This window comes from Notamacropus eugenii, chromosome 1 (assembly GCF_028372415.1).
Source record: "Notamacropus eugenii isolate mMacEug1 chromosome 1, mMacEug1.pri_v2, whole genome shotgun sequence".
Taxonomy (NCBI): domain Eukaryota; kingdom Metazoa; phylum Chordata; class Mammalia; order Diprotodontia; family Macropodidae; genus Notamacropus; species Notamacropus eugenii.
In genome coordinates, this window is record NC_092872.1 from 646,730,359 (window position 1) to 646,802,447 (window position 72,089).

Genomic DNA, 72,089 nt, shown 5'->3' on the forward strand with positions numbered 1-72,089 from the left:
TTTGAGTACTGAGAGAAGAAAGATTTTTTTTGTTTTTGTTTTGTTTTCTTAGCAGAAGTCCTTTCCTAGTACACTCAAATCACATCACTGAGATAAGCACCCACCAGCAAAGCCAGCTCTAGATTTAGAAGCCATCAGTATTTTCTTTTTACCTCTTTCACTATCCATGGATATGATATGAGTTAGTTATTTAGTCATATCTCCATTTCTCCAAACAGAGAATGAAGTCAGTAAAGGAGTGTACGCAGCTCCTTCCTAGGTATGTTCCAAGGCCTACAGTGATAATAATAATAGTCTTTTGCGGGTTATTTTAGCAGCATATGTTGTTCAAATATATATTTTTTAAAAATCATCCAATAATAAGATTATGGTACCCATCATAAGTTACCTTATTCAACAAATAAATTGCATGAAATTAAATAACAAATACTATGAAAAGAAAATGTTATATCTTTAACTTGTATATAATATAGTGTTGTAATTATAAAAACAAATTATTCATTGAATTTAGAGAGAAAAATGCCAAAAAAAACCCCTAAATTTTCTAACAAACCAACAGGACCAAGAAGTCTGAAAGTCTAGATTTTCTATGTATAATTTATCAGTGACTATTCTCCAGGTAGTGAACTTGAGCCATTTGCTTAAAGAAATACATTTTTCATTTCTACAGCATTTTTCACAATTGTGAAATTCTTTCCACTATCTCACTGAAGCTCCACAATTACTTTGTGAGGTAGGTACTACAGACATCATTATCCCCATTTTACAGATGGGGAAGCTGAGGCTCAAAAAAGCATGTGACCTGCCCATGGTCCTGCATCTGGCAAATTTTAGAAGTAAAATTTAAACCTAAACCTTCTTGACTCCAAATTAGGTACTCCATATTCTATAACACGCTGCTACTCATTCGACTAATGCCCCAAACTGTAAAGATGTCATACCAGAATGAGACTGCTTTTTTTACTTCATGAGATTATAAAGTATGTTACTTTTCCACCAATTACAAACGTAACAACTTACATATAAAATCCATATTGTTAATATGACATACTACCGTCCTAAGCTATGTCAAACAGAAGCTTGAAAAATTTTTTAAAAATTCCATTTTGCTGTGTTTTTATATTAATATCTGCTAGTCTATCATTCTAATTAATAAATGTAGCAGACAATATATGTCTCCATAGGTTTTTTTTCTAATTTCTTTTAATTTATCAAATGGAAAATAATCTAGCAAAGAGTCATTAATTTAATTTCTTCTGAGAGAGAATCATTACTAGATATGTTAAATTTCTAACAATGTGGCTTCAAAACAGCTGTAGCTATGGAAAATTTTTATAGGTTTAATTGAACATCTGTGCACTTTAATTGATTAATTTGAACAAAATACAGGAAAAAAGAAAGCAACAGTAGGTAATATGAATTTAACAAACCACTTTTTTTTGTTTTCTGTGCTCTTTAACTAATGATTTTTCAATATAAACAAAAGAGGAGATTATAAAACAATACTGAATAATAATACACCACTATTTACACTTACTGATTTACTAGAATAGACAAATCTGTATTACATTTATTCATATATGTTCATGTGGGCACACATGCAAAAATTCAGAGTACATGTCATATTACTGGTCATAGCACGGGCTCAGATGAAAAGTGTGGGGCCAAAGGCATTGAGGGAATCTAAAGATGTTAGCAAAAATTACTCAGAAGCTCTGTAAGTTCCTGCAACAATAGCCCTAAGGTCTTATAAAGACATTTCAATTATTGGCTTGCCCCCTGCAGGAACCAACTTTCTGAATTTCACCATTCTCAGTTATGTATCATCTCTAGCACTATAGTATCTTTATATCTTCATTCCTTCTCAGTCTTGGTTGTCTCAGCCTATACGGTGCTTTCAAATTATGTGATTTTAAGAGACACTGTAAAAGAAAAGTCCTCTAATCCAGAGATACCACTACTAGGTATATCTCCCACAATGATCAAAGACAAAGGGAAAGAACTCATATATGGAGAAAAAAATATTTATAGCATCACTTTTTGTGAGAGAAAACAAATAGAAACAATTAGAAAATGGCTAAACAAATTTTAGTATGTAAATATAACGAAATATTACGTTAATAAAAATGACAAAAATGAGGGACTAAGAGACTTGGAGAGATTTGTATAAATTGATGCAAAACTAGAAGAAAAATTTATACAATATGTATTTTTTAAATAACACTGAAAAACATTAGGACATCAGTGTGGTAACCAGTCATATTTTCAGAGGATTGAAGCTCACCTCCCTGTTTCTGGCAAAGACGTAGTAGATCACAGATTGAGAATTAAGAACATATAATCTGACACAGTTACTGTTTTTATTTCTTTATGTCACTTGTACTTCAATAAACATATTACTATGTACCGGTTCTATGGGGGAGACAAGAAATTAATGTAAACTTAAAGTCACACTTTAAAAAAAAAAGACTGTCATTAAAACTACTTTTATAAAAGTACTCTAAGAAACCTTATAATAGCCTGACCAGTCATATCAGTACATTAGCCACATGGTCTCTAAGACACAAAGACTTTACTATAAGCTTTTACTTAAACACTTTGGGAGAAACAATAAATGGAAAGATACAAGGCAGTGCCAAGAGCATAAAAATAGTGAATTTCCTTTCTATTTTAAAAAGAACAATAAAAATAATTTTACATATCTGGGCAAAAAATAAACATTAAAATATATAGCAAATCCTTACAAATGAGGGCCTAATTCAGAATTCAGTGAAATTTAGAAATGGGAAGGACTAAAGTTTATCTCTGGGTTGTCTATGAAAAAAAAGATCTGCTGAGCAAATATGCAAATAAAATAAGACTGAAAATAGAATATTTATCCTATTTATTAAAACCTGCATTTCTACATGAGTAATTGGTATTAATGATAATAACTGATACTTATATAACCCCATTACAAGCTAGGTACTGTGCTAATCATTTCACAATTATTGTCTCATTTGATACTCAACCCTGGAAAGTAGGTGTTTTTATTATCCCCATTTTGCAGATTAAAAAACGGAAGCAAACAGAAGTGAATGAACTTGCCCAGGGTTCCACAGTATCTGAGGTCACATTTGAACTCAGGTGTTCCTGATATCCGTTCTAACATTCAGTTCCCTGTACCACCTAGCTGCCCCCATTTGCTCATTATAAAACATCATGATATTGTCCTTAAAGTCTGTTATCTAGAAGTGTATAGTTTCATGTACTTTTCTTGTTTCTATTCTTCTTTGTCTGTGTAGCTAGCATCCTATGAAATCAGTATCTCAGAGTCAAGTTGCTACATGTACCTCTCAAGTTCTAGAATTATCCTGAGAGGATTTTCTTCCCTACTGTTACCATCCTGAACCCCACAGGCCATATCCACCCACTCATTGCTCTCTCACCCCAATTAGCCATCAAGGAATTGCTAGTAACCTAGTCCCATTTAACATCAATTAGCTTTTACAAAGAGATATTTGTTTTGAAGATATAACAAGGACAAAAATGCAAACATTTCCTTCAATATCTCACAAGTACATTCACCCTTATCTCACCTTGGCCTCTTGGGAGAATGTGTGCACTCTTAGCATCATTTCTACATAACATTGGCCTCATCAAGGTCATGTCTAGATGTGGTATGTCTGTTGGATGATTCCTTCTCTTGGCTACCACTGTGCTGGGTGCCAAAGGTCACTTCTTGATCTACAGGGCATCAATGTTGACCTGACTACAAAACTCAGATGCTAAGAAATAGGCGTTAAGGATGCTTAGAAGCACAGGGGTTCGTTCCTGGTGGACCCATGTCGAATTCAGCATCTAGAGCCCAAGGTCTCTTCCTTATAGCACTGTTTCACCACAATCCATCAGCAAAGGAGACAAATCAAGAGAGGCCACTGCCAAAGAGGGTGAAGGGGCTAAGGCTCTGGTCTCTAGGGCTTTTTGAATGCTTCCACAATCAAAGAGCCTCATATTCAACAAATGGTTAGCTGATCAGGACTAGTCACAGGATATCTACACACGCTCCAAAATCCTCAAAGGCACTCCATTCAGGTCCTTCAACTCCTTTCATATAGAAAAATACTGAGCAAATGCAAGGCAAGTATGCTAGTCAGTGTTATATCTATTAATACTCATATTTATTGATGGTTGCTCATTTCAAAATGTAAAGGAATTTCTTATTTAGAAGAAGCTTTTTTGGCTATTAGTTCATATTACTTTGAATAATAGTAAAATGGATACTCAACATGTCAACAAGCTTTTGTTAAGTGCTTACTATTTAGCAGGCATTGTGCTACATGCCAGGGGTACAAAGAAATCCAAACCAGTCCCTCTGTCTAGGAGCTCACAAACTAATGGGGGAGAGAATATGCCAGCATCTGTACAAATAAGATATGTATAGGGGAAAGCAGAGGTAATGTCAAAGGGAAGATACTAGCACTAAGAAGAACTGGAAAAGGTTCTTTTGCAGAAGGTGGGATTTTAGCTGAGACTTGAAGCAAGCCGGGAGGCAGGGATGAGAAGGGAGAGCCTTCAGGGCATGGGGCACTGCCAGTGACCAAGTCCTGTGTTGGGAGTTGGAGGATCTTATGTGAGGAACAACAAGGAAGTCTTTGTCCCTGAAAATAAAGTATAAAGGGAAGTACAATAAAGTGGAAAGGACAGTAAAGTATAAGCAGAAGACTAGAAGGGTTGAAAGAGGCCAAGTCATGAAGTGCTTTAAGAGTCTAACAGAGGATGTGTATCTGATCCTGGATATAATAGGGAATCACAACTTTACTGAACAGGAGAGAGGAGGTAGTAACATTGTCAGATTTGTACTTTTGGAAGATTACTTTGGCAAAGAAATAGAGGGTGGACTGGAACAAGAAAGTTAAGACAAAGAGGCACAGACAAAGGCTTGCTCCACGCATTAGGTTTTGGCGGCGTGCACCAGCATGGTAGCAGTTTCAGAGGAAAGAAAGGGGCACTTAGGAGAGATGTTGGATACAGCCTTTCTCTTTGATTTCATTGACATATGGAATTTCTTGGATGAAGAAACTCTTTTTACCCATGCTTATCCTCTGCACCCTCTGCAACTTATATATAGAATTAATCAGAGGACTGCAAGAATGAGTAGATGTCAAAAGAAGGCCTTAACTCAGACCTTCTTGGCTTCAGGGCCTGCGCAGTAATGAGGCCTACCTTGTATGAGTATATTTATATAGAAATAATGAACTAGCATGTCTTTTTAAACTGTTTTGTAACTCAGGCTTCTAACTAACTCAAATGGTATACATTCAAAATTAATGTTTATTACAAATATAGGTAGATATTTGAAATGCTTATATAAAACATTATAGCTAATATTCAAATACTAAATATATTTGCACATGGGAGGAGCAAATAACAAGTAACTGAAATATCTCTTTCATTAGATTTCAGTTTCACAGACTATTTGGTGAGTGGAGAGACATCTTAGTATAGCTGATAAAGAATTGGCTTAGAAACCAGGAGGTAGAGTCCTACCTCTGACATGCACTGGCTGTGTGAGTTGGTCAAGTCACTCTGTACTCTATGCAATTTTCAAAGACAATGAGTTGCAGAGGAGTTGCTAACCTGCATTGACAGGGGGAGTTTCTCATTTAAGAATTCCTTCTACCAACTTCTCCAATGAAGCAAGTAGCAGGACCTATTTCACAGGTCCTGCCCCTATTCCCATCCTGTTTAAATAAAGCCTTATACACTGATGAAAGATGATGACATTTCAAATGGTTAGCTAATCTTGCCATCCTGCTATGATATCAAGTTTTATGAAATGTAAAAATAGATGTGAAATCCAAACACAATTTCATGTGTTAATGGTTGTTGATATGTAGGAATCAATTCTTAGCTAAACAAACAATTAATTTTCAAAGTTGAAGGGTAAGTAGAAGAATAATTCCTAAATTTGCAGGCTGTTCTTGCCTGCTGTGAATATTAGCTATTCTTGTGTTACATCCTCACATAATGTAACTTAGATTAATTTCAGTTTCCAGCCCTAAAGCAAAGGTCTATTATCCAGAGAATCCAAACAGTGGTATTAGCTTGTCCTGAATCCTCTGGCCGGAAACTGTCTATATAGATATACAAAAGTATTTGTTTCTCTTTGTGTATTTCCAAAGAGCTTTTGAGAAAAAATACACTTTAAATCTGAAATCAGAGAAAAAAATAATGGTAGATGGAGAAAGATGCTCAGTTTGCCACTAGAATGTTTGGACTGAGTGGTCTAAATTGCTTGAATCCACTGATTAACTTTGCAAGCCATTGCCTCCCTTTAGCCCTGTAAACAAAAACTAACTCAATCCCCTTGTAAAGCCCAGAGAGAATTTAGGCAACTCCCATTGGATTAAATGAAATAGAGAATGAAACCAACAGTTTTATAAAAACATATCTCAATTTAAGCAGTTTAAAGTGATGAACTGAACAGAAGTGGCATAATCTAATAGAATCAGTGCAGGCCCAAACTAAGTTACTTCCCTATCTTTCATCAATATCCTTCTCCATAAAAGATGAATTAAAAATCTTTTTAACCTACTTCACAGGTTATCTTTTGAATTAAGAAGAGCGGGATGAATTTTCCGAGAATATATTAAAGATATTGATAAATGCTAATTGTCATTTTTAAGCCAGAAATTTTCTGCAGACTGGTAGGAGAAAAATAATGTTATGCATTCTTTAAGGTTATTTATGCTTTGACATTGAATAACATGAAATGTTATTACTAACTTGGAATCCCACAAAGTTAGGGAAATTGACATAGTTTCATTTTATTATAGAATGAAATATATGTAAAAAGGATTATATCTGTCTCAGTCTGCCAAAATAAGGATTGTGGAATTAGAATCTTCCAAAACTCTAGTCCAAAATCCAAATAATCTTCCCAAGTTATACTATTTGCTATGAGATATTTATATTAATAGACATCCTGAATATGTAAAACATAAGGAATATGCATAGAGAAGAGGTGAAAATATGTCCACGTATCAGCTCATACTTCAGATGACTAAACTTAGCAACAGTACAGTGTCCTACTTTATATAATCAATGTGTTCCTGCAAAATTATATGTAAATCAATTTTTTTCTAAAGTTAATCACTTTAAAGACACAAGAAGGAATTAGTCTAAAGGAATTATAAGTTGCTTCCTTTTGAAAAGTGAAAAATCTCCTCCTTAATTATCTTTTTGTTTTTTCCAAATTTAAGAACATGGATTAAACACCTACTCCATGCAAGACAGTATGGCATAGTGTGTAGAAAATTGACCCTAAAATCAGAAATACTAATTCATCTTTCTTCTAACCCCAATGGACAGTATCATCATTGGCAAAACACTTAAATTAGCAACGTCTCAGGTTATCCTCCAATACTAAAAATTAAATTGTTGATCTGCATTTGTAAAAGGAATTCCCACTCTAGCAAATCACTGCATTGATGAAATCACAGGTTCTGGTCATTTTTTAAAAATCAAGACATGATACTGGACAAAAATAGACCCTGCCTTCAAGAAGTTTTCATTCAGCTAAGGAGATATGACATGAAAACTGAAAAGTATTTGCATAATAATATGAGGAATATAGAGTAGGGTCCTCCAGGTCTAAATATAATCAGAGGTAATTTTTCACGTGTGCTGTAATGAATTTGTTGTCAAACTATTCTGACTTCACTATTCTACCCATATTACCCTTTAAAAATGACTTAAATGATCAAATGAGACAATATTTGTAAAGCACTTAATATAGTGCCTGGCACATAATAGGTACTCAATAAACATTTATTAAAAAGAAAAGTATAAGGATTGATATCGATGATACATAGAAGAATGAAGTCTCTCCCATAATATGGTTAAATACTATAATTGTTAATAATAATATAATATTCATGCATTCTAATAATAACTAGTATTTACATAGCACGTTAAGGCTTGCAAAGTACTTTACTTTAATGACTCATTTAATTCTCACAACAGCTCTATGATTTAGGTCACTTAGTTATTACACTGATTTTGCCAGTGAGGATATTTTATCTTTGAATACTTTGTCCATAATTTGAAGAAAGAAATCCATGTCAAGCTTCACTGATTTGTGAATGATACAAAGAAGGAAGGAATAGCTAAGAAGCTACATGACAGAGTCAAGAGACGAAAAGATCTTGACAGGCTAAAATGTTGAGCTGAATCTAAGAAGATGAAACTTAATAGAGACAAATGAAAGGTCTTCCACTTGGGTTCACAAAAATCAACTTCAGAAGTAAAAAAGGAGAGTAGGGGATGATTAGATAGCAGGATGTCTAACAAAAGGATTTGCAGAATATATGTGAACAGCATGACACAGCAGCCAAGAGAGCTAAGGATGCCTTGAGAAAGGCATGGTGGCCAAGAATAGGGACATGATATTCCTATCCTACTAGGCCCTGGTCAGATCCTTCCTGGAGTGCTGTGTTTGATTCTGAGCACCACATTTTAGGAAAGATGTTGATAAGCTGGGGAGCACATAGAGGAAGGCAGCCATGATGTTGAAGGACTTGACATCATAGCAGAGAATAATTTGAAAGAACTGGAGATGTTTAGCCTAGGGGAAAGAAAACTTATGGGTGGAGCATGAAAGCTGTCTTCAAGTATTTAAAGGGCTGTCATGTGTAAGAAGGAATGAGTATGTTTCACTTAGCTCCATATGGCAGAGCTAAGAGCAAAAGGTGGCTTGACAATAAGGAAAACTACTTAAAGCAAAATGGGCTACTGAGGCAGTCCTTTTCCCCACAATGTAGGTCTTCAAACACAGCCAAAATGACCAAATATCAGGTATATTACAGAGGAAATTCTTGTACAGGGAAGAAGTGGTTTCTCTATGATCTTCCCTGAGAGAGTATAAGATAGTAAAGTTCATTTTGGAGGATGGAAAGAAAAGTTTAATTTGTTTTCTTTTGCCTAGCTTGTATTTTCTCTTTTACAAAATGTGATCAGTGATAAGGCAAACTTTAGAACCAAAACCAGACTGGGGCTATTGGTACAAGTTATGATGTTATCAGTTATTTCAAACCTTTAAACAGTATTAATAGGCATCTAATGACTTTAGAACCTCAACTGTGATCTTTGAAACACTACAAAGATGTATGGTCCTACAAAACACACAATTCTTGCTACTAAGTCAAACTGATTAGATGCCATCATGGCTCAAGTAAAATAGGATCATATGAGTAAAAACACATAAAACTAGTTTAGCATCATTCCCCACAATCTCTCTCAAGAACTGTGCTATTCCTTCCCCAAAGTGTGCCACCACACTATTTTAACTAATGCAATGCCAGTTTGTTTTATAGAGAACTTCCACACAATTGGCTAATATAAGAAAAATTACTAGATCCAATATATTTTAACATTGATTACTTGGGAATATAACTTAGAAGCTTTCTTCTTCGTCCTGAATTAGATAATCAGAACTACTGAATAGTAGTTTTAAATGCTTTTCATAATCCTAGGACCATTAATGTCATCTTCAAATCGCTGTGGAATTTTGTTGCAGAATTTTTCTTCCTTTTTTTTTAACTATTCATGGGGATTCAATGAGTCATTGGCACATTTCCAGTGCAAGATGCATTTGAATAATACATGACATGCCCTTTAGCTAGCATCATGATGCCAGATTTAAAACAAGGTAAGAAGTTTCCTCCATGTACACTTTCAGTGTTCAGCTGTTCATAATCTATAGCGTTAACAATTTATCATCAAACCCAGAGACTTGCTGCCAACTTATCAAAGTGGCCACTGGATGCATATGATCAAGTCTGAGCATCTGGCTCTTCACTGTTCCTGACATTAGCACAGACAACAGAATCAGTGGACTATTGAATGCAATTACAGTAAGCGAGACAGACAATAAAGATTGATAGCGCCTTCTCTTTTTATCACACACAAAACTAGTGGGGGTTAAAGCTTTGCCTTGAGCTGCCTTCATTTAACAATGATTGAAAATATGCAATTGTGTTGGTAAAACACTGTAGCCTGTACCACTTCATTTACTGGACACATTATCAAATTAAATGAAAAGTGAACTGCCAAAAGCAACAGTTATTATATATTAATGATGAATATTTACTTAGCATTGTTCACAAATCATACAGAGAACAGAATCCTTCTTGTATCTTCTTTGCAGGTTACAGTTGAGTAGATTTAACATTTCTATGTTTACGTTAAGTCTTCTGTCTACAAATCTCTAAATACAGCCTTGCACGATTGGTTTTGTGACTATCCATGTGATTACAATGTGTAATTAATAAAATACTCTGGTTGTAGATGAATCCTAATTACCAGACAGCTTTTTTTTCTCTCTCCAATATACCAGTTCTCATCCTTGTAGATACTTCTGTAACAAGAGGTATTTAATACATGGCATGTGTTATGACCAACAGGTTTTATTATTGTCACTTTTTTTTTCAGTCTTGTCCAAATCTCCAGGACCCCATTTAGGGTTTTCTTGACAAAAATATTGGAGTGGTTTGCCATTTCTTTCTTCAGCTCATTTTGCAGATGAGGAAACCAAGGCAAACAGGGTAAGTGACTTGAACACAGCTAGTAAGTATCTGTGGTCATATTTGAACTAGAAGAAAAGGAGTCTTCCTGATTCCAATCACGGCACTCTACCCACTGTACCAACTGGTTGACCCAACCAATAGGTTTGGGACTTCACAACATAGCAAGGAAATAGAAGCTACAGCAATCCAAAGGTATAGCTGAGTTACAAATTCTTTTGCATCATTAAAGTATAGAAAGACTAATGTCACTGATGAGATAAAAATGATCCAGCCATACTTTGATGTCTATAAAGGGTAGCAGAGAAGGAACGCTGAATCTGAGGCCAGAATAGATCAAACATGGAGCTAAAGGAGCTGATGAGGAAAATTTTTATGCAAGTGGCATCTGCATTCCATATGTATATTTGCGTAAAACAACACAAAAAAAATCTTATCATCTAAAAGACATAAAGACTCTCAATTTTAGATGGACTACAATTTTCTGAGTTTACTGATAGGAAAACATAACAAAATTATAAAAATCCATTCAATATTCTTTTTTACAAGTTGTTATAAAAAGCAAGAAGATGGTGCTATTATCTGTGGGTCAGGAAAAAAAAACAAGTAAGTTCTGCCAATACCCCTGTTGCAGACACCAACCTTTCCTCTTAAACTTAGTTTGGGTGACATAGAAAAGTAGGAAGAACACATGTTTCAGGGTTGCTGTTATTCTGGTCCATTATTATTATACACTTGAATATTCAGTTTTGGAAATAGGGGTGGTGAGAAAGCCATGGGAGTTCTTTCTATATGAAAGCAATGTAGCTTCAACAGAGGCTGGGGGGAAGAAGAGTCTGGCTACATGCACACTTTCACAGAGCACTGGGATCCCCAAAAGTCTTATGCATTGGACTGTGCCACCTACTTACAATCTTAAATATGAAACACACCAAGAGGCAGGGCAGTACCAACTCTGTTGCAATTTCAGTCATGCATGTGTCCTCGAAACCACTTTCTGAGATCTTCTCTATTTTTCTCAAGCATTCCTAGGGCAAAAACCATGAGACTCTGACCAAAATCCACATGTAATCCAGGGATAAGAGAAAGGCAAAGGGGTTCATATATGAAACATATTCAGAAAATATATTTTCTTCCAAGTCATCAATTCATGGGGGAGTTTTCTGCAAATTATTTTTGTGGTACAAAGGGATTTGGAGGAAGCAAATGGTAAAAAGAAGAAAAATAACTTTGGTCCTCTTGGAAGCACATTGATTGATTGGTTGGTTGGTTAGTTGGTTGAGACAAGAAAAAACAAAATTAATTCATTATTTTAAACTTACCCTTAGGTGAAATACAAATGCAATCAGTAATATGGGACTCAATATCCCCTAAATTCTATAGATATTTACAGACTATACTACTCAGTAATTTTCCTAAGGTATAATATATTTGTCTCTTCATATATATATATATGTCCAGTCTTTCTAATTATAAGTTCCCTTAGCAGAAGGAATGTATCTAAAACTTTTTTCAAAGTCTAAGTAGGTTTTCAATGACCATTCATCGATGACAACCATCAGTATGATGATGGTAAGGTTGACACCAAAATAATGTTGACATCCCACTTAACGCCTACCAGGTAAGACTTTCCCCTAAATAAACAACAGTTTTCCATTAAAGTAAAATGATAATAATAAAAAAATTACAATTCAGTGTGTAATAAAGAGGTTTAAAAGATATCAGAGGCCAGGATACCTATCTGTAAACGAATCCTAGGTCACAAAACATTTTCTGCCCCAGTGTTTTTCTCCCCACAATGAAGTAAGACCAGCATAATTAATATTCCTTAAAATTCTCTATTAAGCAGGCAAAGCTTCTATGCCTGCTTTCCCTCACAAATAGATCCTCATAGATTCCCTTTTAGAGTTTTCTCTTGCCATTCCATCATTAGGTACACAACTAACTTTTTATCATAAGTGATGAGAATAAGGAGGCATCAAAAAAGAAGTCTACTTTTTAGAAAGTACAAAATGGATTGGTAGAGTTCCTCATTCTTCTGAATATCAATCTATAGATGTCTAAACTTTGCTAGCCCAACGAATATTATTACGTCCTAAGAAATTTTGAATGCAATGGATTCAAAGGAACTTGGGAAGACTATTATGAACTGATGCAGAGGAAAAGGAGTAGAACTAGAAGAACAACTTACACCAATGCCACAGTTATGTCAAGGAAAGCAACTAGAGAGCTCAGATCAATTTAGCAAACCATCACAGTTTGAGAAGACTAATGATAAATCAAGCTTCCCGTATTTTGACAGAAACATGATGGGATAGCTTATAGACATAAACACGCATATATTCAGACAGGATGACCACTGCATTAATTGTTCTTGCTTGATCATATTTTGCCTAAGGGAGATTTTGGGGTGGGAAGTCAGTCTAGGAAAAAAGAAAAGAAGCAAATATACATTTTTTTAAAAAATATACCAAAAAAAGAAAAAAAAAAGAAAGTAGTCTGACTACGAATTTAAAAATATACCCTAGAAGACCAAAAACATTTAGAAGGGAAAACATATATAGAAATTTCATTACTACCATGCTAAATTTAAAATACTTTTAAAAGCAGCACACAATAGAAGTTTACAGTTTCATATGCAAGTCTCCCTTTTGTTCTTTTCCACATACCAAAATATTCATGTTTGGTGATTTTTGTTACATATATAATAGTTAAAATAAGAAACTACATGAACAAGATTGATTCCCCTTCCCAGCTTGACACTCCAGGCCTTTGTTTTTTTGTGCTTTGAATTTTTTATGGATGTTGACAGGCACACTGATCCCACTAAAGCGTTAAAGATAGGTTCATCATGAAACATTTATTAAACACCTATTACGTACAAAACACTTTGTTAAGCACTGAAGGTACAAATGGGGAAAATGAAACAATGAGGGATATGATAACTGGTCCAAATTAGAACTCCTTAAAATGTGTCCATATTTGTTATTGGACCAGCAGGATTTCTAACAACAACATCCATACCTTTTCATGGCTATCTTGATGGAGAAGTCTACTTGTGGTTCTACTTATTCTTGAAATTTCATCAAAGCTACAATTCTTCTGCTTTTCAGTGGATAAGCAGAAATGATCAAATAGCAACGAAGGCTTCAAATTCTTCTTATTCACACCCATCGTTCTACACAGGAGTTATAAGATGAACTAGCTCCGTGCCAGAAAGAAGCAGCCTCTTTTATTCCTCTTTACTCATAGTTTATTTTCTCCCATTTCATCTGGGTCTTAATGACCTCTTCCTATCACAGAAGTCATCTTTAAAAAAAATTCTGGCCTCTATATAGACAAAGAATGGGAAATAACCATACCCACAAAAATAAACACAATCTAGACGCAATAAAAGTCTATCTACCAGGGTGTGTGTGTGTCTCATTGGCATGCACCAGATTGCACTAAATGGCAAGCATTTCCCAGGGGAGGATAACCCCCAGATACTGCTACAAAAGCTTTATTCCCTACGCTCTGCAAATTATTTAATTTAAACACAACTTGATATGACTCTCTAAGGAGAAGGGTGTTTTCCTAGATCCATTTTTAATTTGTTGGGGTGTGTGTGTAACACTTTACTTCACAAAAGCATTTGCTGCTGCATACAACACAGGAAAGTCTTCTGATCACTAAGCTGAGGGATGCTAATTGTCAATTAATAATCAAGAGAAACTGTGAAATGAACATGTAATTTCTTCTTCTTTGTGTATTTGAGGGGAAATATATGAGGTATAATTATGTAATGCTTTTTCCATTTTAGGTATTTTCAGTTGCTGGGGATAGGGAAAATCCAAAATTTTTCCAAAAGGTTTTTTTTAAAATAATACATGATAATTTTCCCACAGTAAAAAAAAATCAAATATTTGACATTTTTTGCATATAAAACAGTGGTAATGCTAAAAATCAAAGAATTGGCTTTTAGCTGCACTGGTAGTGCTTTATCATTTCCCAAGGAGGTAATTTATAGCCTTCTTTTAATCCTTTCTGCTCCTTTCATTTGGTTAGCCTCTGCTGCATTCTCATAGATACTGAATCAAGCTGTAATGCACTGAACCTGTTCATTCACATCAGGAATATCCAGGGAAGCAAAACAGTGTGCGTTCTTATATATTTTCCTAATCTTTATCCTGAGATGCTTCTTGATTGAATTTAAAGAGGTAGCTTGGCATTATAGATAGAGAACCATACTCAATGACAGGAAGACCTGGGCTCCAGACCTCCTTCTGACTGTCTGTGTAACCTTAAGTTCCTTTAGTGTCCCAGACAACTGTTTCTAAGACTCCAAGTTACAGAAACCTTTGCTGAACTGCATTGGTAGAGGGTGTTGCCTCCTAGGAATTACCTATGTCAATGGTCTGAACCATTAAAAAAAAAACAAAAAACTTTCTACAGAGTTCAAACATGGGCCCTCCAGAAATTCAGAATATCCTTTCCTCCTTGGAGTATCCTATTCCTTCAGAGTACCCAAACTCCTTTATGGGAAATTCTAGAGAGGGGCTGTCTCTACAACCAATGAGAACTGACATCTGTATGGATCCACACTGGAGTATTATCTCGCTGAAATTAATTGAAATTCAAATAGGCATTCGTCTGAATTTCAGTATCACTTTATTCTTCTCTGTGCTTTGGAGCAAGTTAAAAGTTGCTTCCTTTCACTCATTCTGCTCTTCTTCCTCTAGCTGCTATCACAGCCATGTGAGGTATCCTCACTCCTGTGGTGGGGGAAAAGTAGGGAATCTAATACCTGACCACCGCCTCACCCCACCCCACTGTAGGAATCATCCATTGACAGAAGTCTGGGGCAGAACTGGCTTAGTGCCTAATTCTAACTCTTGAAGATGTTCTCTGTACTTGTGCCTCCTCACCTGCATCCTGAATACAAAATCTAAAATATAGCTACCTACTAAAGTTGAAACACAATGGTGCTAATAATAACTCATTTCTTTAGTGCTTGAAGGCTTACAAAGTGGTTTTCCCACAGCAACCCTGTGAGAGAAGTGGAGGAAGTATTGCATAAGTAAAATGCACATAGGGAATATGCAAGAGAATTTTAAAACCAGCTCCCTTCTGGACCATCCTTCCCCTTTCCCCAAACACAGTGTTTGTTAAGTGCAAAGACAGAACAATGCCATAGCTGGAGGTTTATGCCATCAAATACACTGGGAATTGGTAGTATGAATCAAAGTGGGAATTATTATTATTACCTTAAGATGTTGTATTTTAGTCTGGCAGTCGAATATTTTCTTTAAGGCAGTAGTTTCAAATATCTGAAAGTAAAAAAGAAAAAAGAGAGAGAGAGAATCTTAGAAAAAATTTTTCTCAGCAAGGGGACATCTCAGAATTGAGGAAGAATAAAAGGAGGAAAGGAGAGGCTGAGTCAAGGAGTAATAAAGAACAAAGAAGAGAAAACAGAGGTGAGCGAGGGAGGAAAGAAAGGAAGTAGAACAGGTAGAAAAGAGGAAAAGGGGGTTACTCTACTGAGTCAAATAAATAGTCAATTAGATAAAACAACTGGCTGGATGTGTTTTATTATCATCACCATTATTATTAATCACTAATAATAAGTCACTAATCATCATCATTAGTACTCAACTCCCCTGACTTGAGTAGTTTATTAATTAGTAAAAGTTAACTTATTTGTGCTGTTTAAGACAGGGATAAAGATATCAGCAAACAGACCCTGCAAACTCAGAAATTTAGGAAACCTCCATTCTGAGAAATGTTTCATCTATGAATGGAGAAAACTGCTGGGCCACCCTGTCATTACCATAAACTTGTTGTGGTTATTAAATGTACTCTAGCCCATGTCTATGCTGCAGTTTCCATTGTTTTTAAGTTTCTAGTGCCAACTTTTAAAAATATAACATATCTATTCCCTCCTTTTTGTAGTCCAAAAGATAATCCTCTTTGGAAAAACAGTATAAGCATTCACTGACCAAAGGCATCACGTACATGCCAGGTTCATCAGTATTTATCTTTTTACCCTTTTCACTAGTAAAATTCACCTTACACTAATGCGGTCTTTTTTTTTTTTTGGAATGATGTGATTTTCTTGGTCACAGAAACTATTTGGAGATAATTTACAAAATGTGGAGCTATATAGAATCATTGCTTGTTAAGTGTATTTTGAGTCAAGTAATATATAAAGCATCCCTTTTTTAATAAATGTAAAGAAATGAATTATTAAAAAATTAAAGGCATTTAGAATAATGATCTTCTATATGCAATGTATTTATTTCAACTTTCATCATCCATAGTTTATTGCATTGATTTTTTCATCAGTTTACTTAGTATTAGTCTTCCACTGAACTCATCAATAAGAAATGAATTTTGGTAACTTTCAAATCCACTATATTATTTTCCCTTTTATTTGTAGTGAATTTTTCTTCTCTCAGTGGTATTACTGCAATAAGTCAGTCATTATTTCTTTATGTTTTCCCTTCTTTCCTTAGTATTTCATTTCCCTTTACAGCACATCTCGTGATCACAAAGAAAACAGAGACACTTATTTCTTTTAACAGTTGAAATTGCTGCAAGTGATTTAACTGTCATTTAATTTGATTCCTCTCTTCTGTCTGTGGAGAAATATGTTTAATGTACTGGAAATTATGTTAATAAGAAAAAGCATTATCTCATTTAATGAAATAAATATACAAATATTTCAAAATAAAATAAAGAGGCAATCTTCGCTGAGAAAAATGTCTCTTATGGTTTGCATAAAATAAACAAATGAGAAAAATTCATGAATACATTGAAACACACTGACAAAAATTATGCCTAAACTCAAAAGCAAAAAAAAAAAAGCATGATGACTGAATTATATATCACCTAATCAAATACTTTTTTGAGTAAATATGGAAAACACACTTTCCTATCAAGAATCAAATGATTAAATTTATATTTCAGATTACCTCAAGCTAATGTATTTTATTTTTCCTGGAAGAGACACTAAATTCCTTTATAAAAGTTTTATTTCCATATTTTTTCCACTTCTATTACGTGAACATATCATCTTAATGACTGCTATTGCCCTGACCAACTGTTCTCTGCAAACTCATTTAAAACATGACCCAAATCCACATAACTATGGAGGAGTTGGGATTCTTTTGATTTTTCTAATCATAACAGAGTCAATGACCTTCTTCCAAAGTGTCTGTACATTAAAATTTAGCTAATGTACACGTACTGTTGAAGGATCAAGGAAAACTTAGAGCAATTATGTCAGAAAAGCGTGACCACAGCAACAGAAACACATAATTAGCAATTTAATTACTGGCATCAAGACAAACTGAAGAGATCAATAAAAAAATCTTCTGACAAGCCATTTTATTCTGTTCAGCCTACATCTAAATACACTACCTAAGGAACAAAAAGTATATTCCTCATTGAAAATTCTCCTACTTCCAGAAACCAAAATAGTCTTTTGCTTGAAAAAGCCTTATTTGATATCATCATGTAGGGACTGAATATGTTTTCACCAGTTAAATTAGCACTTTATAATCTCTGGAGCACACAATATTTCTAGTCAGTAAGTCAAGAACAATGTGCTTTCAAAATGACTAAGAGTAGCAGGTGTTCATTGTTTCGAATTCATTTTCCCCAGTTTCAATAACCTGTTTGATAGAAGTACTTTCCTATATGTGATGGCCCAAATATCCTGTGCTCCTCCAGACCTACAGTGTTGGCAGAAGTCAAGTTAAATATGGACTTTATACAGAGAGAGAGACAGAGACAGAGACAGAGACAGAGACAGAGACAGAGACAGAGAGACAGAGACAGAGACAGAGAGACAGAGACAGAGAGAGACAGAGAGAAAGACGATGCTGATTCTACTAAAACAAAGGGCCCATTTAAAAGACCCACTTTCAATGTTCCTTTGTTTTTTCCTTTGCATTGCTGAATCTTTTGGGCACAACGAAGAAATAGAGGAGAGAAATGACTCAGTTGGGTTAATGTAAAATAGTCCACTTGCATCCTTTTTATCACAATTTCAAGTTTCAGATTATAAAGGGTCCTGGGAGACATACTGTTCTTCCCTTTAAAGCATTCAATGTGTCCTCACTACCTGAAACATCACTGATATTTAACCAGTAGGAGAAAACACACACATCAAGATATAACAGTATTGAAAGAAGTCTTCCATCTTGTGATAAAAACTGATTCATCTTGGCTGGAGCTCAACAGCCACTCATACCAGTAAAGTTCAAGCCAATGAAATCATAAACCACACACTGGCTAAGGAACCTGGACCTCAGTTACTTCTGGAAGAGTAATCCAGTTCAGTAATCCACTTAAAAATAAACAGAACTACCAAAAAAAAAAACTATAAATGGTATTTCCTAATCACATTGACCTTTCGTGAACCTACTTTGTATTTTTCATTCTCTATGTATTACTCTTTAAAGTTAGTGCTATTTGATTTTACAATAACTGCATAAATCATATACTCTGACTATTCCAGATTTTGGATAAAGGTGTTTCAAAGTACTCAAGGCAAACAAAGAAAGCAAACAACACACTTGGAGGAAGACCTTAAAAATGGGTAACATTTGGATAGATTGAGAAAACAATGATAATATGAGCAAAGGCAAGAATGCATAAGACATACTCAGGGACTTCAAATGGATTAGACTAGTTGGAGTTAGGGAGTAGCCAGATAGAAGGCTGGAAAAGAACACTAGGGCCAAGCTGTTGAACCACAGATTAACAAATCCAAAACATGTTATTTAAACAACAGGAGGCTTGAGCAAAAGAGTAATAGGATGTAATAATTCATTAAGAAAGATTTATCTGGTGGCATTATGAAACATGAAATAGAAAGAGTCAGTCAGTCAATCAACTAACTTTGAGTGCCTACCAGGCACTCTGGTAAGCATTTGGGATACAAAGGAAGGCAAAAAACAGTCCCAGCTCTTGAGAAGCTCATGGTCTAATGGGAGGAGCAAGATGCAAATAACTGCACAAACTAGATAGAGAGATAATAGATAGATGACAGATTTTATATATATATATATATATATATATATATATATATATATATATAGAGAGAGAGAGAGAGAGAGAGAGAGAGAGAGAGAGAGAGAGAGAGAGCAAAATACAGAGAAAGAGAGAGAAAGAAAGGGAAAGAGAGAAAGAGAGAGATGGAGATAATCTCAGAGGGAAAGAGAAAGTTTTCAAATTAAGGAGGACTGAGAAATATTTCTTAAGAGAAAAAGGTACAACTAGAGGAAAAACTAGAGCTAGGGAGACTAGTTGTTCTATTAGCCCTTTCAGAATATTCTCACAGATAATGCTGCAAATGAACCATGTATCATTATTAAAATAGCATGGGAATGTATTGATAACAACTGGAAATTCATCAAAGCCTCTCCGATAACACTAGCAAGCCTACAAGGTCCTTGATTTGGGCAGTTTTAAAGGGCTTCTGGGTTGGCTTTGCCATTTTGAGCTTTATAAACTTGAGTTTTGCAAAGAATGAAATCTGTGTGGTTCAGCTAAAGGAGGAATTATAAATTCAACTTCACTCTTCTCCATAGGAGGTAAAATAAAAGCTCTCACTTCATTTCTCTAAGGAAGAAAAAAGGACTATCTGTCCTACTAAAGGTAACTCACCAGAAATGTTATGTTCCCATTTGAGCAACTGAGCACAGCAAATCATTAGCCTCATATCTCTTAAGCAACTGGAAACATACTGTTTTGAAAAAAATGCAATGCTTATAAATTAATTTAATGTGAATTGTGGGATGAAAAAAACAAACTAGCAACCAAAAACCATAAGCATATTTAAAAAGTTAAGGAGAAAAAAATGCTTGGCAACTTCAAAACAAAACAAAACCTACATCGGGGTTTTAAGATGTAACATTTGGTTTTCCTATGATTCAAGTATTTTATAAAGAACACTATGTGGAGTCAGAAGACTTGAAAGTTGATTTTATCTAATGTGTTAAAGAGCAGTTCTCAGACTTTTTGGTCTTACACTTACACTTTTAAAAATTATTGATAACCACACCCAAGAGATTGTATTCATGTCGGTTATTCTGCCATTTCTGCTGTGTCTGACTCTTCATAACCCTGTTTGGGATTTTCTTGGCAAAGATACTGGAGCAGTTTGTCATTTTCTTCTCCAGTTCATTTTACATATGAGTAAACTGAGGCAAACAGTGACTTGCTCTGGGTCACACAGCTAGCAAGTATCTGAGGCTGGATTTGAACTCAGGTCTTTCTGACTCCAGGTCCAGCATTCTATTCATTGCCTCACCCAGCTGCCCCATGTTGGTTATAGCAATGAACATTTACTCTATTGGAAACTGAAATGCCTTAGTGTTATTATGAAAATAGTTTTAACCCTTGTGAATTCTCTGGAAGGGTTTTAAAGACCCTTTGAAAATTCTGCAGTAGAAGACTGGGCAAAGCATTTTACATGCATTAGCTCATTTGAGATAGTGAGGGAAGCCCCACTTTACAGATGAGAAAACATAGGCTCACAGATATTAGCTGATTAGTTACTAAGGTAACACATCTAGTGAAGTTGAGAGGTGATTTTGAATTCAGGTCCTCTTGATGTGGTTCAGGGTTCTTTCCACTATGCTGCACTGCCTCTCATGTGGCTTTCAGTCCTTGTTCTGTTGCTAACTGTTTGACCTTGGGTACTTTAATCTCTTGTAATTTCAGCTTCTTTACTCGTAAAGTGTAGGTTATAATTCTAGTTACTCCCTCCTTCAGGGTTACTGTGAGAAAGGGACTTTGCAAACTCTAAGGTAACACAGAAACTGTCCTATCAAGGATATCACAAGCTATGTGGTGCAGTGGATAGAGTGCTATGCCTGGAATATGAGAGACCTGAATGCAAACTGGCCTCAGACATTTGTGATCTGGGGCAACTGTGTTTGCCTCAGTTTCTTCCACTGTAGAATGGGAATGATAATTGCATCCACTTCTCAGCGTCATTATGAAGATCAAATGATATAATATTCATAAAGTGCTTAGCATGGTGCCTAGCACATAGCAGGCTCTTAATAAATGCTTGCTTCCTTCCTTTGTCTTTTCTTCCTCAGATTTTCCTTGATTTTTTTCTCCCTTGTTCTTTCCTTTTCATCTACACAATCCCATCACACACCTATATTATATGTATTTGTAAATGTGTTATTTCTTTCTTTACCCTCCTCCCATATTAAGTGATAATATCCTTAAGGACAGGAATTATATCATTTTTTAAAATCTTTTCACCCCAGTACTCTACCTTACAAATATGTGGGTTTATTAAATGTTTGTTAAATTGTTGAAAACAATTATAAACCATGAGTAGAAGGTGTCAACCTTTTCTCTACAGTCATAAATAAATACTTCAATGAATATTTTATTTCATGGATATTGGCACTCCATGTCACCCTTTCCCCTACCATGCCTCCAATCAATGAACTCCCAGGGTTCCCTATCACCTCTAGAGTCAAATCTAAGTCTATTTGGCATTCAAAGTCCTTTCATAACCTCCCTTGAGCCCCACCCCTTCTAGTCTCTTACATCTCCCTCTCCCCATGTACTTTGCAATCCAGCAACTCTGTGCTCCTACCTGTTCCATGCACAAGACATTTCAATTCCCAACATGGGACATTTTCTCTGGTTCTCCCCAGTGCCTAGAATGTTCTCTTTATCTCCACCTTCTGACTTCCCTGACTTCCTTCAAGTCCCTGCTAAAATCCCAATATCTACAAGTATTTTTTCCTGATCCCTCTTAACTTAAGTGCCTCCCCTCTGTTAATAATTTCAAATTAAGCCTGCATGTAGCTGGTTTGAACATAATTGTTCACATATCTCCCCCATAGACTGTGAGCTCCTTCAGATGAGGGACTGTCTCTTATTTTCTTTGGATCCCCAATGTACAACAGACAGTAGGAGCTTAATAAATGTTTATTGGCTGGCTGCCAAAGCTAATCATGACCTTGCTACCCTCAGTAAACACTTTCACAAGTAGTCATCTGCAACTCAACATGCCCAATATAGAAGTCATTATCTTTCCCCTAAAACCCTCCTTCTGAACTATCTATTACTGTCAAAGTCACCAAGATTCACAATCTCTGTGTCATACTTGCACGCTATCTCATGTTCACTACACATATATTAGATCTATTAGCAAGTCTTCTTGTTTCTACTTTCACAACATCTCTTGATTATATGCCCCTTTATTTCCACACACAGCCTCCATGTTCATTAACATCTCACCACTTCATTCCTGTATTACTATAATAGGCTACTGATGGGTCTCCCTGCCTCAAGTCTCTCATCTAAACTCTACTCAGCTACCAAAGTGATCTTCCTAAAGCATAGATAGGTCTTACCATGTGTCACACACACACACACACACACATGCTCAATAAACCTTGGTGGCTCCCTATTACCTCTAAGATCAAACAGAAAAGACTTTGATAGTCTTTTAAGCCCTCCATAATAGGGACCTTTTCTGCCTTTCCAGTCTTCTTATGTTTTGCTCTTCATGTATTTCATAACTGCAGGACATTTTCCTTCTTTGCTATTCTCCACATTCCACCTCTGACTCCTTGCCTTTTTTTAATCTTGTCCCCCATTTTATTTTAATTTTAGATCATCCAGCATTTTTCTCTCATTCCTCCTCCTTTAAAAACAAAAGCAAAATCCTTGTTAACAAATAAGCAAACTGTCTCATGTGCCTGGAATGCTTTTCCTTCTTACCTACTTCCTGACTTCCTTATCTCCCTTCAAGACTCAGATCAAATTCCACTTTCTGCAGGAAGTCCTTCCTACCTTTGTGTGCCAGCCCTCTTTACCCCCAATGCCTTCTCTCAGAGATTATTTCCTAATTACACTCAAATCAAAGTCAACTGCAAGTCACGGCATCATCTTGATGTCATGGTCCTCTTCAAGAACATAGGACAAACACAACAATTGGTTGTTTGACCCTAGAAAAGTCAATAAGCTTCTTGCTCTCCCAGACAAATTTTTAGGACTGTACATTTCAGATCAATTGCAAGTTTTTACTGTTAGAGAGAGTTTCCTTACCAGTAATTCCTTACATTAAGGTAATCACAAGCTTAGCAAATAAATATTCCATATAGAATATGACTTGTAATAAGTGTGGTATCACAGATTCATAGTTATATAAAAACTTAAAAGACTAACAGTTTCATTTCACAAATGAGAAAACTGAGGTGCAAGGAAGTTAAATAATTTGTGGAAGTTAAACATTAGTATGTGGTCAGCATCAGGATCCATCTTATGGATAATTTGAGGCATATCATACTTTGCAAATGTTTTCCCTGTATCAGATGTTGTCTTTGCTAGGAAATTGTTATTGTCAAGGTCTCTTGTGGATCATAAGACAAGTACCAAGAACTCTAAATAACCTGAAAGGACTGATATTTAGGGCACCTTACACTCAGTTAACTCTGGAAAAGACAAAGAGATGAGGTATAGTCTAGGAAATGAAAGGGTAGAAGGAAAGACACTTTTTAAAAACAGAAACCAAAAATCCTCAAACCATTTACATCTAACATGTTTAATGTTCTGTCTCACTCTCCCCAAGAATCCTTTAGCTTTCCATTAGAATCTGTAGTAAATGAAGATAAAAAGCCTAGTAACCAGGCTTCCCTTCTGTACATAATACCTTGCTAACACATTAATACTTGGGAAAATGTGCTACTACTTATAGAAAGTATGCTGGTTATTTGTAGAAATTAACAGCTAAAAAAACTCAAGCAGTGCTACAGGGATACGAGAGATATGGCAGTAACCTTTTGGGAATTTGAATTCATAATTCCTTTTCCCTCTCCTCCCCTCCCCACCCCAAACTATTTCCTCCTAAAAATCTTCTTTGGCCTAGATTTTTAGAAATTAGGGCTAATTAAAATCAATTTTCAAAAAAAGTGAAGACTTGCATGGTATCTCTTGAGATAATTAGAGACATCTTGGAGTGTCATGAAAGTACTTAGAACTCACTCTAGGGGTTAGACGGGGGAGAAAGGAAAGAGATCACCAGCTTTCCTGTTCAAAAGCAGTAAAGTTTGGAAGAAAGAGCCTGCCCACATTCCATATTGACTTGCACTCCCTGATACAAGATTGCTGGAGGCACCTGAGTTTCAATTTTAATGGAGCTTAAAATACAGTCACCAACTTCCACTGAGTAATACTGGCTCTTAATTTGGACAGTACAGTTTGTAAAATAAGCTGGCTTTAATTCTCCAATCAATTTGACCTCCAGACTGTCATCATTTACAGTGATACATTAAGCAAATTGTGCAACCTTTGGCTAAAAATGTGTGCACAATTAGCTAAGTAAAAACTATAAATTTGTTGCTGACTTATTTCCCTTCCACATAATTGAAGAAATGGCAAGAATAAACTACCTTCACTATACTTCCACTTGTCATTGGGGACCAAGCAAATCCCCCTCAGCATCATGTGCAATCCATAAAGGCACATCAACAGGCCTGAACCAAAAGTGCAGTTCACCTGATTTTTGGCAGTTTCCTGAGTTAAGCATTTTTGGCCATTATAATGAACTTCAAGGAGTAATGGTAATGATGACAGTGATGCTAGCAGTCTGTAAGGCATTTCAACATACAAAGAGATTGATATTAAGGCGCTCCACGTAAATGGCTTTGCACCAAAGCAGGCCTAATGAAGTTGGAACCTAAAAGGCAGACACCCATGAGACCAGGAGAGCTGAGATGAGACTGTAAGAAGAGGTGGTTTTTGTTTGGGGATTTTTTTTTTTTTCCAATTGAATGGAGTCCAATAAAAATTTGGCAGATTGTGTATTTCAAGAGTTGGGAATGCTTACAGAAATGGATTCCTTCATACTGCTGTGAGTCATTTAACACACATTAGAATGAGACTGTAGTCTTGATCTCTATTGCCTGTTTCCTGAGAAACGCAATTAATCAAAATGAAGAGATTTGTGGTACTGGCAGTGACATGGCAAAGAGAACTTGGGCTCACCTACCAAAGACTGAGAGGCAGAAGGAGCTTTTGAGGTTGTCTTGTCTAATCTATTTCAATTTTACATTTGAGGAAACTGAGGGCCATGGAGTTAAGAAATATGCCTAAGTTAGTAAGAGTTCAGATTCAAAGCCAGGTCCTGGCTATCCTCAGGATTATTTTAATATTTTGGGAGGGTTGTGTGTGTGTGTGTGTGTGTGTGTGTGTGTATGTGTGTACGTGTGTGAAACAGTTTAATTGTGAAGATTTCATTATGATTTTTAAAATACAGTTATGATTCAGTGGGCACTGAGTACTATACCTGGAGGTAGATAGTAAGTTTCTTCAAGAGGTCTTTTGAATTGTGGTTGATCATTGTATTGATCAGAGTTTCTAGTCTTTTAAAGTTGATTATCATTATAATACTATTATTTCTTTTTTTTTTTTTTCCTGGAACATGGGTAATGAAGAAATGTGTTTTAAATGACTATAAATGTTGATAATGGGTTTTATTTTTCTAGTCATCTCAGTGGGTAGGGGTGGGAAAAGGAGAGAGAGAATTCAGAACTAAAAATCAAATTAAATTAAAATAGGAAAATAGATTTGTGAATTTATCATTGGGGTATCATATTAAAAACATTAGAATTTGAGATCAACTCTCCGCAAATCCTTTTAAGAAGTCTTATCTTAGGATTCTATTTGGAAAATAAATGAAAGAAATTCGAAATTATGGAAATATATGTATATATATGTGTGTATACATATACACGCACACACATAGCACACACACACACACGTGCGCACGCACACACACACACACACACACACACTTCCAAGTAAAACAAATTTTAAGCTAAAGCAATAGAACTGAATGTTGAGCTATGTATATGATGTTGACTGATGGTTGAAATACCAAGAACTATGTGCCTTCTGCCCTAAATATTCACACAGGGAATTTTGCTTTCTTTTCTGTGTCATGTATACTAGGTCTCATATTTCTTTGTTTTAATATGACTTATTTTTCAAACAAAAAAACATATTCAATTATACAACATAAACTTCCACCTTTTGATTATAAACTTGCACTATTAAAAAGAGACATTATTGTTATCAGAATTAATTTCAGAAACGGTTCATATTTATTTTTAAGTGATACATTCGAAAAGATAAAGCAATACTTTCTATAAAATCAAATAGAATAGTATTTTTCTAAACATATTGTCTAAAAATTTTCATTTGTTGCTTAATTTGAATTCCATGAGTTTGGATTAGACTCTTAATTTTTTGTATAAATAATCCAAAATTAAAATCTGCCTATTCAATCATTATTCTTAAGCAGGGATTTTGAAAATAGACCACAAAAGCTGAGAAACACTGACCTATGACATTGGATTATAAAAGTAAAAAGCTTCTAAAAGTAGAAAGCAATTCTGAAAAGATTGCTTAATTCAATTTGTAATTTTGATCTATCAGTAGCTATAAAAAAGAAAATAACCAGTTTTATTCTTAGAGTATCTGAAACTCCTGAATGTTAAAGATGCTGATCAATAAAATAATAGGAACATAGAGCTTATAGTTTCAGCATAAATACAACATAGCTGTGGCTCTGAAATAAATACAAAAACCCAGGAAATCAAAGTTTGATATGAAGGCTTAAAATTCAATTATTCATTATATAGAATTGAGTATTTAATAAGCTTTGGCAGCATTTCAGAGAATCAACCAGAAATATCTCCCCCAGATAGACCAATAAAGTCCTTACTGATGTGCTAAGATAGCACCTGATTAATTTGAGAAATATTAATAACTAGTTATGATGACAAGTCAACTTTCAATTAACAGGGGGTTAATTTAAAGCAAAAAGTATTTCAGTTCAATTCTGTGGTCATCTCTTAACAATAATAACCTGCATTTAAATGCAGGTAGAAGGTTTACAAGTGTTCCAAACATACTGTCTTATTTGACCTTTTTGAACACTGTCAGATAAATGCAACATTTAGAGTACACGTATCTTTCAGAGATAGAATCAGGGTGATTTACTCAGGGTCATACAGCTAGGAAGTATTTGAGGTAAGCCTAAAATCTGGGTTTTCCGGACTCCAAGGCCAGGACTATCACTATATGCCAACCTACTTCATATGCCAGGCTGTGGAGACCAAAAAAGACAAGAATCAAACGCAGTCATGGTTTCCAAGGAGTGTCTTCATGTCTTCTAGGGTCCTAGGTGTGATTAATATTTGGACTTGGAATTTTTTTTAATAATCTAGTTTTAAAGGGTTACCACGGGCAAGAATAAGGATCCAAAACATACTTTGCCTATCTCCAACAACCCTTGGTTGGTGTTTCAACTCATGTTCCAACTGAGTCTTCTTCCCTGCATAGAGTAGGACAATTTGTACATTTGGTTATTCTGTACATGTGCATAACTGGTGTTCATATTTGCACCATTTGCAACTCATGAATGGAAGTATAAATGTAGGAAGGAAAATCTACGTAGGAAGAAGCTATGCACTTCTTACTTTAAAACAAAGTTAGCCATGTAACATGCTACTAATTGTCAGCTGTGTGGTTTTGGGCAAATTAACCTCTCTGGGCTGGACCTACTTTTTATATGAAATGGGGTAAATTATGATCAGTTGTCCCTCTTAGAAAGTCTCTTGACATCCTTGTTATTTCTCTGAATATGTTCAAAAATGTGTAAGAAGATTTGTAGTTGGACTTTTTGTTGTTGTTGCTTTGGTAGATTTAAAAAATGACTTTCTGATAAATAAACCTCAAAATAATTGTTCTAAATTAATATCACTGCAACTGATGGCAAGAATTCATTTACATTCATTTTCAATCCTGTCATAAGTACTGCAGATATAATAATTCCCATTTTATAGATGAGGAAACTGAGGTTTAGAGAAGTCAAATGACTTGCTGATTATAGTTCAATAAACCGATTTTAATTTTTGATTCATTATTAAAATTAAGATTAAAATCTAAACCCATAAACAATGTTGAAGCAATGAAAATGCGAAGTTTTTTGATAATTTCTGTAAATAATATATTCAGGGGAAAACGTTATTTTGTGAGTTTTTATGGAAACATAGTTGCTTTTAAAATAAAAATATTGACTATTTCTGGAATTAATTCAGGAGTGGTATTTGAACCAGATCTTTGATCCAGTTCCAGTGCTCTATACACACTACCTCTTTGTAACTTCCTGGTTTCAAAGCACATGGTATACATCAGGTGAAAGCATGATTATTCCTTGAGAAGTGAGGTGGTACAGTGCATAGGGTCCTGGGTCTGAAGTTAGGAAGACTCATCTTGAGTTCAAATCTGGCTTCAGACACTTACCAATTATGTGACCCTGGGCAAATCACTTGACTCTGTTTGCCTTACTTTCCTTATGTGTACAATGAGCTGGAGAGGGAAATGGCAAACCACTTCAGTATCTCTGTCAAGAAAACCCCAAGTGGGTCATGAATAGTCAGACATGAATGAAAACAATTGAACAACAATAAAATCTTCACCGCAATTTTACAGATAAGCAAACTGAGGTAGGGCAACGTTGAGGGACTTGCTCACAAGCTCAAAAGTGGCACCTCTCTAAGGTGTAACTCTGGTCTTCTGACTCACAGTCCAGTGTTTTCAGTCCACATTATAATTTGTCTTTCAATCTATTAGAATACCACCACTCAGAATCCAACCTAGAAATCATTGATCTTCACTGCGGAGGATCTGAGCCCCAGAAATCTGCTTCAAATCTTAATCATTAACTAAGTAAATAGTGACATGCCATAGGACAAGATCATTTTATTATTTTAAGAAGACTATTCCAATATTAACTATATCCAGAAGCATTTTTTCTCTACCAATTTAAAAAAACTTTTCAATCCAAAGCACACTAAATACTAGTGATATTAAAATCTTAAAATAAAACCATGAGGGTTTCAGAAACTTAGATCTTTAACTCCAGCGATACTACCAGGTGACACAGTAATTATGTCATACAGAGTTTTATTACATTTCGATATGTGACAACATCCCTTGGCCTATATTTGTATCTGTAATGTACCTGTGGTTTTCCCAGAAAGCTGGACTCCTACAAGAGTGATGAGAAGCTTAAACACACTACTTGACCTAAATACATTATGTAACACTGGATGCCTGTTAAATAGGTCAGCTTGGGCTCTTAAAACTTACGCAAAACTTATAGTCCCCCAAATAGAAGCTATGTCACTAGTCAAACTGTATCAAAATCAGCTTTCTAGACAAGAAGGCAATTCTCATCACCAAAAAAAAAAAAACAACAAAAATCCAACCCCTTTCACCGTACATAAAGCTTTTTAAATACCATCCTATACTTGTCATGTGTCTTTAGGACACAGAAAGTAATAGAGGCAATGAGGCCGATGAAAAGCTTAACAATCCGGAGGTTCATTTAAGTGGATGGAAGTTCTTTGAACGCTGCTATGGACATTTTTAATTCTTATTCTTCCAGTAAAAGGAAATGAGATTATGAAGGCACATAGGTCCCCTGCTACCAGAACAGAGTGGGCACATGGCTTCACAGAGTACAGACCTTACCAATTGCTTTTAGCATTGACTACTCATAGAAAACTCCTCAGAACTCAGGTTTCTTTCTTGCCTCTCCCTTAGATGTGATCAAGTTATTCTTGCCAAAGTTATCTGAGATTCATTAGCTAACTCAAGGCAGGATTGCTATAGAAGCCAGCTACCTGGTAGGAAAATCTTTAATAAAGATAATGACCAAATTTCAGGGCACCTGATACGTGAGTCTTCTGTCTTATTAGGTTCATGCACAGCATTCTAGAGATCCGACTTTCATACACAACCCTTAATCATGTCAGTGGGAGATTGTTCTCTACTAGAGAGTTAGAATTAAGCTTCAGTAGTGGTAAGTGGGGGTACTGATAACTTGTATATCAACTCAGCTATGGAAAATGGAAACCCAGAAGTAGTCACAAAAATTCACTGTAACCAATGCATTTTCCCCAATCTAATGTTTATTCAAATGTTAAATAAAGCCATGTTTATAAGAGGACAGACTGGTTCTGACTAGGATAATGCAAACCACTCACTTTCCATATTCAGGCAAACCTATGCTCACTTTCTAAAAATGTGGCTAATAACAGTAAAAACATAGAGAAAGCAAAGAGGATTAGTGGGGGGTAAAGGACACACTCTGGACAGTCATCCCCTGAATAAGTAAGTTATTCATTGAAGTATTTAGTGAGGGTGTTTATTCTGGGGAATATATTTTCTAAATTATTTTTATTTAGGTTTTCTGTGGTTTTTTTACATCATCATAGTTTTGCCCAGTATCCCTTTTCCTGCCCATCCTAGAGAGTTATGTCATATAAATAAATAGTATTTTTTAAATACAAAAACAAAAAAGGAAAGGAAAACTCAGCACAACTGATCAATACGTGGAAAAAATCCGAAACCATGGACAAAAATGTGAAACACCTATGGACCTTTCACCTCCACAAAGGAGTGAGTTAGGAATATCCTTTTGTGTTTGATCCATACAATTTCTTGCATTCACTTTTTGCTTTTCTTTTTTGGTTTCTCTTTCCACTTACATTGTTGTACTCATTATATTGTTTTCTTGGCTCTGTTCAGCCTTCTCTGCATCAGTTCACACAGAGTCTTCCAGGCTTCTCTGCATTCATCACTGTCTTCATTGTTGACAGTGCAATAATATTCTCTTACATTCCTAGACCTCATTTTGTTTAGCCATTTCATGACTGATGGGCTTCTATTTAGTTTTCAATTCTTTGCTATGTGATATTTATTTTTAAAAGTCATTACCCTTCACCTTTTTCGACTCTTTACAATTCAGGCAATGCTCTCCTCCAAATAACTCTAAAGCAGTCAGTCAATATTATTATCCCCATTTTACAGATGAGGAGACTGACAATTGGTTAGGTGAGGTTATTTGTCTATAATCCCTGAAACTAGTAGAAGCGTAGTTCAACCCAGGTCTTTTATCCACAACTAAGTGTTCTTTCCTTTCTCTTGTGTGGGGACTTTAAAGCAAAAAAGGAAACAATCCTTTATCAAATATTTACTAGGTACCAGGTGGTTAGCTAAGTGGTATAGTGGGTAGAGCACTGGGCTTAGAATCAGGAAGACTCATTTTCATGAGTTCAAATCAGGCCTCAGACATTAATTGTGTGACTCTAGGCAAGTCACTTAATCCTATTCGCCTCAGTTTCCTCATCTGTAAAATGAACTAGAGAAGGAAATGGCAAAGCACTCCAGTATTTTTTGCTAAAAAAAACCCTAAAATGGGATCACAAAGAGTCAGACATGACCAAGCAACAATATATGTGCCAGGTGCTTTATAAATATTATTTCATTTGACCCTCACAACAACTTTGTGAAGTAGGTGCTCTTATTATCCCCTTTTTATAGATGAGGCCAGTGAGGCAAACAGAGTTTAAGTGACTTGCCCAAGGTCACACAATTAATGTCTGAGGCCAGATTTGAACTCCACACTCCCAGACTCCATGCCTAACATTCTACCAGCTGCCAAGCACATTACTTAAGAGACAGCATGTTGTGATAATAGATAAAATGTTATTTTTGGAGCTGGAAAAATGAGTTCAAATCCTGCCTCTGACCTTGACCCTTGATTAGATTTCTTCCAAGTTGCCTTCCTGCTATAAACCTATGATCCTAAGATGACAAAATAAAAGATCATCAATATTGTATAGCCCAAGTTTGACTCTGGAGCAGAACAGTGCCTCTTACATATGGAACTAAGGTTTGATGCTTTAATTTTCCCTGTGAAACACAGAGTATTTTACCTGTCTCCATTACCTTTCTTTTCATCCTGAACAGGTTCAGCCTTAAGCATCTGAGTCACATTCCTCACAGCACAACAGCTTAAGTTTTTCAGGACGAAATGATACTCATTAAGAAGACAGCAAAAATGTAGCCTACACAAATGGGAGATGAGCTACTAAAATGAAGTTCTAAAAACAGTTATTCTGTTTTGTTTAAGACATTACAACCCAATCCCATTGGAAAAGAGACCTCTGCTATTGAGCTATACTACGATACACTGTGAAAAATAGCCTCCACCTTACCCCATCCACTTGTTTGCCACCAGTGAGAGAACAACTAAATCCACATAAGAAAACTCAAAAGAAAAAAATAAAACGAGCTGAAGCATCCTGCTGAATTCAGAGAGTCCTGGAACTCAGAAAAGTCTAAACATCAGCTTCTTGCTAATACACTGAACTTCCTGGAGGTGACTAGTCATAGATGGTAGAAGGGAGCTTCCCAGTCAAATCCAGTTCCTCTGGGACAAGTGATTATTTTCTTCTCCTGTCTGACCTCGTGAACGCAGCAATGCTCCAAAAAGACACTATTTCTGCCCGAAAGGCATTTATGTCCTACCAACTCACCACCTAATGCTCATAATCATACTCGGCAAAGTGACAAAAATAAGACTGCCATTTGTTTGCATATTGAAAACAAAATACATACTATTCTGCCTTTTCTTTTATTGCATTGTTATTTCATCATTATTCACCACAGTTCTTGCCTTCATTTGCAGAGTTTGGGTTTTAATGTAATGGCCATTCAATAAAAATGTTGCTTTTAAGGGTTTGCATATCATCCCATTTTCTCTTCAACCCTTCAGCAACCATATGGCAAGCAATCAGGTCTGCAATCACTAGGTCCATATTATATAGAGCATGATTTCAGCATTATGCTATTACCCATCTGTTTCTGTAGAAAAAGACATGAACCCTTGTATAAGAGGTCAGTGGTTTCATTGCACACCGTATTCCAGAAATCTATCTCTGTTCACTTGAGATCACTTTTGTGATTTACTCTCGTCTCCAGGCCAGACTTTTTTTTTTTGTTAAGAAATACAGACAATCAGCACAATTTGTCTGTCTGACTATTGTATGAAATTATTTCTAACTGGTGCACTAAGCACTTAAACTTTCTTAGTTAAGGATTCTCTCTTTCCCCACCGCCATCCTCACCCCCAGCCTGAGATTCTACATTTTTAAAAACTTATGTGGGTGGTAGAGAGGAAAAATCTGCCTTACCTGGTTTTCTGTTTGACTGCCTGGAGAACAGAGCTCTTTCAATGTTAGAGCCGGAAGAGACCTTAGGGATTATGTCTTCTAACCTTGCCTTTGTACATTTGGAAACTGAGGCCCAGAGATATTAAGTGATTTATAATCCTAATAAGACAGAAAATTAGATACAGAGAAGAGACAGGGAAGCCCAGCAAGTCCCAAGTCTCCTGACTTCCAATTCCTTAATCTATTCCATCACTTTGAATATCTATGATCATCCCAAGTCCTTTTTGTTGAGAGGGAGGGGTGCTTGGTGAATAAGGAATATAGTATATATCCACATATATATAGTGGATATATACTATATAGGATATATATTAGTATATGTGTATATATTGTATAAATATAGTCACAGAGTTACTTTAGATTGGGTAAGATGTAGACAGCACTGTTAACTAGTGGACATAATTTTAGCGTTAGCTTTTGATTTGACCTTACGCTTAGCTCTGCATTTAATAAAAAGAGCTGCTATAATGAAGTTCAGATGCAACCAATTAAGCCTGAAGAAGAGACTTAGCCAACAAGGAATTCAGTTTGCTACAAAGTAGCAATTTCATTAAACATAACTTGTCATGAAATACTTCCAAGACATCTCAGTTGTAAGAGTGCCTTATTGTCATGAAACCGATAGCAGAAGCATGGCTAAAGGAAAACACACTGGGGCAGTGATCTGGGGTTTTCATATGAACCAGTCAGGGTCATTAAGGGTGGCCAAAGTTGTCCACAAAGCAGATGTCTCCCTCATATCAAATAAGGGGCCTCCTAAATGAAAATCAATAGTTTTGTTTCAACATTATCTCCTATAACACTGTGGAAATATAGGGAATCAACACTACAAAAAATTAATGAAAACTCTAAAGTGTTCCAAGCATAAACAGGTGAAAATTATAGCCTGACAACCATCAATTACAAAATAAATGCTATTTAACAGCTCAAATAATAATAGCTGGAAAGACATATTATATCATTTTGGCCTAGAGTTTTATTTACTGTTTTCAAGAAACCTGTAGGTAATGGCACAAATATAAACAATTGGGGCAGCTAGGTGGTACAGTGGATAGAGCACCAGTGCAGGAGTCAGGAGGACCTGTTTTCAAATCTCAGCTCAGACACTTGACACTCAGTAGCTGTGTGACCTTGGGCAAGTCATTTAACCCCAGTTGCCTCATCCTGGGTCACCTCCAGTCATCCTGATGAATATGTGATCACTGGATACATATGGCTCTGGAGGAGAAATGAGACTGGTGACCTGCACAGCCTTCCCTTACTCAAAACAAAGTTAAGTGTAAGTCATGTCGTCATTTCTCTGATGGCACGGTCTTCTTCGGCAACAAAGGACAAATACACATACACAATATGAACAATATTAATGCTAGAAACTTTAGCAAAATACTGCTTGAGTTAATTAAAATTCTATAATTGAAGCAGATTCTTTACAATGTAATAGATGAGACAATAAAGCAGGATTACTCAGTTTATTAGATATCTTAATAATTATTCTTAAACAAAAATTATATAGTAAGAGGCTAATCATCCCTTTTAGAGATAACTTCTAGACTGAAAAGTCCCTAGTTCTGATATCTCTTGATTTCTGAAATCAATGACTTTAAGGATGAGAATTTGGGAAAATAAAACTTTTTGACCATAGATTAATAAATAAGTTTTAATAATTCATTGTTAAGGCAAAGCAAGAAAAGGAAGCATCAAAGGAGGCATACATCTTTTAGTTCAGAATCTATTGGAGGAGATAGAAACAAACTGAGTTGGCAACATTTTGTAGGATTCTTTTCAAAGAATATCACCCTCCCAGCTCTGATTCACATCTAGATATGAACAGAGAAGAAAGCAGCAGTCAAAGGAATAGAAGAGTCTATGATAAAGATGACAGGTCCAAGATGGTAGGAAGATGAAGAAACTATTGATTGCAAAGGACTGAAATAAAATGGCAGAAGCTCTCTGGAACAGACAACTCAGTTCAAGCAACATTTTGCCATCTATCTGTACAAACACATACAGAGGGCTGACCCTGGTCAGAGAAATTTGATTTCAGTCTCCAAGCTATTTTTTCTCTGAATTCTTCTTTCCTCTAGGGTATCTCATTATCTCCTCACAGGTAAGGTGTCCAATGCTTCCAGGCCTCTCCCTTTGCCCTCTCGATCAATACTCAAATCCTTAATTCATTACAATAAAGAAATCACTGATCACAGTTTAGCAACTTTACCCAGAGTAATTTATATTTCAACAGGAATCAAAGCCACTCAAGGATTATCTAAAAAGAAGAGACCTCAACAATGGAATGATAGGCATTAGCTGCTTGGTAAGGGTAAATTTGGGTATCAATGGAATCCTACCTGTGCCCCTAAAACCTGCCAATAAACTATTTAACATCCAACTAGTGAGTTTTCTTTTCTTTTTTCATTTCTTATCTCTTTCAATATAGCAGTACAGGGGTAATGATTGCTCTAACTTCGTGGAGACACAATAAAATTAAAAGTACTGTGAATATACTTCACCTACAAAGTGAATACAGTTAAATCAAGTAGTATAGTAGTTAGACCACTAAGACTGGGAGTCTGGGCCTCCTCAGTTTTCTTAGCCACAAAAATGAAAGAAACTTAAATAGGCTTGTCAGCAAGAGTACATTTGGTCAAGGATATATCCACTACTCTCCAAGGTCATGCTACTGAGATTGATCTGCCACACAACCCTTATAGAGTATTTTCCAGTAAAAATCTGAAATACTCCAGGTGGCTTCTACTTCAAGGTCACTTCTTTCAGTTTTCCAGGTAGATCCTTCTAAATCACCTTCAATTACTTACTCAACAACCAAGATCCTACTTCTACAAGGCAAAGCAAAACTTGGAAAAGAATTGAACCTGAATATTGCTTTTAGGAAATCAGTCCTTTGTTTCCATGAAATATAGCAGCAATCTATATTTCACCTCCTTTTATTTTCCCCCCAAAGAACTTAAGTTTAGAGAATAATTAACTTGACTTAAGAACAGAGGAGGAAGGTATTGATTCTTTGTTAATTGCTTTTGAATTTATTTTGTAATAATTATTTATGAGTTCTTTTGGATTTCCTTGTTTCCCATTCCTTCCCGAAGCAGATGTTATAATCTACTCTACACCTATTAGTACTATCTGGCATTACTTTTCTTACTGTCAAATAATAATATGGTGAAAATTTAGATAACGTTTTAAGGTTTGCAAAGCACGTTGCATAATCATTTTATAAGAGAGTCTTACCTTTTGAGGTGAGTACTATAGATATTATGATCTCCATGCACCTCACATGCTCTGAGCTGAGGCTGGGGGACAGGAGGGGTGTCAAACTGATTTGTCTGTGATGACATTACTAGTTAGTATCAGAGGTAGGATCTGAATCCAAATTTCCCTGATTCCAGTATCAGCACTTTTCACTCTGTCCAGCTATTCATGATGACATGCTAACTTCTTTAAGAGCAGGAAACATGTCCTTTGGAATTTCTGTAATTCTCTAGATTCCTCACACAGTTTGTGTATCTGTGGACACAGTAAATACTTAATAAATGCTTAGTAAATAAAAGACTAAAAATGAAGAACCATTCAAAAAACAATGTGTCCTACCCATCATTACCAAAAAAATGCCTCTGACCTAAGAACAAACTACCCTTCAATCAGGAGTGGGTCAAATATGGATCTCATTTATATATTAATAATGATTAGGGCTGAACTAAATCCATTCTATAGGAGTTAATGAGAATATGATCAATTTAGACAGTGTCCATACTCACTGGTATAGAGAGGTACAAAGGTAGGTGGACAGATAGACATATAAAATATTGTCTTAAGCATAACAAGTGCTTTATAAATGTTTGCAATATTTAATAACATTGTGCTAGACTCAAATTTTATGATTTTGACAGAAACCACAAGTTACAAGTCATCATCAATGTCATCATCAAATACGTCTGGACTGAAGTCAATATTCACAATAAAAACACTTATGCCTTAATGTCAAGAAAATATATTGATGGTGCATTAAGAGATTACATCGTTTAGTCAAATGGTATCAATTAGAATTTATGAGTTTATTTTAAGATATGAAGTAGATATGACAAAAAAAAAAAGCTTATTGGGGTAAGTGTCTAAACCCAGTTGTTTTTTTCTTTCCACTTGAGTTAGTCTTCAATATAAAGAGCTGTTTCAATATATGGCTATCCTATGGAAGTGGTATTTTCCTTTATTCACAGACTTTCACAAGCTTATGTAAGTGTTGAAAAACGTAAGATGGAAGGAGTCAGAATAAATGATATGGGCATCTATTTTCTTTCTGCTGAGTTTTTAAAAATCATTTCCTGAGTATGTAACTGTACTAGTACCCATAAATGGAAGTAATCAAATTAAAGTTGCATTTTAGCTTATTTTCTTTAGATCTATTCCTCAATATTTTTAATAAAGTTAGAGTGGGTAATATGTATTCTTATATTTAATAAAATTTAGCTTTTCACTTTTACAGTATATTTCTCATAAGATATCTTTCTTAATGGATAACAGTTGGTGCAAAGATGTTTTTGAGAGTTCATTTTTTTCTCCAAATGTCCTCCTCTAAGACCTCTTTTTAGATATGACCTAGAAAGTTCATTGCCTTGAAAAAAATTCTGACAATATTTGATCACTCTTTCCCTGTTGAGCGTTGAATACTCTGAGGATGGCTCTGTTTGTTATACCAATCAAATTTTATAATCCATTTTGCTTAGTTGTCTGCATTGCCATTGTGTGGTCAACTGTGGATTATCTTCCCTTGGGACCAGGTCTGATTGTCTAGTTTAATATGCAAGAGACTCTGCTTGACCAAATTACTGACTCTTTCAGCTTGGGAATTCTCAATTCCAAGGAGGTACCAGAGAAAGTTCAGAACTAGGAAAGTTCTGGAAACTAAAAATTGAATCCTTCCCACTGTTGATTCAATAATGGTACAATAATGCCAAATGGTTTAGACTACAGACATTTTTTTTGCCTTACATATAGTGACCTCCCTTTTTCATGAGGAGCGAACACAAAACCTTTTAGCATATATAAAATTTGGATTCAGCTGAAAATGTGTTGCTGCTTCATACACACACACACACACATACACACACATATGCTACATATATATACTACCTATTATAACAAAACTGGAATGAACAGCATAATTTGCAGAAACAAAAAACATATCTTATTTTTTCCTTTTTGTAAGAATAAAGTCTTAGAAGAAAAATTTCTCAAGATCTAGAAATTATAGGCAGGGGAAGGCTTGTGTCAAAACTCATCTCTTAAGGGAAGAGGTCAAACTCAAGAGTATGAAGAGATTTGACATCTTGTTCTGTGATTAGGTCATAGGAAAAAGCTTGGGGTGAGAGAAAGAGAGAGAAAAGTTACATCTTTGCTGTCTTAATGAAGGTTTACTGCACCATTGGAATTTCCCCCCACCAATTGCATTGAATGTTATTATATCTTTCTGTGCTCATTATGAGGATTTTCAATTGAACTGAAGGACATAAACAACTCTAATGACAAGATTTTAAAGCCTTCCCTAGTCCCAGGTACTACTATGCAAGAAGGTTGAAGGTTTCTTCAAGAAAAGAGTAAAGCAAAAAGCTGAAGTTATATAAGGAAGGAATGAAGACGAAAAATATAACTAGAGGGAAAACTAATACTTTGCTCTGCCTAGATTTCCACCACATGCCTGCACCCCTGCTCTCCTGATGTTTCACTCAGAGGTCCACATAACACCAACTGCTGGCACTTTCCTAGTTCTGTTTACTGATCTCCCAGCCCCACTCAAATGCTGTATTCACCATGACCCTGAGAAGATAGACACTTGACACTCGCTAGTTGTGTGACCTTGGGCAAGTCACTTAACTCCAGTTGCCTCATCCTGGGTCATCTTCAGTCATCCTGATGAATATCTGGTCACTGGATTCAGATGGCTCTGGAGGAGAAGTGAGGCTGGTGACCTGCACAGTCCTCCCTCACTCAAAACAAAGTCAAGTGCAAGTCATGTCATTATTTCTCTGATGGCCTGGTTTTCTTCGGCAATGAAGGATGAACAGACAAAGAGAAGATAGAAAGCCTTTGTCTAACTCCAAGAGCCCATAATTTGTTCATTTGCTGACTGCTAGACACACCATTTAGCACTTGGTTATATATTAACTTTGTTTTATTCTCTAATTATTTCTTATGAATGAATTTTACTTCTCCAAACAACTTGTAAAGCTCCTCAAGGCTGGAGGAAATAATCTTCTATTTCTCATAGATCTCTTAGAGTTCCTAGTATAGCCTTTCACACGGAGCAGGCACTCATTAAATACTTAGTTGTTTGTTTGGTTTTTTTTATTGACTGATGACAATGAGGCATTTAGGCTCACAGATTTAGACTTGGAAGGGGGTTTAGAGCTAGAAGGGTTATCAGAAGCCTTCAAGTCCAACCCCTTGTTTTATAAATACAGAAACTGAAGCAGAGAGAGAGCCTAGCTATTGTCTTGAGTGGGATTTGATTGGAACCTGTCTTCCTACCTTCAAACTCAGAGCCTATCTCCTGCCTATGCCATGCAAATAGCTGAATTTGCACACAAGGAAACTGAAGTCCAGAGAAGGTGAAAAATGTCATGAATGTCCCACAAGAGAAATGTGTAAGGGGTGGGACACAAAACAAGGTTGACTCCCATTGTCCCATGCCATATTTATGTGCAAAACTTTCTTATAGAAAAACAAAATGCATATGGCAAGACCAATTAATTTAACAGCCCCATAAACAAAGGTCATGGAAGCTACAGAGGTTTCCAGTCTTAGGAGGAGGACCTTCTTCCAGGTCAGCTGCAAACTTAGGTGTAACTGCAGCTTGTTGAACTTGATTGAACGGAAATGTGGTAAAGGAAAACCAAACAAAGGTCTAAGCCGTGGCAGAACTTGAATATTTCTGAGCGCCAAAGAAATGATGATTTTATTCTCTGGTTCCTCTCCCAGGGAAAAGTTTTCTGATCTTCTATCTTTTCTTTCTACTTTCACAATCCCCAACCACCACCAAGATTCTTTTATGTGCTATATTTCATCTTCGGAGGCAGTCAGGTAACACAGTAGATAGAGGGTGTCCAGCCTGGAGTCAAGAAGACCCATCTTCCTGGGTTCAAATCTGGCTTCAGACACTAGCTGTGTGACTCTGTGCTAGTTATTTAACACCATTTGCCTCTGTTTCCTCATCTGTAAAATGATCTGAAGAAGGAAATACAAACTATTCCAGTATCTTTGCCAAAAAAAATGGAGTCAACAAAGAGTCAAACAGGCCTGAAAATGACTGAACAACACCACATCTACACAACAGTTTAGGATATATTAACTGAATTATATCAGTGGATGTAGTCCCAGAATTGGAGTCAGAAAGACCTGAGTTCAATTGCCTCTTCCCCGCACCTACCCTCCCAGACACTTACTCTGTGACCCTGGGCAAGTCATTTGGTTTCTCTTAGCCAAAATTTCTTCACAGAGATATTAATAGCAGCGACCTCAAGGAATTGGTATGAGGATCAAATAAGATAACATATAAAAGTGCTTCACATACCTCAAAGTATGATATAAATGCTAGTTATTACTATTATTAATATAACTATTTATTAATCAGGCTTTTTAAGAGGCAATAGAGAAAGAACATGCTTTGGGAGTCAAAGTATCCAAATATGAACCCCATCTCTGACACAATCTGTATGATCCGAGATGACCTGAGGAAGTCATGTAATCTCCCTAAGCCTCAGTTATCTGTAAAATCAAGGAGTTGGACCAGATGAGACTAGGTATCCAAAGTCAATATTGAGAATGGAATTTGACCTATGATACATCCAAAGCCATCTAGTAATCAACTGAATTACAATGGGCTTCTACTGTATCATTTCCTTTGCCAACATGATCTCATTAACAATATTGATGGGGAAAACATGAAGGGAATACATTCTTGAGTTGATTTATTTTTGTAAAACTCTGTCAGCAAGATGGGGTGAAACTAAATTCAGTCTAAACAGCAGGTGAAACAGGGAAAGCAATAAGAAGTGCAAATGCCCACAATGCCAGGCACTTCGAAAATGGGGCCCCGTTAAGCCTTCAGTATTTCTCATTCAGCCTTTACCCAGGCTTCGCTTTTTTCCTGTTTGCCATCTAACAGCAATGCAGTTTATTGTCTCGGGTGATGGGGAACAGACCCGTTTGTGCCGTCACAATGGCCAATAAAGCTGAGCCAGAACCACTTCATTTTAAACCTAAAATAAAGAAATAGATTTCATTTAAACCCCCCTGTGTGCATCTCGGCTTTCTTGCCACGGTCTTCCCTTTGGCTGCGTTTCGTGCCCCGCTATAGCCTCCTCAGTAACCGGGAGAGGCGCGGAGCTCACTCACTGATTCTCCTCCCATCACTAAACTGATCCGGTGATAAAACGTAAAGGGGCTTGCACTATTTGCATTTTTACTCAGTTTAGTCACAGATCACAAAATAAATTAGTAAATTGAGCTACAAGCCTTCCCATTTGCAAAACCCAAACCTTCCAAGCAATCATCTATGCTTAAATTCACAAATCCCTGAAAATATAATAATTTCCCTGTCAATGACCTAAACAGCCACTACTACTGTTTCTTGGGAGGGACTTAATGTCCCCTCCATGTCAGGGATTATCAGAGAGCCTGGGAATGCAATATTTTTAAAGAAAAAATTTTTTAAATGTGTGGGGTATTTTGGAGGGGGGGGAATTGGAGTGAGGTTAGGGGAGTGTCAAGAAAGGTAAAAAGGAACCTGATATTTTAATGTTGCTTATGTAAAATGTTGAACTGCTACCATTGAAATTCAATCAAAATTTGGAATCTTAACCCTATTGTATTACTTTAATAATGATAAAATTTGTCCTAATTTTATAGCACTTGGACATTCACAAAGTGCTTTCTTCACAAAAATTCTCTTAAGTAGGTAGCCAATCTGAAAATGAGATAAGGTGTTTTGTTTTTTAAAGATTTAGTGTATAATATTTCAGAAGAAACAGGCATTTCTACATTCACTCATTATCCTGAAGGTTACAGAGACTCTCAGGATGGTGTCAGTGTTATCTGGTTATAGCTCCTAACACAGTGACTTTCAAGTCAACTAGGATTTATTAAGTGCTTACTATGTCCCAGGCATTGTGAGATACCAAGGAAGGCATAAACACACCTTCTCTACCTGTGGGGAGCGCACCTTCTAATGAGAGAGGCAACATGCAGATAACTATATACATACAAGATATATGCAATGTAAACAGAAGGTAATCTCAAAGGGAACAGAACACAAAGAAAAGAAAGGCAAGGAAGATAACCTGGAAAAGCCTTTGGCACAAGATGAGATCTCAGCCAAGAGTCAGAGGTGAGGAGGGACAGCATTCCAGGCCAGGAGATGGATGACCAGCGCCCATGCATGCAGTTGGTATGATAATATGGTGTGAGAGGAATGACAGGAATGTTACACAGGTGTGGGTGTGTGTGTATTTGTTGAATTGGAGCACATTGACTAGGAAGAATCAGGAAATATTGACTAGTAGGAGTACTTAGATGAATCAAGACACACAAATTCTGATCCCACCCCACCCTCAAAACCACCCTAAAGATAACAAGATTAAATAAATACGCATCCCAAGCAGTGAATTGTTCTTAGCCTCTCCTCTCAGGATCACAAATCTAGACTTGCAAGGGGTCTCAGAAGTCATCGAGTCCAATCCACTCATTTTAAAAATAAGAAACTTGTGGCGCAAAGAAATTGAGTGGCTTGAGATGAGAAATTCAAGAAGTGGTATTTGAACATGAGACAACTGACTCCAGAGACAGCATTCTTTCCACTATCTTACGTCAACAAAATAGACTCATACCTATTTTGTGTTCAGTGATAGAGGCTGGAGGAGGAAAAAGAGGACACAAGAAGAAGAGAAGATTCATTAATTAATAAATTTGAGTCTATCTTCAGTGTTCATTCAGGTGTTTTTTGTTTATTTGTTTTTGTCCCAGGTTGCAACTCCCATAAAGACTCACTTGGGACAGTGGACTCTTTTTTCCTACCTCCCTTAAAACCAATAAACCTCATTTGTGAGGGGGTTGATGAGCATTAGGGATATAGTATTTGACTGTGATAGAAATATAATTTTTCTCAGTGGAAAGTGAATTGACCCATAAACAGTTCAATATTGTGCCCCTTACTTCATTGTGCCCCTAAGTTCTAAGCAACTGGGCAAACCTTCCCAAAGGATAGCAAGACAACTGGCTAGAAAGCATTTCATGAAAGTAGTTCTATTATCAATAACAGTGTCCTCTCTAAAAGAAGCTTTAGTTACTTAACTCCATGAGAAAAATCCAATTTCTTGGTCAGATCCCAAAATTTCTGCCAAGGATTTTTTTTTTCAGTGAAATTTGATACTACTAGAGAAATCTGCCCCAGGAGTTTCCCTGTCCACACAGATCTCTCCCTCCTTCATCAGACCGCAAGGTATTTAGCTTCTCTTTTTCATGGAGAAAGATGTAGGGTATAAGTCACTACCACTGAGATTTGAACTGGTATGAAAGGTACCCTCAGGTTCATAAAACCTGAAACTGAGCCTCTAGCCCACTCCAAACATCTATTCTGTCAAAGTAGGATGAATCAAATCCAGACTGGCTGCGGTAAGAAAACTCAGTCCAAAGCCCTAGACCACCTAAGAGGAGCTAATTATAATTATACAGTAGCATGATGTCCAAAAAAACTTGATTTGCCTCAAGGTTCCATATTATCTTTAACAGTGTAACTCCAAGATGAAATGATCCACTTTAGGTCTTTGGAAGAGTGGAATCGGGTGACCAATTACAGTCTATGGGGAAAAAGAGCCTAAATAATAAAAAAAGACAAATGTCCCCAACTCTTTGACTTCCAAATGTCAAAGTTACTTTGATTCAGCCCAAATCATACATCCAGTGAAGAGTCCTCAGTGGAGTTGTTTCCTAAAACCTAAATATCTGAGTGAACTCTGAATTTTGTTTGTGTGTGTCAATATTTGGGAATTCTCCAACATGTCATAAATAACAGTTCTCCTAATCTAATAAATACTCTACAAAAACTGTCATTCAAGATAAATGGGAGCAAATAACTCAAGATTTCATTGAGAATCTTTTTATATTTAATAAGTACACATTTACAGTATAATAAATTACTTTGTTTTTTTTTAAATTCATAACAATGACGTAACCCTCTAGGAATATATACTTTTCACTGGTAAGATATTTTTTACCTATCATTGAAGTACTAAGGAAGAGAAACACTACGATGAGTTTGAAAGGCTTTGCTTCTGAATGTGATGTGACTGCTCATTGTCATAACCAGAATGAACCGCCCCCCCCAATAACTGATTCATCAAACACACTCCCTTCCTGATGTTAATCTCATTTCTCCACTGTGATATTCTTAGACAATAGTGGTCATCTAAGTACCCTTAATCCTTTTAGCAAGCACTAATAATTATGCATTAGTACAAATAACATTAAAGCTTTTTTCAAATAATTACATATATAATGGATGTGTCTTTAAAAAGTTGTTTACAGCTAATTAACCAATGAATAATTGTTTTCTCTTCCAGGAACCGGGAAAGCTTATCTTAGAGTCACAGTTAAAAATGCTTTTTTTCTAGTTTTACAGATGTTGTTAGCAATTAAAACTGTTAAAACACTATTAAAAAGAAATTCTTGTATTAAAGGGCTTACTCATCCCAGTTGTTGTGATTTCTAAAGTACTGCATCTTTTTCAATCATTTCCGGTTTGAAAAAGCCCTGATGGCCTAAATGTTGCAAGAGCCCTTTCTGAAGAGTTCAAATCCTCGAGTAACACAGCACAGTCTGCTTGTTGCTATATGACTAGTTTAATTGTGGGCTGTAATAAAGGTCATAATTAATATCCCAACACAGACACTAACAAACAATTTTAAATTGCCAGCATAATCAAATGATGCAAACATCTATGAGCTACAAAAGTTCATTGCCGCAACTGACAATTTCTTAATTGTATTCAGTCATTCATGGAAATTTTATTAACATCGAACTGATGTATCCTGCCCTTACTCTGTCACAACACCAGGGATCTAATTTCATTATTTTCCACAAGATTTGCTTGACTACTGCCATGATTCTAATATTGCTTTAGTCCAGATGTTTATGCTATTTAAATTAGGAAGAAAAGGCTTTTGGGTAAACACAATTAAAGAAGTTTTTTTTCAAATTTAGTTTAACAAACTTCTTTTAATTAATGCATATTGCTGCAATGTTGAGGCTTTTTTGCTGGGTTTATGTTTATTTCCCACTGTGTGCAACATACATCGAGTGTATAGCTGCTGCTAAATATAACCACCTTTTAATTTTTCACTTACACTTGAGTGCTCATTAAAGTGAAAAATCCCAGCACACAACAGCACTTTTTATCCTTTTACTCTTAATCAAACCCTAATTTTTTTTTTTCATAGAAAAGGGCCTGTTTGAGAATATATTTCTTATTTGGCTACCTTAAAAGACTCTTACAAACAGCAGAACCCTGGAGTTGTATTCTTACCATTCAAAAGGCATTGTCCTCTGATAGCTGACTATAGGCATTTCAATTAAATGAGAAGCATTCACAAAATCTCTCCTTACACTGATATTTTGTCCTTTATTTCGGGGGACAGCAGGGCTTAGGGGAAGGGGAAAGGAACATGATTCTGTATGCTTCTAGAAATCTCTGCAGCCTGTATCACAAGTTAAATTTCACAGTGCAAGGAGTTCCAATAAATAAATAAGAGTTTTCCCCTGGCAGCTGCTTACTTTCATTCTCTGGATTCTCCTTCTAAGTGATTATAATAGACTCCAAAATACTTACACGAGATTTAATAGTACTAGAAGGCTAATCAATCCACATCAGTTTTGCAAAATACAAACTGAATTTTGTTAAGGTCAAAATGCCATTTTGCAGCAAATGATTGTAGCTCTGCTTCCTCCAAACTGAGAATGACAGTGTTTCTAATCCCTAGATAAATGAATAAACTCCCATTGTAGGGTTCTTGAATCTCAGACACTATAGAATGTTAAGTAATAATAAGAATTATAGTTACCATTTATATAGTACCCTATGGCTTACAAAGCAAACATAATCTTTAATAATCTTTCATCATGAATTACAAATATTATCTCATTTTGTCCTTATAATAACCCTGAGAGTTAGGTGTTATTATTATCCCCATTTTACAGATGAAGACACTGCAGCCAAAAGAAGTTAAGCTAATTGCCCAAGGTCACACAGCTAATAAAGATCTGAGGGTGGATTTTAACTCATGTCTTGACTCAGAGTCCAGTAATTTAGCTCCTGGGCCAATTAGTTGCTTCAGTAGTCTATGAAGATTCTACAAAGTGGTTCTCCAGTCCAATCTTTTAAAAAATAGCAAAGGATTCAATGCCAAGCTTCAGGAATTCATTGTGTTTAGGCAAAGGAAAACTCATAAATGTTCCTGCAATAACAATTTTAAACTAACTTCATTTTAATAATATCTTTATTTCAGTTCTGAGACCAGGGCAATCTATTATATGGGTTCAATTCATGTAACCACCCAAAGTATAAGGAAATACAAACCATAAAATACCCTCCAAGCCCTAGGTTTAAAACGTCTCCTTACTTCACAAGTGTGGTCATATTTACAAACAGCGACACCTGCTATCACTGTGCTATTGGGCCTGCTTTCATCTGTCTGGAAGAAGTTCGAAATGTTTCAATCCATAAAATCTTTTCCTCACCAAGGGCTTGAAAGGAGCATAATATCACTTTATTGATGGATTTCTCTTGTTATTACTATTTCCCCATGCATGCATTGATTAGGAGTGGCTATTTCTGGTTCTCTTTATATTAGGTGAAAAATCCTCCTGCTGAGCGCTACCTATAGAGAAAAATTTCTTTTTTGGTTTATTTTTCAAATGTTAAAATCTGACAAATGGTTTCTGACTTCTTGAGGGTCCTCTGCTCAGTCTAGGTGGCAATATTATTCAAACTTCGGGATTTAGGGGAACCTCAATTTGGGGTTCTTCTTTTTTTCCCTTCTGAGACTGCAGTTTCCAGGTTAAGAGAATAAAAGTAAGACAAGGTTGGGTTTTTTTCTCCTAGAATGTACAAAATCATTTTTTAAAAAAATTAATATTAAATGTCACAATTACAAAGGACTATGTAAAAGACAGGTGTATTTGGGAATACAATTCATCTGAATTGCTGAAAAAAAATCTATCCAAATCGGATACTATACCTTTCAATGTTGGTTTATTTCCCTCTTGTGTTCTCTATTTTGGAGAACTATGTTTGGCAAGGTTTCCAAGTATACCATGTCAATTTTATAAAAACTAAAAATATTGTTGAAAAAATATTATCCCAAGAACATACGTAAAATTATAAATATTCAGCACATCAAGCTTTTGATATACTTTAGTGCACATGAACTGAGTAGCTGTCAAAATTACAACAGGCAACTCAAGTAATTATGCAGATTTATGCAAAACATTAACAAGAAGAATTAAATGCACAAATGAGGTGGCTACACTTGAATTGTTAAGATTATGAATAATTACCATGAATCTTTTTGCTCTTAATATAACTTGTTTTTGATAAACAAAGCCTTAATTATCAGAATACTTTGGAGAATTTTGGTGACCTTCATTAATCTTACAAAACAAGTCTCTTGTGTTCTGCATTGTAAAAGGCACATGCTTAGAATAAGTACACAAAACCTTGGGAAAAGCATATGTTAATGGCTACTACAAACTGGTGAATGATACCTCAGTTTTATGTACACGAAATTCTGCACACGTAGACCAAAAAAAAAAAAAAAAAAACCAAAACAAAACAAAACAAACAAAAAAAAAACACCACTGAGTGTTGGAAGGTACTCTCAGTTTGGAAAAGAAAAAAAATCAGGAAGAGTGAGATCTCAGGTAGTGGGACAAGGAAGAGGAAACTCTGAGAAATAATTATACTTTGCAAAATAGCTTATATTTAAAGCAGAAAGGAATGACCAATATAGTAATCTCTCATCTTTAAGATACAAGGAATGGATTACAGAGACCTGAAAACATTTGACTTTGGGGAACCCTCTTACTCATTTTTTTTCATTCTCAGTAAAGACAGTTCTCAAAGTCAAGGTTGGTTTATATACCACCTTGGCTCTTGGCTACAATATACAGAATGGGCCATACTCTGGGCTCCCCTGGTAATCTTTCTATTGCCCTCCTTCTCCCAGATAAGCAATGGGACCCCTTCCTGTCCCCTCAGTTAATTTCAGAATTAATTTGCAACGCTGTCATCAACAGTGAAACAATTCACTGATCAACAGTTGTAATTCTTCATAACACTGTCAAACTCCCAGCTGCCACTATGGCAGGCGGTACTGCCCCAGCTCCAGACTTTCTGCCTTGGGACGAGTGGTAAGAAAGGACTTTGGAAAACAGTAAGTCTTTAAAGCTACCCACAATATTTCTTCCCTGGAGAGCAAGCTGTCAGATCAATGGTGTTTTTGTCATAAAAAAAAAAAAAAAACAACCAAGCACTCTCCAAGGGATTTGAATTTATTTTGGTAAATGTCAGATAGCTTTGATGCATAAAAATTAACTTAAAGAGGTCACATTCCAATGGAATACAAGCTTGCACTTTAAGAGAAGTTGTATCTTTATATATCATTACATGACAGTGTAGACCAGGCCGAGAAGGTCTAAACATCCCAGGAACGGTACAGATTGTGAGATGACTCAGAGGAACAGACAGTAAATACTGCTAAATTATGCCCAGACGAGTTAATAATTCTCAAGCATATTTCTGAAGACCATCCTGGCTAAAACACATTACCAGCACATTGCCAAGTCCCTGCCTGCTGTCCCAGAAACTTTTAAGATTTAAAGAGAATAACTTCTTTCAAATGAATTTTTCCTCGGATTGCATCCAAGTCAACAAAGCAGGAGCTGCCTGGGACAATCTGCTCCCATGTCTGTCCATTATCTAATCACATGTGTGACAGGACAATTGGAGTCTCGCTACTAACCTCCCCTCCCCCAAGCAGAAACAAATAGCTGCTGACCAAAAATCTCCCACAAAATACCACCCTCAATTTCTTCAAACTTAGAACAAAGAGAAGATGCAAGTTTTAAAATGAAAGATAATTGTTTCCAAGCACCAGAATTTGGCCCAGACCAACAAAGCAATCATATTATTTCCGGGTTCTCAAAAAAACCCCAACAATTCTTTAAAAGCAAAATAAAATTCTATACTTAATAACTAGTACAAGGGAATCTTTAGTTTGTTTTTCTGCTCACCTGTAATTCATAATCATGATATTCAGAAGGTCTGATTGTAAAGCACTGAGCAAATCTTCTTATCAGCTCTTAAGACTCGTGGCAGCCAACATTCACTTTTCCTTTACTATTTTCTGGTTTGAGCCAAGTGTACTCCAGGCATGGTTTGATAGGAGGGCATACAGAACAACTTAGTGGGTGGTCAACATGTCAAAGATTGGTGATTTTCTATCTGTATGGGAAATCTCTCTATGCAGGCAAATCATAACCTGTCTAAAACTGAGTAGATCAGTTTCAGAAAGTTGCCTGAGGCTGAGGGATTAAATGACTTTTCTGTGGTCACACAGATAATGGGTATCAGAGACACCATTTAAACTAAAGTCTTCTTGACTCCACCTAGCACTCTATTGATTAGGATAGGTTTTTCTCTCTCTCCTTTCCTTGCTTCCTTCCTTTTTCTTTCCTTCTTTCTTTCCTCTCTCTTTTTCTTCTTTCTCTTCCTTCCTTCCTTCCCTCCCCTTCTGAAACCTCTTTTTTCTTATGTTGAGTGTACAAGCCTACTGTGGAAGACCAGTCAATTCTTTCTTCCTCAAATGGCCCTGTAATGGAGCAAAGCCATTGCAGTTAAGGCCATATCCATTCTGCCTATACCTTGGAGTCCTCAGTCTTTCAAACTGGATACCTTCTTTCATCTAACGTCTCAAGGTTATGAATACTCTGTCCATGAAGAAGAAGGTAGTTCTGAGACCTTGAAAGAGAAAGTCCCAGATGCATTGCAAAGAATAAATTCAGTTTAAATCCTTTTTACTAGTGTTTAAAGTAATTTAAACACTGGTAAATTAAATAATGACAGCTCTAACCAGTGAAATCTTCTGACCTATTTTCAGGTCATGAATAAATAGATCAAACTTTAGAGGGTGAACACTAATAGTCTAACTTGCCCACTTTGCCTTTATTGGAGGGAAAATGAAAAGAACACACCCAATGCCACTGATAATGAAGGAATCACATAAGGATCGGGGAAAGAAAAGTCATTTAACCTATCTCAATCTCAGTTTCCTTATCTGCAAAACGAGGGTAATAATAGCAGCTATTCCACAGGGTGGTTATAAGGAATAAATGAGATCATGTAAAGCCCTTTGCAAATCTTAAAGTGCTACATAAATGTTTGCTATTAAATAAGCCTTTCCTCAACTTGTACAGCTGCTGTCTAACTAACCTGTCTCACTTATTAGGTTCCTGGACCTCCTAAAAAATGTTCTTCTCCTTCCTTTTTGCTAGTGGCCCTCTCTCTTAACCCTCAATAATAGACTCAGCACCCAGGTAGCAGAAGCTTTTTCCTTTTTCATGCATGGCATCAGTTGGAGTGTGATGGGAAAATGGGCAGACATGGGAGCAGATGCCCAAGGCAGTCATTACTTGGATGTAATCCAAGGTGGGGGGGGGGCTTATTAGAAATCAGCTCCCTCTAATGTGCCTCCGCTCAAAGGGCTATTTCCAATGATATTTCATTCATTCATCCATTAAACATCCATTCAACAAATATTTACTGAGTGCCTTCCTCACAACCCATATGCCAGTCAATGTACCAACCACATGGTACATTGACTGAGTATGGGGTGATGCTGCTGGTTTAGGGGATGTGTGACCCTTTACTAACTGGTCTACAATGTGAAAATAAAATGGTGCAGTGAGAGGATTATTACCAAGGAACTAACAAGGTCACTAGATTGCATGGAACCCCAGAATTAATTTTAATTTTATGTGGGAGAATCCAACTTAGAAGTATTCTATCCATACTTCACTTAGCCAGGAATTGTCTATTTAAACAATTTAGACAAATGATGCTAGAATCTCTTCTTGCCACTGTAATGGTAAGTTGAATTGGAAAATCTTTCCTATTCGTTAATAGGCCCATTAAGTCACATGGCGCTTGTGGTGGAAGGAGTTTACTGAATGGGTGAAGCAGGAAGAGGCAGAGCTAGAGCAGAGCTGAGAGGAAGAGAGTCTTGAGAGCAGTCAGAGCTAGGAAAGATGCAGGCTTCTGGGTAGTGAGAGTGATTTTGTGATTGTTTGTGATTTTGCTTATGAGAATCTGCTTATGATGAGTGTAATTGACCTGATTTGTGGGAAGCCTAGCAAGGGGAAGGCTTGGCAATGGTGTTGTCCATTGTATTGTTATTGTGTATAGATTTTTGTTGCTATGATGGATTTGGGTCTGAGTGAATGTTTTGGTTCTGCCTTCCATGTGGAGAGTCTGTGGTATTTCACAATTTTGAATTGCACCATGATATTCATGGCTGCTGTGAGTGCTGTGAATATTGCATTGGTGCTACAGTTACCTATAGATATAATGTGAAACCAGGCATTACTGATTCTCTTGTCAGGGTCTCTGTGGCTATAGTATCAATGGAGAACTGTAAGACAGCAAAACCAAGTATGCCATTTATAGGGAATTAGGTTGTGGGTGTGTGCCATACCCCTTAGGCCAGGAGGAACCAAGTTAGACTAGGCAGTTGGATGTTGGGAGAATTAAAAGTCAGGATAAGTCAGGATCTATTTAGTTGCCCCACTCTCCCTCAATTATGACAAGCAGGCTTAGTCTTTCCTGAACTGGGCAGTCATATTAATCTCCCTTTTCTTTGTACCCATGTTCTTGGTGAATCCAGCAGACTGGTCATTTTGGACCAGCCTCTGTTGCCATAATGATGGTGCTATTCCCAAAAACCTTGAAAATGATTTATTCAACCTTTTTAATTGCCCATGTCACTTACTAACAGGACCACATATATTGGCACCTGATAAAATTCTGTATTCTGTCACAATGTTTATACGTGACAGTATTGTCTCCCCAAGCATGTTTAAACTATTTGAAAATAAGGACCATATCATATTTCCTATATTGTCTTCCATAGCACCTAACATAGAGTTAGATATATAGCAGAGACTCAGTCAGTGTTTGTCCAATAGAATTGAATTTAATTACATTCAAAGACAATTGACATTTTAGGCAACAAAATGTTCAGGGCTTACAGACAGTTGCATTAATATCAATCAATAAAACTTTATTGAACACTTACTATGCGCCAGGCACTGTGCTAAGGTCTGGATCAAACATCAAACAAATGTAAAATTTAAATGAAATGTTGTAGTTCTATACTTGATCACACTGCAACATCTAACTAATAAGGAATTTCAAAGATGTCATAAAGGATGTCATCAGGAAAATGTATGATAGGATGAGAAAGTAGGCTGGTCATGTGGTGAGAGAAGAGAATGACAGATAGCCCAGTTGCGCCACCGGTATCCTAACAATGTCAGGAGAAAGCAAGGAATATCTCACCAGCTAGACCATCTGGGTTGAACTTATGAGAAGGTGTGGGCAATACTTGTTCAGGATAGGCTAGCATAAGCAGGTTGCAAGCTGTCTGACTGAATGAACCTCCAGACAGGTGAGATCTTAGATGGATTTAAGAATATGAATTTCAATTCTATAGTAATAATGAGAGAAATATGTATTCTAGAAAGTGGGAGTTACATGTTTACATGGAAAACAAAATATGGGGGGCAGAGCAAAGATTTATACATGGATTGGATATTGGAGACCCCTTGAGGTGAATTACAGATAAGGAAACTTAGACCCAGAGAGGGTTAGTGACTTATCCAGGGTTATTTAAGAGGCTGAAATGGAATTCAAACTCAGGTGCTTGACCCCAAATACATCACTCTTTCTGCTACAACACACTTCCATCTAATTTTCTGTCAAAGTTTAACAGAAATTCTACAAACTAAAACTAGATCTGAAAGTTATTTGTTTCTGGGGGGAAAATTGTTTCACCTATAATACCCTTGTAGGATCACATTAAAATCTCTTCAGTCAAATGGTGACTAGATACATTGACACTCCTCAACTCATTTTATTTGTCAAAACTTAGTTTACCCTAAGATCAGGTTCCTCCTCATTCCCCAGTTCATCCTTTATGACGGTATCCTAGCACCCAACTATCTCAAAATCTATTTCCTTTGTCAACCTCTCCTGGGATCTTAGAAATCCTGAAGCATAGAATCTTCTTAGGCTCTAACATTCCCTTGACAATCACACATTCTCCAGTAGGCCACAATACTTTGTTGGACCTGTGATCCTGTAATAAGTACTTATTCCTTCCAAAGATGGAGATTGAAATATCCATTCTGCCCTATCATCTTTGGAAGGAGTCCAGCCAACATGCTGGTGAACTTCCTCTAGTTTTCTTGATGTTGTGTGGATACCAACATCATGTGGGCTGTCCATCAGTTGTCCCCCACTCTTACTACTTGACTGATTCTATTTTATTTTTCCAATAACATATTTTTTTAATGATGTCCTTTACATTGATTCTTCTGCACATTTTCTCATTGAGAAATATGTTTTAGCTTGCTAATAATACTCACCACACACATCTCTGTTGCCCTTTGGGTGATCTTCAAATCTAATTATCTGGAGACTAGGACTCACAGCTACAGAACAGCATGGAACACTATTGGAACTGATTGTCCAATAGGAATCTCAAACTCAATATGTCCAGAAAAAAACTCATTATCCTTCCCACATTCTCCTATTCTGATTTTCCTATTAGTTTTGAGGGCACTATCATCTGTTCAGTCACACAGAATCATAATCTACCTCAGTGTTAGCCTTGCCTCTCACTTTCACTCACCCCAAATACCCAATCTATTGCTACACCTTGGTGTTTCTGTCTTCCCAACATCTGTTGTGCATGTCACCTTCTCTCCACTAATGCAATCATCATCCTAATTCAAGCCTTTGTAATCTGTCTTCTAGACTACGACAACAGCTTTGTATTTGGTCTCCCTGCTTCACGTGTCTTCCTAGTCTTTCTTCTACTGGGTTACCAAAGTGATTTTCCTAAAGTCTAGGTTTTACCATGTAATCTCCTGCACCCAACTCCCCCATCCAATAAAATCCAATGGCTCCTTATCATATCCAGGATCAAATATAAAGTCTTCTTTGGTATTTAAAACTCATCACAATCTCAAACCCTACCATGACCTTTCCAGTTTTCTCACACTTTACTCCTCTCCATGTGCTCAACAATCTAACCCCACCAGCCTACTTTCTGTTCTTTGTATATAACACTCCAGCTTCAGGCTCCATATCCTTGCATCAATTCCTACTCCCATTCTTGACTTGACTGGATTTCTCTCCCTCCTCACTGATGTCTCTTAGCCTCTCTGACTTCCTTCAAAACTCAGATGAAATCTGCAGGTGGCTTTTCCTACTCTCCTAGATACTAGTGTCTTTAGCCCAAAATCACCTTCTGTTTACCCTGAATATATTTTGTATGTGCTTGTCGTTTTTCAGTCATTTCAGTTGTGTCCAATTCTTTATGACTCCACTTGGGATTTTCTTGGCAGAGATACTGGAATGGTTGTTGTTTTCTTCTCCAGTTCATTTTACAGATGAGGAAACTGAGGCAAACAGGGTTAACTGACTAACCCAAGGTCATACAACTAGTAAGTGTCTGAGGCCAAATTTGAACTCAGGAAGATGGGTCTTCCTGACTCCAGCTCTAACACTCTATGCACTGTGCCACCTGGCTGTTCTTGTTCAGTTGTATTCAACAGTAAATTCCAGAGTAATGATAAAGCCCACACATATCCTGAGATTGGAGTTTTATGAGGGAAATATTGTCAAATATTATGTGATTTATCAAATCACATATAATTATATTTTTTCTGTGTCCTTCAGAATGTTTTTTTGTCCTGAACTTGACAAACCAAACAAACAAAATGACTATATACACACACACACACGTGTGTGTGTATGTGTGTGTGTATCAGAAGAAGAAAAGGGGGTAGACATGAAACTATGAATATCACATATGACTTACTTTTCTTTAAAAATATTATATATATCCATATATGTTTTAAAAGTATATAATAAATTATTGTTACTCTTCAGTCATCATTAATAATGTCTTCCATCTTGTAACCTTACTTGGGGTTTTCTTGGTGCAGATACCAGAGTGCCTTGCTACTTCCTTCTCCAGCTCATTTTACAGATGAATAACTGAGGCAAAAGGGTTTAAGTGATCTGCCCAGGATCACAAAACTACTAAGTGTTTGAGGCTACCTTTGAACTCAGGTCTTCCTGACTCCAGGTCTGTTACTCTAAACACTATGCCACCTAGCTGCCCCAATAAATTCTACAGGTAGCTTTTAAAGATATCCAGTTTCTCTGTGATTGTTCTCCACCTTTCTTTTCTAAGGTGTATTGAAAAATTCTTTGATAAATTTTGCATTCTTTTTTTCCTACACTCTCTCTAATGTTCCACCATACTCTACCAATTCCTAATTGATAAAAGAAATCCAAAACCCTTGTAGCAAACAGGCACATTGGATCAACACAAATTCGCACACTAGCATTGTCTAAGAATATTGGACTTATCTGAATCTTTAGTCCATCACCCCCTCACAGCAAAGACCCTTTGGAAATATGGTTGTTCCTCACTTTAATCCATATTCTCAATTCTCTCACAGTAGTTTTTTTTTTTTTACAATGTTGTTATTTCTATTTAAATTATTCACCTGGTTTTTCTCATTTCACTCCATATTCACATTGTAGAAATCTTCCTAAATTTCTCTGAAAATGTCTCTTTTTATTATTTATTTAAGTACAAAGTTATTTCATTATATTCATATACTAATAACTTGTTCATCCATTCCAGTTAGTGGCCAACCCATTTGTTTCCAGTTCTTTGCTGTAACTAAAAGCTCTGGTATAAATGTTTTTATACTTATGGATCTTTTTCTTTTTTCTTTACTTCTTTTGGGACACAGACCTGATAATCTAGGGCAAAAAAGTATGTATTCTTTAGTGACTTTGGGATCATAGATACTAATGGTTCTCCAGAATGGCTGGATCGATTCACAACTCAAAGCACAGTATATTGGTCGTCTGTCTTCCAATAGTCCTTTAAAAAAATGGTCTTTTTTTCCTAAATCTTTGTCAATCTCATAAATGTGAGATGGAACCTCAAAGTTGCTTTAATTTGTATTTCTCTAATTATTACTGATTAAAAACATTTTTCATATGAATGTTGATAGTTCAGATTTCATTCATTTAAAGTAGCTTCTTCATATCCTTTGACCATTTATCTAATGGGAAATGGGTATCATTCTCATGCATTTGAATGAGTAATTCTCAAGTAGTTCCATTCCTTATGTCTCAGATTGAAGACCACTATCAGAGAAACTTTCTGTAAAGATTTTTTTTCCTCTGCTGTTTCCCTCCTCATTTTAACTATATTAGCTTTTATTTGTATGAAAATGTTTCATGTAATCAAAATTATTCATTTTTAGCTTCTTTGATCTTCTCTATCCCTTATTTGGTCCTGAACTCTTTCTGTATCTATAATCATTGAAGACATTCTCTTCCTTGTCTAATTTATTTTGATCTATTTTTTATATTTGTCATAAATCTATTTGGAGATATCCTTGGCATATGGTCTGACATGCAGGCCCATACCTAATTTCTGCCAGACCTTTTTCAATTTTTCTCAACAGTTTTTTTTTTCAAATAGTGAGTCTTCATCCAAGTAATTGGAGTTGACTATTTTCTTTTTATTCCCAGTGACTACCACAGTGCCTGGCACATAATAGGCACTTAATCAATGGTCATTGGTTGTTTCAAATCAACTAATTATATTATCTTCCTCAAGAATTGACGTGTTTGGAAAGCTAGCTATCAAAGTTGTGAATCAATTACCCTTAGAGGTTAACAATCCTCTTAAGAAAGGATCTTTTTCTTTCTTTCATTTTAAAAGAATTGATTCATTTTAAATATGAATAAAGAGGATATGAGAGAATAATAGAAACACAGAGTCTTAGAGTTAGAAAAGACCTTGAAAGGCATTTAGACCAAGTTTTCATGCAATATAGAAACCAAGACTACAGAGTCCCTAACAGGTCATTCTGCTTCCTCTCGAAAACTTCTAAGTGTTCTAAAAGTCTTCATCTCTCTATTTAGTAACAGTTGTCTATATCTAATGTTAGACAGTTCTAGCTACCATCAAGTTTGCCAATCTTCCACTGATCCAAAATTGACCTCCCTGTAATTCTCCCCATTTGTTCCTCTTTCTGTCATCTAGATATAAACAGAATATGATCTCTACCTCTTCTATTCTTGGGCCTTCTAGAAACCAAATAAATATTTGGAAGCATTTTATTCTGCAATAAGCCATAGCATCGTACAGTGAATGTAGCACTAGTATTAGAGCAGCCAGGAAGCGCTGTAGAGCAGAGTGCTGGGCCTGAAATCAGGAAGACTCATATCTGAGTTCAAATCTGACCTCAGACACTTACTAGCTTTGTGACCCTGGGCAAGTCAGTTAACCCTGTTTGTCTCAGTTTCCTCATCTGCAAAATGAGCTGGAGAAGGAAATGGCAAACCACCTCAGTATCTCTGCCAAGAAAACCCCAAGTCACAAAGACTCAGACATGACTGAAACAACTGAATAACAAAAACTGGAGCTTAGAATACCTGGGTTCAGATCACACTTTGATCCTAACTTTGTGACTGAAGGCAAGACATTGAATTCTGTCTTTTCTCTGCTCCCTTATACTTAGTTGGTGGAGGCAATTCTGATGAATTCTCAATGAGATCCCAGATCCCTTCGACATCGGCATGTTTTTATGCAATAAAGCAGCAAGTATATCACATATTAATTAATAAAGTAGAAAAGTGATATGCCAGATTCCTATATAATTATTGTGCCTTTCTTTCTGCTAAAGTTTCTTTATGGTTTCTACAAAACATCCTACTATTTGTCAAAGTAACTATAAATCACCCAGGTCACTGCTTTATCTGAACCATTAATTTGCTAATCTGAGGTCAGCTTGTTGAGGGTATTTTTAAAAATATATATTGAAAGAAGAAATTTTGGCTGGATATATAGCAGATTAATCAGGCTGGACTATAAAATGACTGTGTGTTTTAAGAGGTGAAATTGTATGAAATCTGATTCAGGTTACTGAGCTGATTATTAATGGAAGAAATATGTATTATGTATCATAACCTACAGTCACAATGCTGTTTATGTTTGAACTGACCCATCAGTTAGAAGTGAACTTCCCCACCCACTTCCCACCCCAATAATAACAAAACACAGTAAGCTGCAGTAATCTAGGTGCTCAGGAAACATGCATTCCAGCATAGCTATGCTTAATAGGATTTCATTTTCATGAATTCTAAATTCATATGCACAATTAAAATGCATGGGATAACAGATACTCACATAAATGACTGACAAATGTAAAAATGATTATCATTTTTGGTTGCTTAGGGTTCAGGGAAACATTTCAACTCCTAACTGTACCCCAGTGTGCCAAATTATTTCCTCTGCATTTGACTAGTTTGCATTTCTTCATATTCTACTGTCTGCCATTCCATAAAGGAGCAATGCATATCTGGTGTCCATCCCATCTACACAACCTTTGTACTGTGCTCCTAGACCACTCAGAATATGAAACAGACAGCATGTTACAGAAAATGATTTGTTGTCTGGAAAAGAATGCCAACTGTGGAATCAAAAGATTCAGATTCAGTGAATACTGGTTTCACTACTAACAATGTGACCTTGGATTCATAACCTCACCTTTTGGATCTAAGGATCCTCATCTGTAAAATGAGGGGACTTGGACTAATTGGACTGTAAAGTCTCTTCCTAGTATTTTTCTTTTGGACTGGTCATATTATTTCTTTAGTATAGGGAGTTCTTGATGAGAACTCTTCTCTACCAATTTAGACAGGCAATGCTGTGAAATTTAGAGAATTACCTAGAATAGTGAGAGGTCGAATGACCCGTCTAGGATCATATAACCAGTATGTGTTATGGGACCTTCTTAGATATTTCTGACTCTTAGGCCTCTCTCTAAGTTAAAGTCCAGTGATGCTCATTACAATGTATGCAGAGTGATGCGCAGTATCATAGCAAACACCACAATAAGTTGTATAACCTAGATAAAAAAGAAAGATTAAAAACAAATTAGAGAAGCAATGAAAAAAATACCTTTTATAGCCATAGGTAGAGCAAGAGCTAATGACCGAATAAGAGACAGAGAGAATCAGATAAGTAAAATAAAGTTTTGAGTATATAACATTAAGAGTTGTTGTTATTATTTACACAAACAAAACTCATGAAGTTTAAATTAGAAGAAAAACATATAAATGGGGAGGGGGAATTTGGAATATTTCTCTAATAGAGTTCTCACTTCCTGGACATATAAGGAATGGAAGTCTATCTAATATAAAAGATTAACAGTCATTCTCTAACAGATAGATGGTCAAAGGATATGAACAGGCAGTTTTCAAAGGTGAATCTAAGGTACAAACAACCATTCAAAAATATGGTTCAGATCACTAAAAAAGTATCCATGGATAGAAAAAGGTTTATTGGAATACTTATTGTTACAGCAAAATACTGAAAACAAATGGGTTGGCCATCAACTGGAAATGGATGAACGAAGTATAGCATGTGAATGCAATGGAATATTATTGGACCCTAAGAAATGATAAAAGGGACATTTTCAGAAAGGAGAGGAGGGAACAAACATTTATTAAGTTATTATCATGTGTCAGGCACTGAGCTAAGCACTTTATAAATATCTCATTTGATCCTCACAACAACCTTATGAGACAGGCACTATTACTTACATTAAAGAAAATAAGGTCAACAAAGGGTAAACTTTTCCAGGCTCATAATGCCAATAATTATCTGAGATTTGAACACCAATCTTCCTTACTCTAGACTCAGGGCTCTATCCAATATGCCCTCTAGCTGAAAAGTGAGAAGACTGTATGATCTGATTCAGAGTGAAAGTGAGCAAATCCAGAATCATTTATGCAGCAACCACATTGTAAAGAAAAAAGAAAAACAACTTCAAAAAATATAAGAATTCTGATTAATGCAAAGACTGAACGTAATGTCAGAGGTTCAGTGGTACTGACTTCCGGACTGAAAGGTAATTAATTTAAGGCAGTTAGAAGGTGCAGTGGATAAAGTGCAAGACCTAGAGTCAGGAAGACTCATCTTTCTGAGTTCAAATCTGGCCTTAAAGGCTTTCATACTGTGTGACCCTCAGCAATTCACTTAAAGCCATTTACCTCATCTGCAAAATGAGCTGGAGAAGGAAATGGGAAACTATTCCAGTATCTTTGCCACGAAAACCTCAGATAGGGTCACAACAAGTTAGCACAACTGAAAAAGACTAAACAACAGCAAATAGAATAAAACATGCCTTTTTGAATGTCTCCAAATGTGTAGATTTGTTTTGCTTGATTTTACTCATTAAAAAGATTTTGTTTTTCTTTACAGTTCAGTTGGAGGTGGGTGAGAATGAGAGGGAGGTGGAGAGGGGAGGGAGGAAGACTAACGAGTGGGTTACCAAAAAAGAAAAAGAAAAAAGAAAAGAAAGGTCATTGATACATTTTTAAAATTATATAAAAAAGAACAGAAGGAAACATAGACAAACAGGATAGCATTGAAAGTAAATTGCATTTATGTAGCTACATATAAAATATGTGTATATACATATATAGCCTATGCATCTATTTATAAATTATATATCTATATATACATATACCTATACGTGAGCAAGTTGAACTTATATTGACCAAGTTTCACATACAATAATCTTTATCTCTTCTACTTTGGATGTGAAAATATTCATTTTCCTTTTGTGTTTATAAAGTTCAGAATAAGGAGAAAATAAAAAATTTTAAAATCAGACAGCCTCTTAAATGACTAGAGAATGATGGAGAGGATTATTTTCTCTATGAATGTAAGGCTTGCGTGAAATAACTACTGACTGCTGCCTTGTCTAATCTTTGAATGCTCTCTAAATAAGAGTCATCCTTCCTAATCAGTGGCTGTCAGTCATGTCTATTCGTCTGCCCATCGCCCACTAACATCTTGTCCTCTTTTAAAAGGTAACTCCTCAATTGCAAACCCAGCTGCCATCACCCCTCACCCACACACATGCACATTTAATGCCCTTTTTTGAAAATGCAAGCTTACATGGATTAAAAAATTGTAAGGATTTGTTTTTGCTTTTTAAAATAGGTCCTTTTCTTTTAAACCAGCATTAATTATAATGAAAAGTAAAACAGTGTTTAATTCAAGACAACAAGCATTTATTAAGCTACTGTGGGTGATGTATTGTGCTAAGACTTAGGGACAAGAATGAAACAGCCCCTGTTCTCAAAGAGCTTACGTTCTACTGGGTGGAATCACCACATACACAGAAAAGCAATATCAAATAAATACTCAGTAATTTCTAAAAGAGGGAGGGGGTATTAACAACTGGAGTGGGGGGCATCGAAGTACCTTTATAAGAGTGTTCCTATAACCTCAATCTTGGCAGAAACCAGGGATTTCAAGAGACATGGTTAAATATGGTCAGAGATGGGCAAATTATGATGTGTACCTTTGAGAGAAAAATCACAGAATCTCAGAGCTGGAAAGGGCCTTAGAAATCATCTGTGGAAGGTCATATTAGAAAAGAAAAAAAACATGGGGACATTGAAGATAAGTGATTTACCCAACTTAAAAACACCTAGAGTCAGAGAATATTGGAATTGAGGGGGTAAAAACTTTAAAGGCAATCTGTCCCAACCCACTACCTAATAAGATATAACAAGTACTGAGCAAGCCTTTACAATGTGTGTTCACAGCACTGCATACAATCCTGAAGATGATACAAGGTTTAGCTAAGACATGGTGCCATCCTTAAGGAACTTGGAGTCTAGAGGGGGAAGGTAGTAATAAAAACACAGGAAGTAGCACATCTGATATCCAAGGAAAGCACATGCCTGAAGCAAGCAGAATTAAAGGAGCTCTCAAGTCAACTTCTTGTAAGGGAAATCAGGCTAGAGAGGGAGCTAGGGGAGAGACCTTGTAGCACACAGCCTAAGGAGAGTAGAAAAACGCAGGGACTTTGGGACACAGTCAAGGGTTATATTGGGGAGGCCACTGCCACCAAAGTGTGGAAAGTTGGGCTATACTTAGAAAATGCTTGACCTGAAGCCAAGCAACCAGGTGGAGAGAGAAGGTTATCAAATAGCATTGTCTTTAGATCCATACTCAGGATTTTGTTTTTTTGGAAGTGGAAAATTAACTAAATATTTTCTATGTGCAAATATCCCTGGACAGCTCTTACAGTAGAAGGTTTATCAGTGTGTGTAAGCTATTACATAAAGTTCACTGGAATCAACATTCTCCCACTGCCCTGCCATAGGGCTTGCTGCTCTGAAGCATTCATCTCCTGACCTCTCCGAAGGTGATTTCACCTCCGTTTTCCTGTGTGTTCTTTGTAGAATGATGCAAGGCAAGAGAGTAAAGGAGATGGATCCTATAAAAATTTATGTCAAAATCAGCGTGGTTTTTTTTTTAAACAAGAGGGTGTTTTTCCCATCTTTTGCAAAATAAAGAACACATTTGAGACTAAAATAAACCAAAGTGCTTCTTGAGATTTAAATGTACTAAATCTTCAAAAAAAAAGTAGGAAAGAAAGAAAGCAAATGTCTAATAATAGATAATGAAAGGGCTTTTGAGGTGAATTTTGAGGGAAGTAGATGGAATTCATTTTTCACATTAATGGGGGCTTAGTTCATAATAGAAGCTTCAATCAATATGCTTATTTCTCCTCCAATATTTTCTTTATCACATATCTCCTCTGACCTTAAACATTTTTCATAACATTAGCATTTGGATAATTTTGCAAATATCCAGATTTAACTTAGAACGCAGATGTCTTTTATCAAGAATGTACAAACCACTTTGTGAACATTCGCTGACTGAGGCTAGCCATCCATTTTCTAATGTAGATAATATTTGAGTATGCAAGGGGAAAATCATGAGCTAACAGCAGCTGTGTGATGTGTGTTAAGACTAGAGTCTGCTTTAGTCAATCAGATATGCAAATATTTATATCCTGATTGGTTGAGTAAACTCTTTTCCCTCTAGAGAAATGAAAAGTTTGTGTTGGAACTCAATGCCTGACTCCTTTTTCTAATATTGAATGTGCCTAGGAAATGACTTTCTCTTTGATATTCATTTTTATAGTGGGAAACAGTCTGATATCATGATAGCATCCACTCCCAGGCAGCAAGAGCTAATGGCTGCTTTTCTCTACTTCAATGTTGAGATATCTTATTGGAGAAATACTGATTGAGAGAAATCCCAGAAAGTAGTACGGATCAGATGGACCAGATAGAGAGGATTAGTTGTTGTAATTAGGTGCTTCATTCTCTAATTCTCAGTTACCTAACATAGAGATGTGCCTTCACTTTAAGAAAACTCAATCTCACAAAAACATTGGTGAAAAAGAGATGGTTTAGGACAGTCTGTGATCCAATTGGGAAGTTTTTCTTAACATCCTGATAATAGAATGTAAAGGAGTACCCCAAACACCTTGATAATATCATAGGGCATTGGTCTTGGATAAAGAGAACTGGTAGGACACAGGGAGCTTCCAGTAATTGTCTGCCTAAGGATAAACCATGGTCAGTGGTCTTTAGGAACACTCTGAAATGGTGAGCTCAACTGTCAGCTCTAAAAGAAGTATGACAATCTTGAAAACTCATTCTTCACCTTTTTTTTTCTTTGTACTCCTGGCAGACAACAGGAAGGCTTAGAGGTGGGGAAAAATTTCTCTTCCTTTTCTCCTCCCCCACCATCAAACAGCAATGACATTCAGTGGAAGAAACACATAGTCACATAAGATGTGCTTCTAGGGAGCCAAAAGGACTCCCAAAGTTCTATGTAAAGAGTTGAGTAGTAAGAGTGCTTAATGTGTAGAGCTGAGATGGCAACACTTAGTGCTGAGACTTTGAGAGAGTAGACCAGAGGAAGCTTTCAGCTGGCCCTAGGAAAAGAGTTCCAGTTCTTTCTGAAGAAAAAACAAGTAGGAGCATACTGTCCAATGACTTCAGCTGTGTCAGAAGCTGGCAGTAGTGGGGAGGACCATCAATAGTTGAAGAAATTTGCCTTGTAAAGTGGGTCCTAGTAAATTCAGAAAAACAGTGTACCCAGTCAAAATATTTCATCTAGTAACAGCATGGGGAAATTACAAGAAGATTGCATAAAAAGTCCTTCAACATCAGCCTTGTAAGTTGATCCTCTACATATTTTCCTCACATGTGAAGATTATGCAGTTTTTGTATTGACCCATTCTCCACATTAATGATGCATATGTTTGCCAGAGAATATTTCTGTAAGTTTTTGAGGGTATAGATGACCAGGCAAATATTCTACTCTAGTTTTAGGAATACAAAACTACTGAGTAACTTACACCTGGGTAGCCAGTCAGTAGACGGACGGAGGTGGGGGAGGTGGGGTGATATCCTCAGGTGTTTCTTAAAAATTAACAAAACATTAATTAGAATTAGCTGGCTATGTCACACTTATTTTTTTTTTTAACTTGTGAAAGGATATATTATATTTGGGAACTGTAGAATGCTTCCAATGAAAATTCCCCCAGTACATTTACAAAATTTTTGCAAAATACATCTACTGGACAAAGAGGGGATGACTCTGTGTATGTGCCCTCTGACCTAATTCTTCATCCTACATTCATTGATTGACTACAATGCACCCAACTGTAACATAAAATTAGGAATTAATTTTGTGTAACTACCTATCGATGCATCCATTCTTGAATATTCTGCCTGACATTTATTCATAAAGTTGTTTTCTCATTTCCATGGAAAACTGAAGCATTTTCAGATAAAGATCACATTTTTAATTTTGCCACAGCTATCCACCTTTCTTTCTTCCCTGTATAGGGAACATCGGTCATTTGGTACAAATGGAGAGCTCAAGGATAATAAATATAATAATAATGTATGCAAAATCCCCTTACAAAGTGTGTAGTGTCCTGCAGGTATAAAATATTATTGATATTACTACAAACAAGCATTCTCTAGATGGTAACAAAGTGAAAATTCTATTACTAGGGACAAGTTATTTTTCTCCCTGGGTATCATTTCATTGAACTGATTCTGTTTTTGAAAAGTCAAAAAAAGTTAAGACTAACTAATGATGGACAATCATCTACAAATTCAATCAGAAGACCTCAAGGTACAAAAACTTCAAAAATATTCATTTAATATGCCCTCAAACCCGAGTTGGACCCTCCATTTTGGAAAATCACCTATCACTATGCAGTCTTCAGAGTGGAAAAATAAAAGGAGACTCCTGGTATTTAAAGAAATTGAAGTTACATTCACCAAACTCTCTTAGAGTTATATGGGTATATCTGGATAATAAGAGTCACTTGAGTGTTATGCATCTGTAGAGATTACAATAATAAATTCCTTTGATTTTGGAGATGACAGTACTGGTCCGTTATCAGCAATGTGTAAGCATGAAGCTGTTTTCCATTATTCAGAATGGATTTCTCAATCACTCTATTTCCCCTCCAGATCAGACAATCATATGCAAGACAGTGATGTTGGGTTAGGACTATAGTCCTTGGGAGTGAAGCTAACTGAATGAGGCTGGGAATTGAATATAGTTCAATAGCTTTCATTCAATAAGCATTTATTAAGTGCCTACTTTGTTCTCTCTCTCTCTCTTCCCCCCACCTACATACAATGTATATATACTATACACATTTGTGTATATATACATATGTATGTATATATGTACATATACATGACCACTGTACATATCAGTTTTGATTGTCCTAGGGGAATAGATTTGAGTTTGTTTCAATCTGGAAGGTGCCCCGTCAGGTTATGATGATGGTTACGCTATGGTCAAGTTACTCAGGGAAATAAAAAGATAAATAAAACACATTTCCTCCTCTCGAGGAATTCAAAATCCAATGGGCCAAATGATATTCTACAAAATAAACTACCTATAATACAAAGCATTATTAAAGATGTACAAAATACTGAAATTTAAGAGGGAGAGTTAATTTCCATCTTGTAAATACAACAGGAATTCTTCACCTGGGACATACAAATCCCTTGGGGCCCATGAATAGATTTCCAAATAGAATGGGATTACAACTTTATTTTGACTAACCTTTCATTTCCTTTGTAATCCTATGTGTTTTATTTTATGCATTTAAAAAGGTTAGGTTCATATGCATTAGGAGTTGTCAGAGGGGTCCATGGCAAATAGTAATAGCTAACAATTTCTGGCTTAATGACTTTATATACATATGTGTGTGTGTGTGTGTAATGGATACCACATTTCTTGCTTTCTTAATGGAAAGGGGAGGGGCAAGAGGAAAGAAGAGAATTTGTAACTTAAAATTTTAAAAATGAATGTTAAAAACATTTTTATTTTTTTAAAAACAGATGGGGGTTTGTGTGTAAAGAACAATCCCTAACTCGAAGCAAGATCACATAAGGCTTCGTTGGATAAGTGGTATTCAATCTGGATCTCCACGAATGGTTAGGATTTCAACAGTCAGAAATGGTAAGATGCACTCAAGGTAAGCTCTCAATTCACTACGGCAGTCTGTTCCTCCTTTGGTGACCTCTACAAAAGCATTTTCTGTAAAATGTTTGTGGTATAACACTTGGGTCAAAGGCCAAACTAGAAAACAAGGGGTTGTGGGGTTAATGATTGGTGAGGAAACAAAGAACAAACCAGCAACCATTTCAAGAAGTCTGGCAGAAGAGGAGAAGGGAGATGAAGACAGCTGTTTGAAGTTATCTGGTTGAGAGGAATAGACTTTTTTTTTGTTATGTTTTGTTTTAGGACAGATTGAACCTGAGCATGGTGATATACAAAGAGAAAAGGGACAAGGAAGAGATTGCAAGCCCAACAAAATGGCAGAATAGATGTTTTCAACCAACCTTTTCAAACTCAAAACACAAAACAAGAAATTATGCTCTAGGTAAAGAGCGATTTTAGCTGATTACAAAAATTAAGACAATCCTTCCAAACCAAAAACAAGCTTCAGTTAATTCTAGAGAATATTAATACTAAGATCACTCACCCAGTATTAATAGGCAAATTTAGTACATGTATCCATAGAATTTTCTCTTCCTGAACTTACTCCTTCCTACAGCCCCATAAGAAGCAGTACACATTGATTCTTACAAGTTAAGTGAAGAAAAGGAAGAGGGAGTAACAAGGAATTGAGCAAGGCTCAAAACATGCCGTGAGGTACTCTGAGTCATAGGCTAGATGGGAAGGGATCATCTGGTCTTATAGAATGTGATCTAAAAAAAAGTTAAGGTTCTTTTCTCTATAGCTGGAGATTAGTTATTGACAAGGACTTGACATTTTTAACCTATATATCCTCCAATAAAAAGAGGCTTTGAGGGTATGAGCATCAGTAGAGGCACAGGAAAATAAGTGACAAGGAATGTATAAGAATAACTGAAAGACCAAAATATTAACAAAGGAGGCAAAAGATGGGGCTAGTCAACATTGGAAGTGATATGAAAAAAAATTAAAATACTCTTGGTGTATCTGTGATTTGATCCAAACATTCTGGAAAGCAATTTGGAATTATGGTAAGAAAATGACTAAAATATACCATTCCTTTTACCTAGAGATACTAAGACCAGGCATATAACTAAAAAACTCAAAAACAACAAGAAAGGTTCTACAATCACCAAACCACTCACAGTATAGCCCTTTTTTGTAGTAGCAACAAACTGGAAATAAACACAATGCCCAACAATTTGGGAATAGGTAAACAAATCATGATATATAGATGCAATAACTATTATTGTGCTGTAAGAAACAATGAAGATGAAAAATTCAAAGAAGAAACAAGGCATATGTACTAGGTAGAATGAAATAAACAGAAACAAGAAAACAAAATGCAGGAAAACAACCTTGAACTGAATGCTAATTAAAATGACAATGTTGACCTCAAGGAGAAATGGAAACCAAGAAAGAAAAAAGGTGGAAGAGGGAGAGGAAAAAGGATGAAAAGGGGCATGGGAAATGAAAGACAGAGCAAGGTCTGAAAGTAAGTTTCTCAGTCACCAATACTGGATCATTATCCATCTCCTGTCCCTTTCCCTCATGTGTCTCCAAAATTCTGGTGTATGCCCTTTTCACTTTCCTTTCAACAATGGGTTCAGTTATGATTTCTATGAAAATAACTTCCAAATCGAATTATCCTAACATAAGTCATGAACTGCAGTCCCACAGTCCCAACACCAACTACCTACTGAGCTTCTCCAAGTAGGTACTGGATATCTCCAACTCTATGCCTCTGTCTCTTAAAATATGAAACTAAATATGTCCAAAATGAATCTTTTAATATTTCCCCTTTATTCTTTTCCCTCTCTCTCCTCAAAACTTCTCTCTTTGTGTTATAGGCATTACCATCTTTCCACTCACCCTGGTTTGCCACCTCAGAATCATTCTTAATTCTCCCTTATTTACTATATCACTATGGCTTAGTGTTAAATGACTTACATGGTAAGTCACTTATTGGTAAGTCATTTACATGGTAAGTCAATCGTCTCTTACTGTTTCTACATCCATAACATCTCTCACATCTGCATCCTACTTTCCATTTATATAGCCATCACCCTAATTCACACTCATCCACTCTTGACCTTAGAAAGATTCTCCTAATTGGTTTTTGGTTTCCATCTCTCTTCTTGCTAATCCATTTTCCATCCAACTATCCAATAATCTCACTTAAGGACAAGTCTGCCCATGCCACTCACTTGTTCAAATATCTCTAGTGGTTCCTACTACTTGTAGAATTAAATCAGATCCAAGCATTTTATCATTTACCATACCATGCCCTTCACAACATGGCAGCCTCTTCTTTTTCAGATTTAGTTCATATTTCTCTGATTTCCATACTATATTCCAATCACCTTAGCCTAGTTCCTTTATATATATACACATATATACATATATATGATACTTTGCTGATCTTAAGCACAGTATAAATTTAATGTATGATTAACAGCAGCACCACCAGTACCATCCTCCTCCTCCTCCTCTATCCCATCATCACTGTGTCCACTTAGGACAATACACAATCCTTGGTAAAGTTGTACAGTTGGGAGCAGACTGTAGCACTGAACGGTTAAGAGCTGTTCCAGAGTCACAAAACATGTCTGTGTCAAAGATGTAATTTGAACCCAGGCCTTTCTGAACTTGAGACCAGTACTCTGACCACTGTGTCATACTGCTTCTCAAGCTTTCCAGAGCTTGTGTGGGAAAAAAGAATCTTTTTTTTCTAAGTAAAGTTTATTTTTTTTTATGAAGAATGATGGATCATTTTCGCAGCTGTGCTTGACACTATTGCTTTTTTCCCCAAAGCTTCTTCATATCAGATGCAAGGATACCTAAAGTACCTATGGCTCTTTTTGGGGGGATCCATGAATTTGGAAGGGAAATATAACAACTTTATTTTCACTAACTTTTAACTGAAATTTAATCTTTTGTTCAATTATGAATTCTTTAAAAAATTATTCTGAGAAGGGACATATAGATTTCACTAGACTGTCAATGAGGTAGGTCCCTGACACAACAAAGGTTATGAACTCTTGCACTAGTCAAAAATAACTTGACCTGTGCTCTCCTTAGCAGCTGGTTAGGTATCGTTCATTTACACAGCAGCATTTTTGCAAGCTAGAACAGTTTTAGGACCTCTATATCATAAAGAAATATACTTCAACCAGTTCAAAGACAAAAATGGAATTTATATCCATGTGCTTACATGTATATGCATGCATGTGTACATATAAATACATGTATATAGACATATACACTCATATATATGTGTATATATACACAATGCTTACGATGCTATATAAACAACCTTTTTTCTACTTTAGTGCAGAAGTACTGTATGGAGACAGTAATCAGCTGTAATTATTGCTTTTGAAAACTCAAGCTATAAAATCCACCAAATACTTAAAAAAAAATAAATACAGGAAGCTTCTTAAAATACATTTTCTCGATTCAACAAAGAAAAAAAATCAAACCAAGTTAGGACACTCAAGTGTTATTTGCAGCAATCATGATAAGTCAATTTTGGCTTAAACCATGATTGTTATAAACACTCACAAAACATATTATTTACCAGATGGCAATCTTGCTCAAGCAAACACATAAAACTTATGTTTCATTATTATCAAATAAGGATGAACTTGCCACTGGGATAACCTCCAGTAGTTAAACAAACACATCTCCATGAAATGAGTGCCATGGTTTTTATCATTTGATAAGTACAGAGAGTAAAATAATCATCTTAATATCCACATTCAGGACTAGCACTGCAGATTCCAGAGCCAATGCTTGACACGTAATGTTTCAAGACACAAGATGGCATCTTCTTGTCTGTATTCAGATTTGCACCTCTAGTCGCTCAAGAAAGTAAAGTCACTGCTTCCTTTTATTTCAAGAAAGGATAGCCCAGAATCATTTTACAAGCCAAATTTCTGACTAATTCATCATTATCACTGATATTAGAAAGTAAGTGAGGCTGCTTGAAAAGTAGCCGTTTTGTAAAAGGAAATTCAAAAGAACACAAGAGAAATTGAAGGTAACCTTTCCATGCTTTTGTTTTTATCATATCAAATAAACTTAGAGGTAACATGGCCTAATGGGTACAATGCCAGCTTGGTCAGGAAGGCCTGCATTCAAATCTGACTTCAGGTACTTACTAGCTGTATGCCATTGGACAAGTCACATGATCTTTATGTATCTCAGAAAACTCTCTAGCACTTGTCTGCTATATCTTAGAGGTTGTAGTCTAGTAAAGAAAAGCTCTCAAGGAAGAATTCTCTACACAAAAATCAAGATTCTTCTTTTCTAAATATGTTCTTCATTTCCACGCTTGCAGATAAAACGTTTCACTAAGCTCTGTCCAAATTTCCTATCTGTAAAATGAGACTACCACATACATACTATTCAAAATGTATTTGTGAGCTCCAGTGGATTTGAAAGATTGATTCATTGGACCATGAGGGCACAGAGAAAAACAGAATGGCCACTGTTATTCCACACATGTGTCAGCTGCTGAGTTAACAGAGTTGAAAAGGATAGATCTGATATGTCCACATTTACAAGTA